Genomic DNA, 72,089 nt, shown 5'->3' with positions numbered 1-72,089 from the left:
AGGGAAGTTGCGATGCCGTACGTTCACGGTTATGTTCACGAATATTTCAGCAACCTTAGATTTGCAGATGATATTGTCCTGTTCAGCAACACTGGGGACGAGTTACAACAGATGATTGAGGACGTTAACAGAGAGGGTATAAGAGTGGGCTTGAAGATTAATATGCAGGAGACAAGGATAATGATCAATATCCGGGCAAGGGAACAAGAGCTTAGGATCGCCGGTCAGCCTCTAGAGTCTGTGAAGGAGTACGTTTACCTACGTCGATTACTCTCAGGGAACCCCCTGACCATGACAAGCAAATGTGTAGAAGAATAAAAATGGGTTGGAGCGCATTCGGCAGAAATTGTCAGATCCTGACTGGCAGCTTACCATTCTCATTACAAACAAAGGTGTACAATGGATGTATTCTACCGGGGCTGACATATGGGGCAGAGACTTGGAGAATGACAAACAAGCTTGAGCACAAGTTAAGGACAGTGCAAAAAGCGATGGAACGAAGAATGCTAGGCAAAATTTTAAGAGACAGAAAGAGACCGGTTTGGAGCAGAGAGCAAAGGGGTATTTTGAGCAAAGGGTTCTAATTGACATGAAGCGAAAAAAGGGAGCTGGGCAGGCCATGTAATGCGTAAAGTAGAGAACCGCTGGACCATTAGGATAACAGATATGGTACCAAGAGAAGGGAAGAATACTAGGTGGTTGATGAAATTAAGAAATTCGCAGACGCTAGCTGGAATCAGTGGGCGCAGGATAGGGGTAATTGGAGATCGCAGGGAGAGGCTTTTGTCCTGCAGTGGACATAAAATAGGCTGATGATGATGAATGTTTACGGTCTCTGGTAATGCTTCAAAAAAGTGTGAAATATATTGATATCGATGTTAGTTTTGCCTCGGGTAAACGCATGAGGGAGAGCATGTGTGGAGATCGAAAGAAACGCGAGGCACCAATGTCGTAAGGAGAGTTACTGTGCTGTAAAACATAAATTGTGGCATTTGTCGGAGGCGTTGTCTGTCACATACTGCAGTCTTGTACAATGACTTATATTGGGCACATTAGGTGTCCTTTGAACAAACGGTGACGACAGTATACAAAAAAAAACTTCGCACATGTTACGTAGTGTGACGCGATTGCAGTCTTTTTGAGTGACATCTCCACAGGGCACGGTGGCGCGTGCCGTATCTTGATATGGATCTGCAGACGGCTTGCGCGCGCTGTGTTTTCCCCGTTCTTGCGTTAAAGAGATAGACAGCGCGAAGGTCACTTCGCTCACTGCTGCTGCCGCGCTTGCTCGCACCAGCGTTATGACAGCGAGTGTCCGTGCCATTTGAGTGCGATGTGTTCATGTTTGCGTGTGCACATTCACACCATGCTTATTTAGTTAGTAAGGGAATGTTTACAAGTTTATACGGCCGATAAGTTTAATATCCTTACTTGGTACAGCTGCCTTCTAATTTGCTATCGCAATCGATGCTTCGCCTGTCGGGCGAAACTGCGATTTTGCTACCAAAGATGTGAGTTGTCACGAGCACTTCTTCTGTACGAACGGTTGTCTTGCCCTTCGCGGGATTTTTGTCTTGTTTGCTCGGTTTTAAATATGAGCAGTTGTTTTTGTGGTTAAATTTACAAGTGGAATTTTCAAATGCAAATGGAACGACAGTGCATTTATACCGCAGGTTTGGAGGCGCATCCCTCTGAGCGTCAGGATTTATTCCAGCTGGATATGTTTTACAATCTCACGGGCTACAGCTCGTAAAGATAATCATCTACCATATTCAGTTTTAAATCGAATTTGTAAAGTTATGGTAGTTAGTCATTTATGCATTTTTATTCATTTATTTACTCTCTAGGCCAAATACATTACAGAGGGGACTGGGAAAAATACTATTATAAAGAGAACAGCTAGATACAGTGACTTACAATAACAATTTCAAAGAGTCATGTACTTAAACAACAGTGGTTAGTGCCTCGCGAAAACGTTGGTTGCGGATAATTGATAGAATGTGAGCAGGAAGGTGGTTCCACTCAATTGCTGTGCGTGGAAGAAAACATTTAAAAAAATGTTTTCGTTTTAAAAAATGGAATACCTACCTTATGGCGATGATCAATGAGATGGGACATATATTGCGGTGATAGAATAAATTTGTCGTGAAGATCTGTATGGTTGTACACGTTATGAAATGAATTGAAGTGGCCAAGTTTTCGACGCGCGGCTAGAGACGGAAGGGAAAGGCTGGATTTCATTGTTGTTATGCTATCAGTGCGATTGTAGTCAGAGAGAATCAAAGTCCCGTTATTTTGAACAAGTTCCAGGGCAGTGATTTATTTTACATACATGGGATCCCATACAGAAACAGCGTATTCAAACTTTGGTCGTATTACAGTTTTTAAAGTATTAGCTTAACTGAAGAAGGAACGGTGGAAAAGTTGCGACGTAAGTATCCTAGCATACGATTAGCATTGTTAATAATGTTTTTTGTGTGCTCTTTCCAATTTAGATTACATGATATATGTGCACCTAAGTATTTATAAGATGTGACGGGTTCTACCGGAATGCTGGAATGTATTTCCCGAATCTTGTCAAAGTATTGTCCGCCTCTCCGAGCAGTCGAGTTCGCGGTATAGAATTTAAATTTGCATAGGTAGCATAAAACATTCTCGATAGATTTAAGGTCACTTGGTATTGTTTATATTTTTGTTTGCTTGAAATTCATTGGCACAAAAGCGTTTCAGGCTATCATACACGCGCTGCCATAGAGGGTGCTGAAAGTATCAAGCACTCACCACTGAGAACTTTGGTACCCATGTAGTACATCAGGGTCTGGAAATTTCACAAGCGCATGAATATGGCAAAACCATAAGTGCGTAAAAGTGCAGTTTCAACATTGCATGGCGTTTGCACTTTCTCATGAAGCAATGTGCAGGGCGCAGACTACCGCAAGGACAAGCATGCCCACTGCCACGTTTTACTGCTTGAATTCGGTGACTGATGTAAATGACTAAAGAGAGTGAAAGGGTTTGTCATGACGTGCATCCGCAGCTGAAGCTTTTTAAAAAAATAAACTTGAGGCTAAATTTTTGTTGCTAGACGGGATCATACGTTTGCAGTTTCTGATCTTTTAAATTTCGGTATGTGCTAAAATTGAAAAGCGTATCGATATTTTTTTCATATCTATTTGAGGTAGACTGCATGTTCGTTTTTGGCATTATGCAAGCACTCATGAGCATTGTGCAAAAGCTGAAGAGCAGAGGAAGGCTCCGACTCTGCCGTAAAATTTCACCGCTCAATGCCCGCACTATGCCCGCCATTCTTGGATTCCTCAACACATATATGGTGTAAGCACGCAGGCAGCGGCTTTTCCTGAAAACTTTTAACATCTGTTTGTGAGTCAATTAACTGGATGAGCAATTTAAATTGCAACTTTTCCTTTTGTTTTACAGATGATGAAATGCAGTGCGAAATGCGTGTGTGGAGCAGTAAAATTCCCACTACAGACGACAAGACGGACTGTGAACACCAGTACGATAAATTCTGCGATAGGAAATACATGGTTTACGCAAGTTATTGCCAGTAGCAGTTAGAAAGTGCACTTATATTCCTTATTTGCCTTTCAGCTCAATAAAATGGTTTGTAAAAAGAGTATAACGTTTTAGTCTCTTACAACACTGCATCTCATGCAGATATTCCGAATTAGGACATTGTCTTATTGAATTACTGAGGTGAAATAAAAATGGCAGTTACGATAGAATACAAACTACCGCAAAAGCAAGGTTTAACACTGCACCCCATTTCCTCTAAAATACCATCTACGTAGGCATTTTCGCGCGACGCCGCATGCGAGGCAGCTACTGCTGCGCAGTAGAAACCATATACAGTACCACGTTTGTTTCGACGATGGCATCGGTGCTGATACCCTAGGGCGGGATACTGACTTTGTCGTAGTGAACGGCAAGAGCGGTGCGCTGATGATTTTTCTCTCGTGGCGCTGATTGGTCCGTTGATACGGTGATGGCGTTTGACTGAAGATTCATCACTGCATTGTTTTCGCTCAGAATGTTCATGCCAACGATGGCGTCGCGAAAGCACTCTTGCAGGATGAAGAGGCTTACAGAGCACGCATGACCGCGAACTGTCACCAGTACATTGCATTTTCCTGTCGCCTTTATCAGGTGACCTCCTGTCGTGTGGATTTGTGGACCGTTCCTCACGATTGTGACGTTCCACAGCTGGGCAGGAAATTTCCCGCTCATACACCGAGTTCTTAGCCCGCTGTCGACGAGTTCGGTTACTTTCCGGTGATCTAAGGACACCTGCAAATCAGCATATGCAGTCATGTCTCGGCAACGGCAACTCATTGACACTGTGGTTGGCTGGTTGGCTCGATCGCGGTTTATTCGGGTGTAAACATCGTGGAAGGGGGCCTTTGCCTCGTTTATTCGCGTCGTCGTTGTCGGATGTGTCAGGACGCGTCGTCATCGGACTTTCCGGGGCCACCATTGTCGTCACGTCGTGTGACGGCGTCGGGTTGCGTCATCGTTGGGATAGGGCTTTTCTTTTTTTGTTGAAAAGCGCCGCCATTTCCAGACGTCACTGAACTTACTTTCCCCTACAAGGGCTTACCGAGTCTCCTATCGTGTTGCTGATGTCACCTTGGTAGGGCGAAGTCGTCCCGCGGGAACACGGTGAGGGTGACCTTTAGCGTCGTGACGTTCGACCTGCTGTCTTCTGGAGAAAAGTCCCCATTTCGCGCGGCCGCTGATCTGGGGCGCGATAACGTAAAAATGTTCCAATATGTTTTTATTCAAATTTTCGGACGTCAAATTTATGCCGCCAGAACGGATCCTCAGCAAAGAAGAGTTAGGAAAATGATGTCGCATACTTGCCGGTAGAACTCGATATATTTACCATGCCACGGAAAAATGTTTATTACACGCAAAAGAATCAATGCTCTGCGGACGCTCCCAGTAGCTAGAGCCAGATCAATCGCTGGGCAGTGATCTCCTATTTCTTTCCTAACGGGGCAGCTTCCGGCTATTCAGAGAAACATTGAGTTTTGTTCGGCATTTTAATGCGTCTTCAACGCGTACACGTCACTTTGACGCCCCGAGTCTTCGCGGTTTTGTGACGTCGCGTGAGAGACAGGTGAAACGCGCACAGCACGAAAACGTTTGATCAATGTCATAGTACTGTGGCGAAAAAGGCGTCCAATGAGAAATAACTATTTTGCTTTGCTTCGGTCTGATCATGCATAATCAGTGTCCACGCATCAATCATATCAGACCGCGTTCTCACGGGTTTCGTGACGTCGCGAGAGAGGCAGGCGATGTGGGGGTGGCACTAAAATTTTTTGACTTGTCATGGAGAGCTGATTTCAGAAGTGGAATAGAAAAGTTTTGAGTTGCTTCACTTTACAGCGCCCTTGGTGCAGGACGCGGAGTGTCGGCAGAGAAGCCCGGAAGTCCCATTTGGCGTTCAGGGCAGGTCTAAGCTATGTGGGCCACCTGCCGCAGTGAAAGCGCAGCGGACATCGATTGGAAATCCTCTACATATCCGTCTGTCCTTGTCTTGCATAACAGTCTGTATTATAGACGACTACGGCCGTGGTGGTGGCTTGTACATCATAGCGGGAAGAGACACAGACGACGACCAGAAGCAGGCAGGACGAGTGCTAACTCTCATCGATTGAAACGATCAACATATATAAGTAGTTGCAAACACCTAAGCAACGAAACATCAAATGGTCTAAAGAATATCAGTAAAGAGATAAACGCTTCAGAGAGTGTCGAAACCATAAAAACTAAACAAGAAAGCGCAGTATTTGGGATGTGCGCACGTGCTGAGAAGATATTCAAATTGACTGTCATCCGCGATATTGATGCCTGGTCAACACAAGCCTCCCCTAATCTTTTAATGTTAAATGTCTCAATCATTTGGCGTGTAGCATGGCATTTGTGTCTCGAAATAAATTTTGTTTCCACGAACCAAGGCATAAAATCGCAATTAAAACCATGAGACGCCACGTGTTACGCGTGGCGTCTCATGGGCAGAATATGTAATGCATAGATTAGATAACCGGTGGACCATTAGGGTTACGGAATGGGTGCCAATAGAAGGGAAGCGCTGTCTAGGAGGGCAGAGGAATGGGGCGATTAGATTAAGAAATTCCCCGGCGCCAGCTGGAAATGGTTCGCGCAGGACAGCGGTGATTGGAGGTCATATGAAGAGACCTTCGTCCGGGGGGGCAGTGGACATAAAATAGGCTGATGATGATGATCATGATGCGTGCCAGTGGCACCCCCCGCCCCTTACCACTCCCTTCTTGCTAGCGCCTTGTTATATATCCAATATTGTACTTTGGTATGATTTTGCTAAAGTTACATCTGTTAATAAAAATCTGAAATGAGAACCTGTGCACTGCGTCAAGTCTGTGTATATTCAGCGCAAAACTGAGAAAAAAAGTCTGATGCATAGAATTGCTTACTTACGCGTGTTCTCGTACGTATTTGGTCTTCATGAGCATCGATTTGTGGCATGTTTCAGCCAACGTTGTGGCATGCTAGAGATGACGAGTACTGCCATTGGCTAACATCCCAAGCTACAATTAAAGTTGGAAGAACTAACTCTTGTGTGGATCGCTGTTTACTGTCCTATTACTTTAGAACTTGTAGCTTTATATTCGAGTGTACTGGCCCAAATGAGATTTCATCTACCCACGAATAACGTGTAAAGACCTAGCCACAGAAGTAGCCACAGTAGGCAGCCTAAAGTGCCACAACACTTTACGCCGCCGACAGTAAAGTGTTGCTGAGGAGAAGAAGAAGAAGAAGAAGTCCCTCCAAGCGGCCGCCGCTTCTTCGGTGAGATATTGTTTTCTGTTTTCTTCAAGAATCAGTGCTGTGTTGAGGCTTCGCTGTTGTCCAGAGAGAACGGACATCCCGTGGGATACCTGTGTGCTGGAGATCGCGCACAGTATCGCACGGTTTTGCTGCGCTCCGCAGCCCATCTACGCCTGCCACGGCGGTGGGTGGCAAAGAACACCGGCACGAGCGATACGTCCGACAGCGCATTCCTAGGCGCATGAGCGCCGCAGAATCGGCGCCGCACTCGGAAGTGCCACACCACACGCCTAATGTCATCAAGCCGGCGACGCTAGTTTTCAACGCTGCCCTACCTTCCAGCGCACCTTCAGTGAATATGGCTGAGACAAGCGAAAGTGACGCCAAGAAACCACGGGTTGACGACGACAAGACATCTGCCTATGAGCTAAGTGACGATGAAGACATAGACTGCAATGACATGCCGTTCTCCTTGGTATCGTATAAAAAGAAGCGGCCTGAGGGAATTCCAGTTGTTTTTCGACCCTCACAGGAAGGGCGCAACTTCTGGCAAGTGAATCCAAACCGCGCTGCGTCGGAAATTGTTTCCGCGGCAAAGGAAAAAGTACAGTCATTCCGCGTGAATAGAGATGGAAGTTTCGCTGTCAACGTTACTTCAGTCTCATCTGCACGACATCTTCTGTCGATGAGCGAAGTGGCTGGTTTGGGAGTCAAACCGTTCATTCCGGCATCCTATACTAAGAATGTCGGCAAGATACACCATGTGCCAGTTGAGTATACAGAAGAACAACTGGTTGACTTCCTGAAGGACTTTGGCGCGACATCTGTCCGTCGTCAGGTACGCTACAATCGCCAAGAAGATGGAGCGGTAGAATCAAGCCCTCTGAAATCTGTCATTCTCCATTTCAGAGAAGACAAACCAATGCCGCAACGAGTGCATCTAGGTTTCACAAGTCATCCCGTAGAAGAATATCACGGCCCTGCTCTGAGATGCTACAACTGCCAGAGATTTGGACATTTATCGAAGAACTGCCGCAGTCCACGTCGCTGCAAGATATGCTCAGAAGACCACGACCATTCAGAGTGCAAGTCTGTGTGTCAGCCAAAGTGTGCCAACTGTGGCGGAAACCATACAGCTTCCTTCTCCGGGTGCCCTCAGAGCAGAGCTGCCTCAAGGTTGCGCAGACATGAGTTGAAATACAGAAGGCTGCCTCCTCGTGATGCGCCCCCACCCAATCTTGATGCTGTAAGATGCGCGCCCCCAACTGCCAACAAAGAGAAAGAGCAAGTGGTCAATATGAACTATTCTGCAGCTCTAAAGCACTCAGGTCGACAACATCCTGACAGCGAGTGACACGATCCACCTCCAGAGAACACTACTCATCTTGCCCAGGCTTCGAGTGAACTTCGCCGACCTTCTAAACAACGCCCTGTGCCATTGACACAGCAGCCTCACCTAACACCTGAGCGACTACCTCAACATTCGCCTCAACCACATCTGTCATCACAGCGACCATCTCAGTCAGCTCTTCAGCGACCTGCTTCGAGCACACATGGAGCTTCAGCGTCGTTTGGTGACTACGCGTCTTTACCCGTGGCACAGATGATCCTGCCCGTGCTATTCACAGCTCTGCGTGCAATTCTCAGTGCCATTTCACACGCAAACAACCTTCCAGAGGTAAAAGCACTGCTTTCTATGGAATCGTTGGTGCTTCCACAACCACCAACAGCTCCACTGCAGGCTTACAATGAATAATCGTTATAACAATGTTTTCATATTTCAGTGGAATGCTAATAGCCTTCGAAATAAGTCAGCTGATTTTCGCAAACTACTAGCTCAACATAACTTTCCTGTTTTATGCATACAGGAAGCAGGCGTACGAGATGACTTTCATCTTTCCAACTACGTTATATATAAATCATCACGCATTGCTGGAAGTAGTAGGGCGATGTTATGCGTGAGAAAAGACCTGCCGTCCTATTTAATACAGTCGAGCGATTCAAACATACCGGAGTTCGTAACATGCAAGATATATTTTAGAAATACAAGCGTCACAGTGATCAGTCTTTATCTACAATGTTCTAGCAAAATATCAGTAGAAAGCTTGAATGTGTTTGGTATCGCAAACTCACATGTGCTGGTTTGTGGGGACTTCAACGCACATAACGTCATCTGGGGCAGTGAATATAATGACTCCCGTGGAAGCATTATAGAGTCTGCCGCAGAAAAAAGTAATCTGATTGTGTTAAATGACATCTCTCCAACGTTCTTGCGGGGGTTTCGTTACTCAAGCTGTATAGATGTTACGCTCTGCTCCCAAGACCTTCTTGATGGTGTTGAATGGTCAACGGACATAGAAACGCACGGTAGTGATCATTTTCCGATCCTGGTCAAACATCGCCTCACACGGAGTGAAGGGACCAGGGACCCGCCGCTACTCAAAGTATACTAATTGGCAAAGTTTTCGGCACCATTTAAGTAATTCATTAGGTGAAAATCCGAACTTTCAAAGTTTTGCAAATACATTGTGTGAGTCCTACAAGAACTGCACAAAGCAAGTCATTATTCCAAATGAATACGCTGCAGTCGACGGCGAATATGAATGCCTAAGAGCAATTAGAAGGCGCGCGGAACAGGCTTACCGCCGCAGTGGAAAGCTGGATGACTACAAAATGGCACAGAAAGTTCAGTCAAGTTCGCGCAGACGCTTACAAAAATTAGGTACAAGAAAATAGCGAGAATACTGCGCGTCGTTGTCTCCGTTTACTCCAGTTCCCAGAATATCGTCCGTAGTCCGATCTTTTAGTGGTCCAGTTACCCAGAGCCATCCCTTTCGAGCCCTTGCCGTAGCTCGAAGCACTCCGGAAACATCTGTTGCTGACGAATTTTGTCAACATATATCCAGACCAGGAATTCCGGTTACTTGCCAAGAATTTGCAAGTTCGACAACACTAGCAGAACAGAAGCTTCGTGCGTGCTTTATGTCACAACATCGACAACTTGATTGTGAGTTTAGATTAAATGAATTGAAAAGTGCTCTTTCGTCATGCCGTACAAAGACAACCGCAGGCCCAGATGGTGTTACGTATGTGATGTTGAAGAACCTAGGTCCAGTAGGAAGAATGACTCTTTTGGAGTTATTTAATGATATCTGGATAAGAGAGAATCTACCGGATTCATGGAAATTAGCTCGGGTAATTCCAGTGCTAAAACCAGGAAAGACTCCACTTTGTCTTGACTCCTACCGACCCGTCAGTCTCACAAGCTGTTTCTCCAAACTAATGGAGAAGATGATAGGCAGTCGACTGCAATGGTGGTGTGAACACACACATGTGTTTTCAGACCACATGACCGGTTTTCGACAAAATCAATGTACAATGGATGCAGCATTAGATATTGCCACATACGTCGAACAGGAACGAAGCTGCGGAAATGTGACAGTAGCAGTATTCTTAGGCATTCAAAGGGCATTTGACACTGTAAGTCACATACACATACTTGCTGGTATGTTAGAGCTTGGCCTACACGGTCGAACGCTGCGATGGGTCTCCAACTTCTTAAAAGATAGAAAATTATTTATGGAAACAATAGAAGGAGAAAGTAATTATCACAGCATCACGCAGGGCGTTGCGCAGGGCAATGTTCTCAGTCCGTTCTTATTCAATTGTGTCATGGCAGCCTTGCCACAAAAGCTCCCGTCTGGTCTACGGTATTCTCTGTACGCAGATGACATCTGCATATGGGCCTCTGGTGCTAATATACAAGACATTCAAACAACGCTGCAAGAGGGCCTTGACAGTATCGACACCTTTTTAAAAGAAAGAGGCATGAGTATCTCATACGCAAAGACAGCCGTACTTCCTTTCACTAGACGACAGTTGATTAATTTCCAACTTAGGCTTAACGGGCAAGCTTTGATGTTTGTGAAAGAGCATAAATTTGTTGGAGTTATTCTTGATCGCCAACTTACATGGGCTTCACACATCCGCGCAATTGAAAAACAGAACGATGCAGTAATAAACGTACTTCGGCGACTCGCATGCACAACGTGGGGGGGATCAGTCTCTTCGCTACTACAAGTTCATAACGCACTCATAAAACAAAAAATTGCTTACTCGGCACCTATTCTCCATGGTTTGTCGCAGACTTCTGAGGAACGTCTTCAGCGTTTACTAGCAAGGGGGCTGCGAGTGTGTCTTGGGTTTCCGCAGGCTACCTCGAGTTCTTTAGTAATTGCTGAAGCTCGTCACCCCCCATTTCCAGTCATACGAATGGTTGAAGCATGCCGACATATTTATCGCATCTCAACCCAACACGAGAAGCATCCATTAAACCTCGCGCTCACCGAAAGAAACAAAAGCAAAATTCACAATGTTGTTCGAGAACATAAAGCATTATTACCAAGATTTGAATTATTCAAAGTGGATGTAAGTTACCCTCCCTGGATGTTACCATGCCCTAAAATAGAATTATGGGTTGACGGGATTATATCAAAGAGAGACATGTTCATAGTAGCCGCACAGCAACTGGCACTCTTCCAAATTTACTCATTATATCCCCAGTACATCCACGTTTATACAGATGGTTCGTGTCATAAAAATTTCTCGACTTCAGCATTCGTCATCCCACATTTAGCGCTAGAGCAAACATTCAAATTTTCCCGGGAGACGTCTTCCACCATGGCAGAACTATTTGCAATCTTGTGTGCTTTGCGTTTCATAACATCAGAAAGACATTCGCAAAAATGGGTTATCTTTAGCGATTCGCAAGCCGCTCTCACATTACTACACAGCAATAAGAAAAATTCTTTAAACACTTCGCTATTGTATGAGACGCTCAAAGAACTTACCAAAGCAAAAGCAATGGACCACGTAATTGCATTACAATGGATACCTGGGCACTGCAATATTCCTGGCAATACTGCAGCGGACGCAGCTGCGAATCGAGCGCACAATGACGCAGAGACCACCAATCTTCCCCTATTGCGTAATGAAGTCCGTCTGATCCTGAGACAGATTTCTTGTCGTCTCAGCAAAACCACCTGTTTGGAGCAGCAAACTAAAAACTCGGAGTTATACTCAATAGACCCATGTATAAACTTATCAATGCCGGAAACTCTAAGAAACAGAAAATTTGAAACTTTGGTACATGGCTGCGTCTTGGTGCTGCATTTACGAGACACTTCTTGTACAGGATAAAACGTGTCTCTAGTCCGCAGTGTTCTTGTGGCTATCCAGACGAAGATGTGCATCATCTTCTTCTCGAGTGCTCGAAATACGATACACAAAGAACGGTACTGCAAGCTAATTTGTTTATATTAGACAGAAGACCATTCACCCTAAAAAAGATACTTGGCCCATGGCCAACTGCGGGCCTTCAAAAAAGAGCGCTTCTTGCTCTGAAAACGTTTTTGGAGGACACCGATATTTTGAGAAAATATTAAGTATTGGACAATCCGAATACGCTAAATGAGTTACATAAACGTTGTTCGTGGTGCATAGTTGGTTTATGTGGTGATCGCAACTTTTACGCAATACGTAAAATTCTGTCCTGTACTTGGAGTGTATTACAAGTGTTGTTGTGTGTTTTGGCTGTTCAAAACATCGGACTTCATATATGCGTACGTGGACTGAACTCATGCACAGACCTTTGCGACTCATGTACTGTTGGACTGTATATTTTTTATTGATCCGGTGTTCTACTGAGTGTTATATTTAGTGTCGCTATTCTCCCTTTTTGCGTAAATTTGTTTCGTCAGCCAAGTGACAAGGAGTAGCCGGTGCCATCACATAAAGGCGCCAACCTCTCCTAACATTCAATTAAAAAAAAGTGTTGCTGCAGTGCTGCCGTATCGGCAGATGGTGCGCTGCTGCTGAGTTGAGTGAGCAAGCGGCGGCTTGTTTAACTTCCAAAATAACTTTTTTTACGGACATGGAAAACAACAAAGTTCACCATGAACTGAGAAGGTATTTCAGCGTTAACGTCGGCTGCGGTTCGCGTGGCGTCCAATGGTGCTGCTCCGCAGGACGTGTCGTGCGGAGCAGTATAACTCGATGCCACACGAACTTTGCTATTCAGTTTGCCACCGAGTGCGCATATTTTCATACGTCTTGAACCTTGCTTCGGATAACAGTACCTTCAGGTAGTGCGTTTCTTTTGCGACTCCCGGGAAGATCATATCACTAAAGAGTACATTGTACGTATATTACAAGGAAGCTTTCTTTGCCTACCATCCCATGGTTTCGACAGGCGCTGTCAGTCGGTGGCTGGTCAAGATTTCACCGAGTACATTCCTCGACACTCTTAAAATAAAGAAAAGAAGCGCGTACAACTGCTGGATTTCAACCAGCCCAGCTGCCTGGTGCTTTAACCATGAGGTCGGAATTGCACGGGTACTTCTCTCGTGCCAATTCACCTACCTCTTTGACATAGTCACCACGTGTTGACGATGATTGAATTTTCCATAGTCCGGCACATACCCACAACGCGGGATCGACCACGATGGGTGTCTGTGTGTTAGCTAAGATGATTTGCATACAGTGGAACATATTGACCACAGGGTATGGGCTATGAGGTAACCGGTACATAGGAAATAAAGGAGAATAAATACAAGCAATGGAAAGAAATACAAGTAAATATGAAATTTATGACATTGGGTAGAACGGATGCAGGAATGCACATGCGCTCGCCACTTTGTCTTACGCCAAAGACACTGGAATGAAATGGGCAAATTCACAGCATTTCACTTATCGTTTCACTGAAGCTCCGCTTCACATAAATGCCAAGTTGTGCTTTGTACCTGCAAATTTTATTTTCTTTCTGTACGATCGACACACTTACGTGCTATTGTAGATGATGTGCAAGGCAAAAGTGTCTAGGGTGAAATTTTTTCGCACGTCATACGCCAAAATATAAAAAATAGACACCGTACTCAGAGGCTTGGCAGATTGACGTACAAGTAAACATCTTCCCCGGAAGTGTTACGACGCGCGCGTTTTCCTAGATATCCGCCCACAAGTTTCTTTGTCCGAAATGCTGCATTGACGCGCCATTGAGACTGTAACTCAACAGGAACACCAAGTTATTTATTATCACATTTAAGGTAAAAATATCTTATAAGTGGTGCTACTGCTAAGACTTACGCAAGCAGAGCTACCACTAGTGCGTCGCTTCGACTTCGCAATTGTTGTTTGTATCCCTAGGAGAAATGCTAGTGCAAATTGACGCATTAATACTATTTTATTTCGTTATTTACACAGGCAGCGCCCCACGTAGACGCTAAAGCGTGAGTTGTAAAGCACTTAACAGCAGTAATTCACAATGCACCCAAAGAAGCAATAAAATAAACATGCTAAATAGTTAGAAGATCCAAACGTACGGGAAAAAACGCTCACATAACCCGTGTCAGCAGCCTGAGGCTGCTCCATAAGGCCAAACTTAACAAAAAATGAAACCAGGTTAAAGTGAAACCAAGACCAGGAAGGCACAAGATTGAAATGAGAACAACAGCGACGTCAGCGAGGCACTGAGAAGATAAGTGCAAGCCACCTACGTAAATGCTGACGGAGAAAAAGCTGTGTCCGGGCAAGTGAGTGAGTGAGTGAAAACTTTTGAGTCTTTCAAGAGTTTCGCGGTTACGAAGTCTCCGTCGTCTTCATTTTTTTGGCGCTGGCGACTTGAGACTTCTCTTCAGCAAGGGTGGGCCCCTATTCCAAGGCTCCACTGAGTCGCGCTGCATCGCTCGCGTGCTGCACTAGGGCCCTTTGGGCCGTGAGCTCGCTGCTGGTGAGCCGACTCTCCCATTGCTCCGCACTCGGGTGTTCGTGTTTGTGGAATGCTTTGTTGCATTCGCACTCCCAGGTGATGTGGTAGAGTGTAGGTTTGGCACCGCACCAAGGGCAGGTGGCCCGGGAAAACAAAATGTCAGCACCAAACAGCCTCTAACCATACGATCTTTGAATTGAACTGTACCACACAGCGGAAACGCGAGCAAGAGAGTGCGTAGTTCTTGTTGAGCCTAGCGCAAAAAAATGCACGATGATCGTCGACATACGACGCAAACACCACTCGTGACACATTTCAATTTGTCGCAAGTCTTTCTGCCCTTTGATCTTCGCAAGGCTGAGCAAAAACTGTGCCCTCTGCTGTTGGTGACTGAGTAGCATCGTGAAGTGCGAGGGAAACAACATTTAGAATAAATGGCACGCCTAGTTGTAAGCCTCATGTTAAAGTGTTGTGGTGAATGCGTGTGAAAGACGAAACAGTGCAAATTAAATATGCTATCCGGGAAAGATGAGACTAACAGTTAATGCAATACAGAAACGTTAATGATGTGATAATTCTACACATAAAGAGATTATGCAAAATTAACAATAACATGGCTATGAATGCGAGAATTCACTGTGAGCAAAGCTAATGGGCTTATTCAGCGCAAGCTGCAGAAGAACGAGAGTAAATCACTTTGTTCGGCATTCTCTTTTAAAATTTGATGAGGTTCGTTGCACGGGAAAGAAAACGCTCAAATCTAGCGACTAGCTTAATCTCACTTCTGAGAAGTCAACAAATGGGAATATGCATAAAGTATATGCCGCAGCTACCAGCTTGCCTACTGCTTAATCGCCTCTTATACCAAGGCAGGTTGTAGCGCACTGTAAATACGTCTGACTCCCGGAAACTCTCGCAACAGGTAATGCTTCAGCAATATTATAATAGATCTATTAAGGGTCGTAGCAGAAATAAAATATATTCCTATATACCTTGAGGGTCCAAAAAAGGCATGAGTGCAAATGAGAAATGGCGTTACAAAGATCAGTAAAAACACTGGATGGCTCATCTGAAGCCCATAGTATCACTGATCACTGCAATATCTTTTGGAAGGTCATTCCAGTCTCAAATGGTTTGTAAAAAAAAATGAGTGCAGGAACGTAGTGCTGCGCGTATGTGTCGAGATGACGGTGTTCGGATTGCCTATGCGGTAAACACGATGCGGTAGTTTAGTCAACTGGCTGTCACGTGATATGAAATGAAAACACTTTGATAGAGACTCAGGCGAGAGAGAGAGAGAGAAAAACATTTATTGAAGCATAAAATGGAATTCTCGCGGATCGAGGTCATCTCTTCGTCACGCTGTCTTCTCGTCGAAGGGAAGCCTCTTCAGCACGGGTGGTCCCTCAGTCCAGGGCTCCACTGAGTTTGGCCGCGTCCCTAGCGTGCTCCACCATCCTTCTTTGGACGGCGAGCTCGCAGCTGACGAGCCGGCTCTCCCAATGCTCCGCACTCGGGGGTTTATGATCGCGGAATGCGTCGTTTCGTTCGCACTCCCAAGTTATGTGATAGAGTGTGGGCGTAGCCCCGCACCAGGGGCAGGTGTCTCTATACTGCGTTGGGAACATCTTGTTTAATATGAAAAGGTTGGGGAAGGTGTTTGTCTGGAGCCTACGCCAGCCCGTTGCTTCCTCCTTCGTCAGCGCTTTACGGACGCGAGCATAAGTGTAACAGGAAGCGAGGCAAAGGCCATCATGGTAGTAATGAACAAGGAGGAAAAGCTTGTCTCGTGCGTCTCGGCCGAGATATGGAGCGTGGCTGAAGCCGAGGAAATCGCCGTGGCGCTGGCGGCGATGCAAGGCTATAGGGCGAATAAATTGCTAAATATTCTCACAGACTCGAAAGAGACCTGTCGCAACTATATGAGGGGCAGAATATGTAAAACTGCCCTTAGGATCCTCAGAGGGAGTAACCCTTCGGAGGAGGCGGAAATCAAACACAATCTGATCTGGATACCTGGGCACGAGGGCATAAGGGGTAACGAGGCGGCGGACGGAAGCGAGGCAAAGGCCTCGCTTCCGGCGAGAAGTGCAGTGATAAGAGACTAGGGTAGAAAGGTGCAGTTTAGAATTCAGTGGTCAGACACTAGTGTGTCTAGGCGCCCGGTCAGGAACAAATTCGAGGGCTGATTTCGGATTAAATTCGCGTGGGTCTAATATGTCACATCTGTATCCAAGTTTTGCCATACGAATTCATCATATTCGACAAGTTTTGCTGAAGAGGTTATGGTGAAGATAACCAAGAGCTTCGTTCGCCGAAGTGATTATCTTGAAAACTTATAATTCGACCAAGACAAGTGTCTGGAGAGGGGCAGAACTTGTATGATGCAGGGGTAGTTGCGGAACAGTTATCAATATGGTAGGCAGATATATACAGTTAGGTCGATGATGGAATAAGATAAATCCTCATATTAGTGCTCAGGGACATGTGTCAAGAGCTGCACCAATCTTTAATGCGAAAGAGGTCATCATGAAGGGATGACGCATCAGTGAGTCATTGATAGTACGGAAAAGACAGAGCACAATCATTGGCAACGCAGAAATTGTAGATAATGTGGAAATTTTAGGTAGGTAATTTAAAAATAATATACGAGTGGGTAAAGAACACGGTGGGAAAGCACACCAAATGAAACGGGGTCGAATAAACAAGAAATTGTGAGTATTGAAGTACAAATGTAGCGCAAGTAAGCTACAATTTTAGCCACAACATAGCGTCGCTGTCTAACCTGAATGCACCCATCTGTATTTAAAGCATTCATTCTATTACGGCACGGATGACTTTGATGAGCGTTAAGAGTTCTGCCTGAAATCAGAGCAAACGGTTCACCCAGATTCTGAACTAAGTATGCACGTGTCCTTAATGCCAACACACATCTTCTGTATAGGAGTTAATATCATATGCACATTACATTTAAATATTTACAAAAACCAACTTTAGTCTTAAATAACACAGTGCGTTTGCCAGATGTAGTTTTTCTCTGACACTGAAGACATAACTAAAACATATTTCGTCAAAGGTTAGTTGAAAATAAAGTCATTGATCAAAACTGATCAGGTTAATACAAAATATGGCCTTTACGTTTTATGGCTACGAATAAGACAGTTTTGACGACATTACAGTGTTCGATATGGTAATGCAATCGCTTCACATTTCAGCACGAATCAACCTTATCAACTTCAGAAAGCCTGCACAGTATCGTACTAATACTTATTCGTGAATTGAAGCAAACAGCCCGTGACATCAAATTTTCGTATTCGTAAGACATTCTCTGCACTTTTTAAATGTGTGGATTGGTGACGTGTCGGAGTCATGATTTTAATCAACTACTGTTTTGCCCGACGAGATATCGCACATCAGTCGTGCTCCAATAATTGCTGTTGCTGCTCATTGGTTTGGAGGTTCATTTCAGCCTCGCCGTCCCGACCGTGTGCCCTGACCTTGGCATGCAGCTGCTTCAACGTATATAATGAAGTGCCAAGAGAGAAGGGGCGTTTGCGTGCGTCACAGAAACCTAGAATGCAGCGTTTCAAATCGGCCAACAGTCATCGCACAGCTTGAGTCGACGACCTTATAAATGCGTAAGCATTTCTATGCCTACCCAATGAGGAAGCCCATCGCTCTATATGCCACGTAAGATGAATCGCTATAAAGAATGTATATCACAAAACAGTATTAAATTTAAAAGGAAAAACATTGGCGGCGGTGAGATTTCAACTAGGATTCATCACTCAGAAACCGAGTGTCTGACACGTGGGCTAACATCCACGCTTGCAGAAGGTGAATATATCTGAACCAAATGTATATGGTATTACAAAACAAATGTCAAAGAAGAACAGTTTCTATGAAGGCTTTCTTGAAAGATTTCGTCATGGTGGAATAAAAGATGTCATAAGACCGCATGTGTAGAGTCGAGTTGGAGCATTTTAGACAATAGGGAAATTCCGATTTTCGCAAAATCGGAATTTTGCAATTCCGTTCCAAACACGACACATTCCAGATGCACTTCGGGGGTCTAGGGGTGTGGCTTCAGTTGGGCCGTTCTTTTATCGACCGAAACGCACCGTATCTCTGAGGGCTCACGTGTTTCGCGTCGGGCAAGACAGGCTTATAAGCAGTCAATGCGTGGATAAGGATGCTAAGAAGTGATGAGGGGTTATATGAGTCTCATTCCGGTTGATAATGTTTCGACGAGGATGGAGATGGTGATAAAGAATGATAAGGGCTCATTATGGTCGAGGCAATCATGATAACCTTTATGAGGGTCTGATAAAGCCCAATCATATTGGTAAGGATTGATAAGAGCTCATAAGAGTGGGATCATGTCCGATGAGGCTGATAAGGACAGAGAAATGTAGTAATTATCGCATTGATTGCGATAAGGTTGATAAGGACAAACTGGTTTGACAATGATGATAATAATAACAAAATAATAGTAACCTGCATCATGCTCTTGCTGAGAACACAAAAAGTGAGGCATCTAAGTAGACGCATCTCAGCAGCGTGCGTCGCAGGTTACTGCAGCCCATTTCGTAAACGTTACGTGCCTAAAGCACACACACACACACACACACACACACACACACACACACACAAACACACAATATATATATATATATATAGATAGATAGATAGATAGATAGATAGATAGATAGATAGATAGATAGATAGATAGATAGATAGATAGATAGATAGATAGATAGATAGATAGATAGATAGATAGATAGATAGATAGATAGATAGATAGATAGATAGATAGATAGATAGATAGATCTGTGAGTATACATGACCGACTAAAAAGGATGCTTAAGCATTATCTGACAAGTGCCAGTACGGAGTATCTGCAGGAATTTGCTTCTGAGTTGTTACTTTTCGCTGCTGTCACTATACTTATCGTCGAGAGAAATTATGCTGTGGAGGTAGAACGCCACACGCATGAACTACTCATATAACGGAGACAATAAGCACTAAAGTATAAAAGTTGCTGTTTTCAAGAAAAATGTTAGGTCATTGACTTAGAAAAACAGAGGAAGAGAATTAAAGAGTAGAGACGAAGAAAATGAGGGGTTATGATGTGGCAATGGGGCATTTAAATCGTCCTTTATAATAGGCACCGTTGCCTTCATTATTCAAGAGTATTTTCTTGGTTGTAAAAGAGACAATGAAGGGCTTTCGTTGGGAGTTTGGAGAAGGTGGTGCACCGCATGCGTAGAGTGTGAAGGTCACCTCCGGGCGTAAACGTCGTAGGGGCCTGTCCGGTGTACAATTCATTTTGGGGTTTGCCGTTGGTAAATACCATAAAAGAGAGGGAACTGAACTGAGCATGCTCAGTAAATTATGGGGCGCGCTATAACTATCATCGAACTCGACAAAAAAGACCGATTCAGTACGGAGAAGTCCAGAAATGAGAATGTGTCTAACGTATATGCCGCAGCTGCCAGTTTGCCTGCTGCTTAATCGCCCCTTGTACTAAAACAGGTTGGAGCGCACTGTAAATGACGCTGACTCTCGGAAACTCTCGCAAGAGGTGATATTTCCGCAACATTATATTACATGGCGGAAGGCTCAAATGAGAAATACAATTTATTGCTATATACATGAGGGATCCAAAAAGACATTGCGTGACGGGATGGCATGTCGAGGGTGCAAGATAAATGGCGTTACAACGAGGAGTCAAAGCAGTCGATGGGAAATCTAAAGGGCATAGTATCACTAATCACTGCGATATCTCTTGGAAGTTCATTCCGGCCTCGGGTAGCTTTCAGAAAAAGAATGACTGCAGGAACGTAGTAGTGTGCACTTGTGTCGAGATCACGATGTTAGGGTTGCCTATGCGGTAAACACGATGCGAGTAGACGAGTCAGCTGGCTTTCACGTGGTATGGAAGAGAAAACTTTTGATATAGACACAGGCAATCGAGCGACGAAAGACAAGAGTAGAAAGTTGTGGTTTATATTTCAATGGTCAAAGACTAGTATGCTTTGAGTAGATCGACAAAACAATTCTAGCGTAATGGTTACGAACAAATTGGAGGATTTAGTTTGGATTAAATTCAGATGGGTCCAATATGTAACAATGATATCCAAGTTTTGTCATACTAATTCCTCATCCGGGATAAACTTTGCTGAACAGGCTAAGGCGAAGATAGCCAACAGCTTCGTTCACCGAATTGGTTATGTTGAAAACTGATATTTCCACGAAGAGAAGTAAGCGGCGTTGTTGTTGCCCTTCTCTGCTCGTCAAGTTTTTGTAGAGAGGCATCACTTAGTACATGTATGATGCAGGGGTAGCTGCGAAACAGTTATTAAAATAGTAGCCAGATATCCACACTTAGGTAGACGATGGAATTAGATAAACGCTCAAACTAGTGCTCAAGCACATGAGCCAAGTGCTGGATTAATGTTTAATGTGAAAAACGTCCCCCGTGAGGCATGAAGCATCAGTGTTATCATTGACAGTACGGAAAAGACAGAACACAACCACTGACAAAGCACACGTTTTCGATAATATGGAAAATTGAGGTAGTTATTATAAATTAAATTAACGAGAGTGCAAACCGTGCGATAAAGCACACCAGATAGAATGGGGCAAGCTGCAGATGTGTTGTTGTCATGTACAACAGTCCTTACGGTTAGTTGGAAACACATGGAGTCAAATAAACACAATATTGTGACTATTTAGGCGTCATGACTTGAACAAAGAGCGAGAATGTGGTACCTTACGAAAGCATTCTCGCAGGAAAAGTACATAGCATCAGTTGCTTTATTACATTCGATATTAACCCAAGGCTTAAGATGTGAGGCTGCATTAGTTTGTCCATGGCTGCTATAGGGTCACACAAGCTGATATTTGCTGCTGTACGTACTCTCGTCAAAGGATTTCCCAGCTCGACAGATGCTAGTTTGTTCTACCACTGTAGCTGAAGTACATTGTGAGTGAACACACCCTTGACGTGCTTCATACGCTCGATTAAACAAAAGACCTTGGTCGAACTACTGAATGTGAAAATCACGCTGTAAGTTCATGATATTCTTCCAAGAATAAAGGGGCGTTAAAACCTACCATTTAGTTTGGTCTTCCCTTTATATGTTAGCATATGACGTAGGAAAATAATTCTGACAGCACACGTTTGTGTTGCACGCGATCTACAGTAGCACGTACGTGTGCTGATCGTACAGACAGAAACTTCCAGGTCCAAAGCACGACCTGGAATTTATGGGGAACATTAAATAAAATGTCATAAATTTGCTGGTTTCACTCCTGCGTCTTTGGGATAGAGGAAATTGGTGTGCGCATTTTTTCTCGGGCATCCGAGCTACACAATACCACAAATTTTAAATTGACATGCAGTTCTTGATTTCTTCTTATTTATTTCGTATGTACCGCTGACTTCATGGCCCTGTGGTCAATATGTGTCCCCCTATGCAAATCATCATAGCTAACCCACAGACACGTTTCGTGATCGATTCCGCATTTTGGGTGTGTGCTGTACTATGGAAAATTTCATTATCGTCGACACGTGACGACAATGCTAAAGAGCTAATTGACATTGGCACGGTATAAGTACACGTTCAATTCTGACCTCATGGTTAAATCATCACGCGGCTGCGCTGGTTCGAAGCCCGCAGTTGGACGTGCTTTTTTGTTCAAAGAGTTAAAAAAATGGGTTTCGCCTGCCAAAACCATTTTCTGATTTTAAGGCATGCCATAGTGGAGGAGTACGAAAATTTGAACGACGTGGGGTTCTCGAACGCGTACGAAAATCTAAGTAAACCAGTGTTGTCGAATTCTGCTTCTATTGAAACACGGCCGCTGTGGTCGGGATTCGGTCCCGCGACCTCGTGCTTAGCAGGCCGAGATCATAGCCTCCAAGCAACCACGGCGTGTTGTAAGAATGTATACATATCCATACATATATTGACTAGGCATGAGCGACTAGCAAAAATTATCTGACAATTGTCAGTGGGGAGTATCTGCAGTAATTTGCTTCTCAGTTATTACTTTTCGCTGACGTCACTACACCTATAGTCGAGATAAATTAAGGCTGTGGAGGTATAACTCCACGCGCATGAACTACTCCTAAAAGAGAGAAAGTAAGTACTCCCATACTGTCCGCATACAAACGAATATAGCATCTTGCAGGGCCTGCTAGATTAAGCAAAATACAAAAAATAGCGTGACAGACTACATGCAAAAGTGAGCAACACGAATTTGGTCGTGTCCTCTCAAATGCATCGGCCTATTGTTAAACTCTGGCTAACGTTAGCTGAAACACCCTGTACATGAGCATAAGCATGATAGACTATGCCTTAACATGCTTATTCGTGCACTGCTGTTGAACAATACATATTGACGCAATGAACGTTTTCAGCATTAGAAGTAGCGGAATGGTGCTTGTTTTACAATTGTGCCCTTTGCTTTAGGTTTGTGTTAGTATTGCTTGTTTGGTTTTTCATATGCATGCCCTCCTTGTACAATAGCTTGTGGAAGTTTAAGGGTTCAGTAAATGAAGAACGTAATCTATGTCCAACAGCTCTTCTTTACCTATGACTCCCATCGAAATGTGACTGCCACGGCTAGCAATTCAGGCCCTCACCTTCCCTCACCCTCACCAACAACTCACACAGGAATGTTTCGTGCCAGAATCTAGCCTCGCCGCAAGTTCCTTAATGACCCTAATTTCGCTCGCATATGTTGGAATAGCACGAAACGAAGTAATGTCCGTGTGATTGAAGTTTATGAGAAACATCATTCCCGTCATCTAAGCATACATCACGATCTTATTCGACGCGAAGATGAAATCCACTTTCCATGGTGGACTGCGGCGACGATACCTTCTTATCAGAAAGCCGACAGCCCTTGGAAAGGACGATGTCGAGTCAGACAAGATAGGATGCTGCACACGCATCGTCACGAGAAATATTGCCACTTTGGCGTCATAATAAAGGAGAGCTCGAAAAAATGACTCGCAGAGGCGCGATCGGAGATATTTTGTTCGATACGCGTTCTGTTCGGTTGCTGCAACGTCGCAAAGTTGCAGTATGCAAAATTTGTGACAGCGGGGTGGAGAGAGCAGCCATACAGAAAGCGGTGACCTCCCCGGAAGTTTACTTCCGTCGTTTGTCGTCTGCTTGCAGAGACTATACTAAAAAACGAAATGTTTCTCTTCTTCCAAATGAATGAAATCTTTATCTAAAAAATGTACTTAAAACACGTTTTCAAAGAGTAGTACGTTTGACTATTGCAATTTATAACTATTAGTTTCTTTGCGTCGTCCCTAGGTTGTGTCGCGCACAGCGAGAAGATAACAGAAAAAAAAATGGGAAGAGTGGCGCACTTTTCAAGAGGCAGCGACAACATTCCAGTGGCTCGCTGGCACCGATGATGGAGTCGATTTCTCTGTACAACTAACGAATTATTTCTTTCGAGAAACAAAAACGACGCCGGAATTCACTTTCTGCCATTTCTTCAAACGCGTTTCGCACCGCCACCCGCTCTCCTCCTTCATCTACAAACGCCAGCGCAACAACCTAAGTTCCCAACGGAAGCGCCACTTTCTCGAATTAAACTATGGATTGATCCAAACGTGCCATGACGCAGCCGCCGGTTGGATCCAATCCAATCCACCAGACGCGCCATGCGAAGCCGTGTGATCGCTTCAAACCTACCAGCTCCCGTCGGCTTCGGCGCCTAGCAGAAGAAATGCTCGGTGGGAGGATGTTTGACAGGAGCGTGTCGTCATTTTGACGTCACTAAAAACGTGGCCGCACCCCGCGGCTGGTGACGTGGCGCGGAGTAGGCCAATTGCTCACGCCGATAACCAAACGAACGCGTCGAACAGCCACCTCCGTTCGCACCCCAGATGATGGCCAGCGATGGCACAACGGGGCGTGCACCCTCGACCAGAATACTCAGGGAAAACTGCTGATAGATGCTGCAGGCTTAAAAGGAACAAAAAGTCGATCAACTCACACCACGATTGCCTCTGATGACGTCCGCGTGTCGATCCAGGAGATGTGGATTGCTATCGTTGTTGTTCCATCGCTCGACCAAAGTATCTTTGACACCTTTGTATACTTCCATTAGGTTAAGGTCTCTGGGAATGAAGGGTTTGGCGACAAAGTCGTTGGGGTGCTCTAGCAGGCTTAATTTTTTTAATTGTGGAGTTTTACGGTGCCAAAACCACTTTCTGATTATGAGGCACGCCGTAGTGAAGGAATCCGGAAATTTTGACCACCTGGGGTTCTTTAACGTGCACCAATGTGGCCGCCGATTCGATCCCGCGACCTTGTACTCGCTCTAACAGGCTGAGCTTGCATCTCGAATTCTTAGAGTGTGTTCCTGGCAGAGGTGCATTGTGGGCGAAAACATTCTTCGCATTATGGTGCACTCGACGGTGACCGCGGGTGCAGAACTTCTTTTTTTGAAATGAATATTAGGAGAGGTTGGCGCCTTTATGGTGTCACCGGCTACTCCTTGTCACTTGGCAAAGGAAACAAATTTGCCTAAAAAGGGAGAACAGTGACACAAGATATGACACTCAGTAAAACACTGGATGAATAACAAATACACAGTCCAACAGTACATGAATCGCAAAGTTTTGTGCATGAGTTCAGTAGACGTACACATATATAAAGTCAGATATTTTAAACAGCCAGAACACACAAGACATGTAATACACTGCACGTACAGAACAGAATTACACATATTTCTTAAAAGTTGCGATCACCACATAAATCAATTTTGAACCACGAACAACATTTATGTTACTCATTCAGCTCATTAGGATCATCTGAAACTTCAATTTTTCCCAAAACGTTGGTGTCCTCTAAAACTTTTTCAGAGCAAGAAGTGCTCTTTTCTGAAGGCCCGCTGTTGGCCACGGGCCAAGCATTTTTTTTAGGATGAATGGTCTTCTGTCTAAGATGAAGAAATTTGCTTGCATTACCCTTCTTTGTGGATAGTATTTCGTGCACTCGAGGAGAAGACGATGCACGTCTTTGTCTGGATGGCCACAAGAAAACTGTGGATTAGAGACACGTTTTATACTGCACAAGAAGTCTCTCGTAAATGCATTGCCAAGACGCAGGTGGCGTACCAATGTTCCAAATTTTCTGTCTCTAAGATTTTTCGGCATTGATGAGTTTGTACGTGGGTCTATAAAGTATAACTCCCAGTTTTTAGTTTGCTGATCAAACCAGGTAGTTTTGCTGAGGCGACAGGAAAGCTGTCTCAGGATCAGACGGACATCACTACGCAGTAGAGGAAGATTGGTTGCCTCCACGTTATTGTGTGCTCGATTCGCAGCTGCGTCCGCTGTAGTTATTACCAGGAATGTTGCAGTTCCCAGGTATCCACTGAAATGAAATTACGTGGTTCATAGGGTTTGCTTCTTTAAGTTCTTTGAGCGTGGTGCAGAGCTTATATTCACGAAAATGTGCGTTAATTTCAAATTCTCTCGATGTAGTCCCCTTGCTCAAGTGTCTGGAAAGCTTTCCAAGGGCGTCTTCCTACTTCCTTACCTCGAAAGTTCCGTAAATATTCGAGTGATATTTTTCGAAGTGCCCTATCTCTCGGAATATGCTAGCTGGCACGGTAGCTGATGGTGTGGTAGCAGCATGAAGGCTTTGCTCTGTATGCAATGCTCTGTAAGCTTTGCTTTTGTGCAAAGTGGCTAAAGGAACTCGCATTCAATGCATTGGCACTTGGAATAGTCCACACATTCACTTGGATAGGACAGCTTTATGTAATGTTTGCCACTAACCTCGCGTGAACTCTCGAATGGATCACAGCTACTGCAGTTGGCGGCTGCCTTAAATCGTTTATGACGTTCGTCATTAGCGGGCTTATTTGTTTAGGTTTAGCAACAATATATGTGATCAATACAAAGCAGACATAAATCGCGTTCTGCTGCAGTTTTTTTTCAGTTTCAGTTTGTTTCTTTAATAAGGAGGAGAGACATGCATGTTTACACAAGTATACAGAAGGAGGTCCCAGAACATGGGGCTGAAAGGGGACCTCTTGTCAGAAAATATGAACAATAGAGGAAATACAAAGCATTTGAGCGTGGTGTTTCATTATTCTCTCTCACACAACTTAAGCGCTAGAACTTGCAGGGAAACCGTAGCCTACACGTTGGGAAAGCTTGGAGTCTAATGCGTAACAGGGAAATACATGGTTCGCTACATCTAAGCCTTCGACGCCCCTCAAAGATCGGCACTCAGTAGGCTCTATATGAACGGAAAATATTGTAGGAGCACTGCGCGACTGAGGCAGATAACGAAGAATTACAGTGTGCGCGCGTTGGCTCGGCTGTACTTTGCACCTGCTGAGCCTTCCCTCTATTTGGACCTCGTTTCACTTTGTAAATAAACATCTTTCGTAGCATCTTTGCTGGAAGTGCGGGGTGAATTCTGGACGATCCTGGAAGACCCAGCTTTACCAACTGTTCGGCGGTGTAGACGCTTGACCGGTTTACAACCACATGCAGCGCAGACGGCCGATTCCGGAGAAGGCAATGACGACGCCACCGGTGGCAAACTAGACAGCAATCACGCAGGGAAGGCTCGCTATCGGACACCGCCGCGAGAGCCACCTGCCCTTTCCGGGAAGGCAAACGCAGAGGTTTACGACTGGCTGAAACACTACAAAATAGCCAGTCGCTACAACCACTGGAGCAATGCGAAGCAGCTCGATAACATGTTTTTTTCTCGCTGGAACCGCGCTACTCTGCTTGGCAAAGCACGAGAACGTTCTGACAAGCTGGGATAAATTTGTAGAAGAATTCACAATGTGCTTAGGAGACCCGATTTGTAAGAAAAAAAAAAAGGCTGAGCGGACGCTTTCTCAACGAGCTGAGTTACCAGGCGAAACTTGTACAACGTACGTAAAGGCTGTTTTGAAACTATGCGGAATCATTAGCGCCACCATGACAGATGAAGACAAAGTAGGACATTTGCTTGAAGGAATTGCTGAAGATGTTTGTAATTTTCTTATAACGAAGGAAGATCTTCGTTAAACACTGCCGGGTGTTTGAAGCGCTGAAAATGAAAAAAAAGAAAAGCAATGAAGAAGTGGCACGAATGTTTTCTCATTCAATACAGCTGTGGTGCTCTTAACAAGTCAAATAATCTGCCTGACGTTCCCGCTTGTGGTGACATAGCGTAAGCAGGTGTAATGTTCCGTTTCGCCAATGTCGAAGGGATTATGCATCACTACGGCATGTTCTAGGAAATCGTAGTATTCTTACAGAAGCGTTTCGAGTCCCGACGACTGCTTACCTACAGATTAAATTGTAGCGTATCCCGAAGCTACGACATTCAAATAGATGTTCGATCATGCCAGCATTCCCATACTGCCCCTCCGTCTGCGAAGGCGCTGACGGCACTGGCCCACTGCTAGTCTTTGCGGCGATTTTGGTCTCGAATTAGTTGCCTCAATATATCGCGAAAAAAAAAAACACAAGTGTGAACAACGAATGTATAGCACGAATGAACGCGGATGTATAAAAAATTTCTATGGGCACTTTGCTGAGCTAAACTGCGACAGGCGAAAGCCTATCTATGAATTCATCTGTTGCTGTTGTCTGAACTGTTCTGCGAACGGATGCCACCGTGGCCGCGAGCATGGGTTGCAATCACAGCCATATAGTTGCAAGGCTTGTCGCCGATGTGTGCGCACCTCCACGCGCATGTCCATGCTCTTCCACCAGCCCACTCGCACAGCGCTGCTGGCATGGCGCCTCCTCTCCTTGTTCCCCTAGCCGGTGATCACCGCTTTTCTGCGTCAACCACGGATTGCGCCCTGACAACAATGAGCCACTAAAGGCTTACGCCCTAATAATCGTGTTTGCGCATCTTGCATCACGATGACCACCCATAAAGAAAGTAAATGTGTTCGTACCTTTGTTCGAAATTCCATGTCCCTTCTTTGTCGTATGCAACACAGCTTCGCTGCTCATCCATTTTCACAGAGAGGAATGGCTCATGATTTTTTTACTTCATTCGCTTTTGTTTTGCAAATGTTATGTGATAATCAACATATGGTAAAACATGTCGAAATCTTTGCTTCCTGAGCAGTTTTTTATTTTGATTTACTTGACCCCAGTGCTCCCCATAAGGCGTAGGGAAGTTATGCTGCATCATGACACCTTTTTTGACTCGTGAGCACGTTCACTTTAATTCTTGCAGGCTTCCGAGTAAATCTGGAATATTTTTCCGTGACAATACACTCTGTAATAAAGTTCACAGTAGTTGAACACTCCTCTCCTATTGTGGTGCCTCACATGGAGCTCGCAGTCAATTGTGTCTGTTAAGGAAAAAGAAACGAAATAAATATTTAGGGAAATCATGCTTCAGTAACAGAGGTAACGTAAGTGGACTTACGAAGAAAACAAACAAAAAATGCTGTCGACCGAGTCCAACAGGTGACACAGACCAGCACACAGCCGACTGTGTATACTTTCAATTGTCTCGATGAGGGTGTTCCTGCTGACATAATTTTTTTTATTGCACAAGTATATAAAGCTTTTATGGTGAGGAAACATGTTTCTGAGGAGAAGCATAAGGGCATCCAGTGAGCTCGTCCTTTGTTCATCACAACCACATGATGTAGCAGACAATGAAGCGAGAAAAATCAGAGGAAAGTATTTTGTAGGTTTATGCGAAAGATAGAAACACAATTGGAAGTTTCCTATTACGGGCGAAACACTTACAGCGACAGCAAGGTTTGGCGTTGCACTTGACCTTCTGGGACAGTGTTCTAACTATACACCGGTGGAACATACGCAGGCGCTAATGAATTTCATGCACCTATAACACATATAACACCGCACGTAGGGCATGTAATGGCATCTCAAAGGCACTAGTGTGATGCCCGGATATAGCTGCTCGGAGAAATTACAATGCTTTCAGATTGCTACCGCTAATATTGTTGGCGTCATTTTAGTTATAGTGAATGCTTGGAATAAAAGACACGCGCTGTGAGGGAAATGTGCAATTACACTTTTGTATGCGCGCTGCAATTGTGTCCCATTCTACAGAAATGTCAGCCAAGAGCAAAAAAAGGAACTTTGGCGGCAAGATAGTATAGCCTTGCACATAAAGCGTATATAAACATGTAGTATCCATATATATGAATATGCGCCGCATACCTAAGTCGATGGTGGAAGTTCGCGTTGAGGGTCCATAAAATTGCAATCCTTACATAACAAAATGGCAACCGAAAAGAGGTCGAGATAAGAATGTCCCTGCAGGTGGGTACTAAACCCACATCTTCGGCATTACATGTGCGGTTCTTTACCAGTTAAACTACTGTGACGGTCACCTGTCTGCCCACAAGGCCGCAGACGTGGAAATTCATTTTAGCTGCAGCTAAAAGTACGTGCTGCTATGAGCAGATAACTGACCAGTGAGCCATCGTATGCTAGCAGGTATACTGGAAAAGCTTGAGACCCTTCATACGCAATTCTTCATTATTTAGCGGACGGGAAAGCTGGACTACTGTCAACATCAGACTAATCCGGAACAGGTCCATCAATTGAATACTGGTAGTAATATTACCTTGCTTTCAGCACTGTACAAAATATTCACCAAGGTGACTGAATACATACAAAACAACACTTGATTTCATTCAACCCACAGAACAGGCTGCCTTCAGCAAGTGGTATTATAGAATGTGTCTCATCTATGCCACACATATCACGTGATTGAGATATCTGCTGTGTACAAGCAATCTTTATATATGGCTTTCATAGATCACGAGAAGACATTTCATTCAGTAGAGACACCAGCGCTCATGAAGGCGTCGCTCAGTGACGGAGTTCAACAAGCCTAGGGAAATATTTGAGCAAGTATGCATACAGATTCAACAGCTATCCTAATTGCCTACAATAAAAGCGGGAAAAGTTCCATTGAAGAAAGATTCAGGCAAACAGGCGTAATCTCTCATTTGCTATTCCAAGCATGCTTAGAGAAAGTGTTCAAGCTGTCAAACTCGACTAACCTTCACATCGCGCTATATATATATATATATATATATATGACACAAAAAGGGGAAGGTCTGTTATGCATGAACTGTGCCTTAGTACACCATATGACAGGCATCTTCTCCTTTATGTCGAAAACAAAACTTCAGCTTGAAAACTAAACGACGGCAAAGTAGGCGAAATGAAGCATAAGTTATTTTCCCTTTTGTCTGCGCGATGACAATAACTTTGCTTCAATATGAAAACTTAGGGTTGGTTTTTACTGCTAGGACCGAATCGCTAGGTTCGTGTTTTCACTTTTAGGAAGCACAAATGCCGGGCAGCCAACAAGGGAATCATATTGAAATAGGGATGCTGATTGCAGTGCTGTATTCTGTGCTGAAGGGTAGCATGCGCATTGTAACGCACGAGAAGCGTAGAACCAACGGTTGTGTAATTTAGTTCCTTAATGAAGAGGGTGAATCAGTAGTACATTCCTAATATGAACGCATGTCTCTTTCGGTTAGGACACACTTTAATATTTCGTAGGTGAAAAAACTTGCGCAACATGATACTTACTGTACTTGTCCAATGTGTACACAGCGCAGGCTTCGGTGGCATTCCAATATCTCAACGTGTATGAGGTCACCTCGGCTCCTAAAGGATGGACCCTTGTCAGAAGCCTGCTCAGCATGTACGCTCACCGCTCAAGTGTGCTCAACACTGCTACCTGGTATGCTGCTGAAATGTTTTCTAGTGTTACTGTTGGGCGTTACTGCGTTTCAGGTACTTGAAACATGTGCTAGGTACCGTAATACGGAATCTAGTATGCAGTATGCTCCTCCATTACCAACACAATATATGCAACCGAACGCTCTTGCAGCGAAGCATTTAAATGCTGCACTATTCGTCTACTTCACTGGGGACTGGTCTTGCGCCACAGCGAAAAATAACATTTACTTGTGTCTATAACGAACTTTCTCGCGTAAGGAATAATAAACCGGTAACGCCTGTAAAAGGGAATGTTCTGGACTGCCTAATATAGATGTAAGTGTGAAGTTTAACATACAGATCGAGGTAAGCCACGTGCGAAAAGTCATACGTGCATGGCACTAAAAGGGAAGCACTTTTTAATAAAGTGGAGAAATACATCGGAACTTAAGCTAGACTGTTTCACGAATAATTCGCAACAAAAAATCACTTGAGTGCGTTCTGTAGAAGCGGAATAATTGGCTATCGAAGATTACGTGTGATCAACGATCAATGGTCGCCTGTGATCGCCCTTCCCTGTGCTCCCGCTTCATCTTCAATACCTAGCAATGGGGGGGCTTCGGCGAAGCGTTGCGTGCCCACAGCGCTCCGCCTAGTGAACGTCAACGTACGTTTTTTTTTTATTTTGGAAGTTCCAGTAGATTCCACTATTTCAGATTTTGACGCTTATGACGCACCAAACCGTAAAGCCCCGGGATCATCTAAAAGTAGCGAAAGGCTTTGATCTCGCCGCCAAGCTTTGCCAAGCTTCGATTCTACGAAGCGAAAATTAAGGGGAGTGGTCAGTTAAAGTAGCACAGCCGCATGATGCAACACGACGCATTGGCTACGCTCATCTTGAATCTTTTTCACGTGAACCAAATCAGGAGGCGCCGTAGGGAGTTTGAGCTACCTGTAACACGACAGCTTTTTGGAAGTTTAAGCTTGGGGCCTCCTATATAAATACGCGGGAAAGGAGAAATAGTTTTTCTTGGCAACGACTGCACCGACATCAACGAGGTTTGCTGCCTTTCAAAGAAAAAAAAGGTGTAGTGACTGTTTATTGTGAATTCTTAATTTACGTCGTCAATGTTTTAATAAATATGGACAAAGATACTAAATTTTCAAAAAACGAAACTATCAAGTTTACAACTGTAACTCAGCCATGAAAAATGACATCACAACTCCGTCAATGGCACCTAATAATACATCCAAAGCGGACAAAACATATATTATGCATGGCTCTCAGATAGACCTGTAGTTTATCAGTAGAACTCCTGCAAAACACTTGTAACATGTAATGCAACTTGTAGGAATGTAACAAATTTGCGTGACATATAAAATGACCTACGAGATTTGTCATCTTCGGATGCTCTAATGAATAGACCTTAAATAAATGCGATATCTCTTCTTCGTGCAGTGCTAAGAATTCGTAAACATCGCACTTCTACATTTTGTAAACTCACCAATTTTTGAAAATTCCTTTTAAAAAACTGACGCCCTAAATCCGACTTTCGCTTCCAACAGTCGCAAGAATTCAGCTTTCTTTATCAGATGCATCAAATTTTAATAAGATCCACGTAGTGGTTATTCAACAAATTCGTTTCTGTGTTTAACATTTATTTGCAACGCAGTCATCGAAGTTGGGCCCGACCTAAAGCTTGCTGTTAAGAGTCCCGTGTCGCAGAAAATCTGACGTCGGTGTCGGGGTCTGCGCCGGCGACAAAGTCCGCATGAGAAAAACCATCCCGAAATACGCATCCCGATCCACGCAGGCCTTTCCGCGTGGATACGCTTTTCTCGTTCCCCTAAGCCGCTTTCTCCTCGTTCAGCAAATAAATGGCATTTATACATAGTATTATGGCGTCAACGTATTGTTATGCAGTTGTGTCTTAACATGAGAACTTCACAACGTGTTTATGCAATTTATACAGATACCGTGAGTATTTCTCCGCTATCACCAGTGCAGCTTTGGCCAGTTTCACAGTTTTTCATTAGTAAGTGCTCTGTCTCGTTGGCTAACCTCACTTGCTCTTAATATGTCCGCCATAATGATTGTCTGCCATTTTCGTTTGCAGACAGTTTTAGCGTAAGTACGTTATTTGTGAATACAAGCCCTGGTCTGCTCTCGAACCGCAAGTGCCTGCTGTTATTATAAACATCCTCAATTTTGTCGTCTACAACCAAGGTACCGCGAAAATAAACCCTTAGCGCTGAGATACACCTTTAGGTGCATGAACGGCGTTACAGGAAAAGCAAAAGAAAGGGAGTCGATGCACTATGAGATTGAACATTGTGGTTCGATCTGAGGCACGAAACACGAACTGGACACAAAGGGTATCGTGTGCGTCGGGTATTCGCCCAATGTCCTAGTTTGCAAAACACTCGTCGCTGTCATTTTAATGCGCTCCTGAAAGCCCACGCAGCTCGCTGCATGCTTAGGCCTACCATTGTAAACGGTGATAAGAAGTGTGGTAGTTACCTGGCCAGGTACTTACGCCCATATAAGGTCCATCTGTGCCATCATCGCCCAATTCAGCATAAAGATGGCGTTGGTGCCTGAAAAAAAGTATCATCAGTAAGTAAGCCTGCAGGGAAAACCGAAGCGGTCATTTGTGGATAGGCATTTTAGTTATCTTTTAAGAAGATCTCTATATTCACGAGAAATAAACAAATGGACGAACCCAATTGTTCTCTGGTTTTCTGTTCACAGAGTGAACAAGTGGAGTCTCGAATGGGAGAATCTGTCTCTTTTCTCGCTGTTACCTTTTTGTTTCGAAGTGCGCTGCCATTTTCCATCATGATTGACTAACTGGCCCACCAGTACGTCTTTAGAGAGAAACCCCACTTTCACTGACGTTTGCGAGCGGCGCATGGTGGCATAACGCATATTCTCACCGACAGGCGCAACTATTTATCAGGATGCGCTTTCTACGCACCCTTGTGATGCGCACAAAACCTGCCTTCTTTTGCACCTTCTCTGAATTACTTTGATGTAAAAACTTTGTTTTCAAATCAGCCCTTTTGTCTGCGCTGTTCTAATAGTGCACTTGCGACCCTACTAGAATTCTGGTAGCGCATTTCTGGCACCCATATTTGCCCCGAGAAATTTCCCATTTGGTCTAGTTCCTTATGTCAGCATTTATATTGCAGCAAAATTTATCCGGTAGTTCGTATTCCCGCATTCGCGAAAGGTAAAATTTCCCTCAGTCACGCTTTCTTCAGGAGCGTATTTTCCTTAGACACTCGAATAAAATTATGCTAGTGAAGTTATGACGCGTACTAACATCTTGGTTTGAGTGCATGAGCATTAATGTAAACATTCTTCACTTACGCTTGCGAACATAACATGAAGTCCTTGAAGAACTCGTAATTAGTCTGGTTTAGTTCAAGTTTTCGGTAATATGCGCATGTGACGTATTCACTGCCCTTATATTCAACGTAACTGCGCTGATATATCCACGTCCGCTCGTTCGTACTCAAGGCCTGAAATAAGATTCAATGAGTATCCATACGAGTGCGATAGGCAGCGCTGTTCGGGCGCAATTTCAAAACATTTCAGTTTCACGACTCTACACAAATAAAATTCCTGAAACCAGTAAACGTTACATCAGGTTACTGTACAGAGGGAACATACCTCTTACTGTCTAATTCTGGCGCTAAATGTAGGCGGTCTACATAATTTAAACCGCTTGATTGGTTACGGTATTTATGACATCCGTCGGGCGAACGTGAAGTGAGTGAGCTTATTAAGCCACACTCGTTTGCCGTACGCTAGCCCGTCTGGAACGTGTACGCACTTTCACTGTAGATAGACGTTTGCTTAAGCGCGTGGCCGCCACACCATTCGGTTTCGCTTTCTGCGTGAAGTTCGCCAGAGTTCATTACGCTCGAGTAATAAGCAGCGTCAGCGTCTTACGCGTGCTGGAAGGCGTTATACTATCCACACATAGCTCTCGCTTGGAGCAATTGTATTTTTTTCGCTTAGTCTAATCAGTTAACCAAACTGTCTAAGTTATGCTAAGTGAGGCTTAGGTTATTCTCATAAATAGGCTAGTTTTTTTGGCTAGTCTAACCTACTCTCTTTTTTTATATTACTTGTCTCGTTACCGCTTTTAGACAACTTTTTTTACATGCACGCCAGTGCCATACGAGCAATCTAGGGCGAGCAACATAGGCATCGCATCTTCCGTACTTCTAGAAAACATAAATAGTATTTTTCTGTAAAGCGCGGCATAAAGTTATAGCTAGAGCAGCGCACGTGTTCTAACTAGAATAGTGCGGTGGGGGTATTTACGCAGCTGGGCATGATGATCATGTTAAATCGAAGGTAATATGTAAAAGCAGAATGAATAATGAACAAACCAAAGCACGCGAACGATAGGCGAGTTTCCCACGACTTATTAAAACGATGCTTTCTTAGCGGATTTTTCCGGACTTTGTTGACCGTGGCAGCACCTGTCTTTATCGAAAGAGCAAGTGCGCCTGCGCCAGCTTACATTAGGGTCAATACGCAGGAATGAAACGTCCGTGAAATAGTCATCCTTACGCATTTATTTCGCGTCATACGCCTCTCTGCCTACCCTCTGCTCGCTATGGTTCACTCGACCTAGCATCGCCTTTATTCTCTTGACGCCACGGGTTTCGCGTCTCAACGCGTATGAATGGACGGCTGTGGCCTTACAACAAAGCCTAGATGAAGCTCAATTCACAAACATAGATATAGCGTGACTATAAAGTTGGGACCTGCGTAGTGCGTGAAGATAGGCGTTACATGTAATTGCACTTCCTATAGAATACACAGACAACTGCACGCATCGCATTTACTTTATGAAATTTAAATACATCATTGCCGAAATGTTTGCTTCCCATAAATTCAGAACTGTGCGTGGATTACTAATTTTTTGTTTACTTGCCGATAAACTCATCTGTGGCTAAAAAGTCTGGTGGTTCTTACACCAAGTTGTTACGTAATGCGTTTGTGAAGGGGCTAAACATCTCACTTCAATTTGGCACTAAACGGCATTTTCTTGCACTGTTTAACCATTCCAAAAATTAATTTTGGGATTTTATGTGCGAAACAACTATCTCATTATGAGACATGTCCCAGTGGGGAACTCTAGACCGATTTGAACCCCCCGGGCTTGTTTAGCCTGCACTTCATGCATGGTACACGGCTGTTTTTACATTTCGCCCCTATCAAAATGAGGCTACCGCGGCCGGGATTCCATCGCACGACCCCTTGCTGAGCAGCACAACGCCAAAGCCACTAAGCAAGCATGGCGAGCTGCTCTTAAGCACAATGAAAAGTAGAGCGCGTCGTCGTATAGGCCTTCCTGAAATCGTACAATAGCAAGACCAAGCACATTGTCGTGGGCACAGCCACAGCAGCTTTGAAATATTGCGTTAGCAGGTGTTCCTACAATCGACCATTGTTCAGTCAACGGTCTGCAGCACCTGCCTTGGCGTAATATTTGAGGATAGGCTGGAAACGATAAAGTGCCCTCTTGTCGCCGATCACAGCTTGAGAAGCTGCTTACACAGCTGAGGGCACTTTAATAATAAAGCAGTGCAACGCGATGGCTGCCCACAGTTGCCAGAGCATGATTTTATTGGCACTCGTATAGGTACCCGCAAGGAATGGCTAAAAACCAGAAGCAAAGATATTCGAAAACTTGCGCCTATCGCAAGCACAGTCTAGGCTCATGTGCTAGCCATGCATATGAACCAAAATATATGCCTGCCTCCCAATTATATCAGTTGCAAATGAATATGAATGAACGACACACCCGTGAAAGACCAACGTGGAAAAAAAAACCTTTTCCCCGTAAATACTGCCCCCTTTTAAGATACTGGAATGGCGCCCTTCCTACTCCTAGAATATTGATATCCTTAGCTGGAGCATTTATACCATTTATTAAAACACGCCCAAATGTGTTGAATGCGTGACCGATAAGTTGCTACGACGGTTGCACGTTGGAGTCTCAGACTCGGGGAATTAGACATAACCGCTGTCTACAAATGCGGGCGCAAACACTCCGATTCCGGCTGCCTATCACGCGCCCCCCATTGAACCCCCACCACAAGATGGCGAAGATGACGGCGCCTTCCTAGGAACAATGAGCGCAGAGGACTTCGCTGAACGACAACGAACAGACACGAAGCTAGAAAGCCTCGTGAAGCATTTGAAAGACCACACCTAAGTTGCCCCTAGTGCATTTAGGGGAGGGTTGTCTTTCTTTTCCCTGGAAAACGACGTCCTCGTAAATAAGAACTTCTCCCCAATTCATGCAGAGTACCTACTCGTTGTGCCCATAGCATTGACGCAGAAATCCTGCACGCCCTGCTTGGTGATCAGACCGGCCGGTACCTTGGATTTTCCCGTACGCTCGAAAGGTACAACAGAAATACTACTCGCCGCGCCTCAGCACCGAAGTCCTCCGTTACGTCGAGACATGCCAAGAATGTCAGCGGCGCAAGACATCTTCAACAAGGCCAGCACGATTACCACAGCCAATCGAGCCTTCTTGCCGACCGTTCAAACAAATCGGAATGCACTTATTGGGGCCATTTCTCACGTCAACATCCAGAAATAAGCGTGTCGTCATGGCTACCGACTACCTTACCCACTACGACAAAACGAAAGCCTTGCTTAAAGGCAGCGCGTCCGAAGTGGCAAAACTATTCGTCTAGAATTTACTGTTGTGACATGGTGCCCCGGAAGCGCTGATCCCCGATCCAGCAATGGCTTTTACAGTGGAGCTCACACCAGCGGTTCTGCAACACAGCCGGACAAGCCACAGGACGACAACTGCCTACCACCCGCAGACGAATGGTCTTACGTAGAGGCTAAAGAGCTTCGTCGGTATGCTGGCAATGTACGTCAACGTCGACCAGAAGACGTTGGATGACGTCCTTCCGTACGTAGCCTTCGCTTATAACACGGCCGTGCAAGAAAACAACGCGGGTCACGCCATTCAAGCTGGTTCACGGAACGAACCCGACGGCGACTTTCCCCGCTATGCTGCGGCATGTTACTGACGAAGAGAATCTCGACGTCGCCGCCTATGTCCAACGCGCCGAAGAAGCCCGACAGCTCACCCACCTGCGCATCAAGAATCAGCAGAGGACCGACAGCCGGCACTACGTTTCGCGACAACGATACGTGGAGTAGCAGCCCCGTGACCATGTTTGGTTTTTCACCCCAATACGCCGACAAGGTCTTAGTGAAAAACTTCTGCGACGCTACTTCGATCCCAACAAGATCATTCGACGAATTGGTGTGCAGGAATATGAGGTCGTGCCAGGCGGCATTTCGCCATCACAGCGGCGCCGCTCACAACCTAACAGAGGCCATGTTGTTCGGTTTGAGCTGTTCTTTCAGCCCAGACAATTTCTGGGACTCTCTTTGTTACTTTTTCATTGCGAAGCGTGCTTTTTTTTCGCCTACCTGTTATGAGGTTCCCGCCCCAACGCGGGAGCGGCCCGCCGCTTCAACAATTCCCTGAAAAGGTTTGGTACCCCCTGAAAAGAGTGTATCTGTGCCTCTCAGGACTATGCATAAAGTTTCTTGTCTGTCTGTCTGTGGGCATTCACACGCGTACTTGTTTATCTTTTTCGGGTGACTACGTTTCACCGTCTAACAAATGCTATCAGTGCACAATGCGCCTTCATGTATCGGAAGTTTCTCGAATGTTATCCACGGTTCTTTCCACTGTCTGTTGTCATGGAACTTTGTGCAATCTGAGTGTGCGCGCAACGCGAATTCTGTAGTACTTTCTGGTAGACACGTGGGCACCAGCGATTATTCTGGAACCTTCGATGATTCACGCATAGAAGCCGACGCGCTTGTCCCGCAGATCAGATTGCGACCATCGCCGACTGTGTCCGCCGCTATCGTTGTGATTTGAGTGTAACTTGCTTTTGCGGGCAGAGGCTCGCCCCATAAAAGGTTAGTTAATTGATTCACAGTTTTGCTACTGTGTTATTCCTTCCTTACTACTACGTGACAATATGTGGCGAGAGCGTCGTTGCGGGGAAACGTGTCTATGCACAAAGCTCCACTTGACGGCGGCTGCAGAGACACTGTTCGCAGCGTCTATCCACCGTAGACATTAGGGCGTTCTGGGATCATTCACACCGTAGGTGAGTGACGGGTGCATGAGCTCGTAGCACATTTGGCTTTTGGGCTTTCAGCAAGCTTGAAATATTTTTTCTAGGCACGCACCTTACGCATCATTTAGACATGAATGATCACGTATTGCCTTTTTTCGGGTACACTTATGTTCGTCATATTTAAAATTTTTAAGCACTTCGACTTTAGGAAATCAGGGCTGCCTGCCTCTGCGACGAGGTGAATAATTTCTATAACCGCATGATTAGGCAGCTCTTTAAGGGATATGAAACTGATTTTCCTGCAAAGCTACATTTTTTAAATGTGCTATTTCGGTGCGACGCAACACGCAGGTCTTGCCTCGGAAAGCAACATCACAAGATAAACTAAAACGATGGGACTTACGTACCACTGGAAAGGTCTAAGTCTTTACTGATTGATCAGTTTTCTTTTTTTTGAAGTTGTCGAGGGCTTCTTGCACTTGTATCTATGCAACATATTATAATATACATAATAAGTTTGTGAAGCAGCTCCAAGTTTATCAACAGCTGCGTCAAGCATTTTTTGAGGGCGTTGTGCGTAGATAACGAGCTTGTCTGTCAAATGGTGTCTAGCGGTGAAAATGTTCCTCATTAAACCCGCTACGCTCACCATTGAATTGCCATATTTTTTGTCAATGAAGTTAGCTATTGAGCAAAATTTATATATGAAGGTGTCTGGGGAAAGTTTATTGCTAATTAGACCTTGTTTTACGTCATGTTTATCCGCTCTAGAAAACGAGAGTTCTTGACTCTGCATTACGGATGCAGCGCGAATTGATTCAACATCATAAATGCACTAATAACCCCCGCGAGACCATTAAAATTCTATTTCTGGAACACTCTTAATTTATATCTACAGTTTTTTTTTGGGGGGGGGGGGAGTTGGAGAAATTTTCATATCGCGGTGTGTTGTAAGAGGTCAACAAAACAGCGTCCTTAAATAAAAGTATTCAGCCTGTCCTTATACATGTACTGCAACAATGAGTTCATTTGCGCGTTTTAAGTCCATTATCCAACGTTTAAATTTCTGTTTTTTAGTTTCGCCTTGCTCAGCATCTTGTGTCTCATGTCTCGAATACAGCTAAATCAAGTACTAAGCGTGGGCCTTAGAAGCCGCAGCCGAGCACTTAGAACTTGTTCCGGAGTTACTTGTTGTACATGCCCAGAAGGATGTGAACGCTGATGTCAGGACCACGCCGGCTCGAAACCTCTGAAGTTTCCTCCTGGCCAGACATTTTGCAGCAAAGGAAGCAGGCACGGGCGTATGAGCGGATATGGTTCCCGTCGGAGGATGGACTTCTCGGCTGGAACGAATGGGGGTGTCGGAAGGGAGATAGCAAGATAATTATGGAGCGCCAATAGCTTGTTTGGCCACATCGCCGAGTGGATTCCGACCATGTCCTGGAGTCCAACTCACTGACAAGAAACTGCCATTTTGAAGCGATAGCTTTCTTGTTAATTTGTCACCAGTCTGTGGTTTTTTTTGTACATTTCTGGACAACTTCGGACCCCAGATGTCCCTAGTAAACAAGTACCGATGTCCGATCGTTGGTTTCGAGCCTGAAACGCTACCTCAGAAGCGCGACTCTCTAACTACTACGTCACGGACACGTGCCTGAAAAGGCGGCATAAACTTCTGCAAGACGGCGCTTGAGACATTTGGCGCACTAGGCGGATCGCATTGTAAGCGTTTACCCATGAAAAGAGAGCGTGTGCATCTTCTGGATGACGATGAACAACGATGTCACGGGTTGCGTTCGACCCCGAATTTCACTGCAGGTCTCTCATCGTGTACTGTGGTGCTGTCACGTGTTTATTCAAAGTGCGTCCCGTCGTGTCATTGGGCACATTTTAATGCTCACGAAAAGCATCGCTCGCTCTCTCTGCAGCGTCCACCATAGTTTGCGAAGGACACGTCCTTTGCTAAGATGTGAAGTGCATCTCTTGTCTTAATGCGCAATTTGCCTCTTACAGTTATATATCACCCCAGTGCTGGTTCTGCCAGAAATTCGTGAGACTAGCGACGGGAAATTTCATTGCGTAAAAGTTATTAAGCATCTAAGCAGAGATTGTACATATAAATGGTAAAAGATAACTAGGAATATCCATATTAGTAACTTTAGTAGGTGTAAAATGACAAGGCCATTAAAGTAAGTGACCGTTGTAAAAATGGCGAAAACCCTGAATATTACGCATTACTGAAAATGGTGTGGAGTAAATTTCTAGCATATGAAATATCAGCCTCTAATGAAACTGCTATTATATGTACTTACGTTGATTAGATCCTGAAGATTCGCTGCAGATGTTACAGCAGCCAGTTGAAGAGCAGCTACTACAAAAAGGTTCATCTCGGTGATATGAATGGCTGTTTTATATAGATCATCTACCTGAATGTGAAAAGAACCTATGTAAACACTGGAAAACTAAACAAGGAACGACGACTTGTCTGTCAGTTCTGGAAGCCTCATCAAAAAGCGCTGCATGCATTAAGGCTTAAGAGGCATCAGAATAGTTAAGCACAGTTTCACTGAACAGTGTCACAGCATGCTTACCTGTTTTCCTCTTCAAACTGTAGAACTTATTTGCGTTCTCACACGTACATCTTTTCTGTATAACGTCTTTCTTGTCTCCTTGGGCAGAATTTTCAGTTCGCTTTGGCAGGCGATTATATTAGCAGTGAGTATGGCGCAAACGCGCACTGTTATGTGACCAGTGTTGCCACACGCTGTTCCTTCCCACCTGCTACTTTGCTTTCACAAAAAGGCAAAGCAGCGCATAGGACAGGACAATGCACGATGCAGGATGGCGTATGTGCATTCATATTCTGCACAACTGCATGCGCCATTGATATTACACTATATTTTTCATAACAAGCAACGCCTGTCATGCGTACTAGGGAACAACCAGTGAAATTCAGTTCGATATGGTTAAAAAAAAGAAATCGATAGCTTCGCCTAGTGAAGGATCCGATACGTGGAATTTCCCTACACGCTCAAGGTTGCAGTCGTCAACTCGCGGGTTTAAAGGCGCCGGGCAATTCGCGAATCTTGCGGCATCCTTAGAATTTTTTCCAAATAAGTGAATATTCGGGGCAAACTCTCCGGCTACATTTGTTTATCGACAATCTCAGCAGAACATTGTTGTTTTAAAAGTAATGTAACAATTTCTTGGTAATTAGCCAATCGTGCATTTCTACTTCATCTTAAAACGGTCTTTGCGTCTTAGAGTGGTACATCTCAACAGGTAGAACTGTGATGCATGCCACAAGTGATTTAAAAAAAAAAGGAATGGCTAGATCCTGAAAGAAAACTGCATATTTTGCGCGAAACTATCTAGATACTTGACATGATGCATAATTCTTGACATTGTACTAACTCTATTTTGAATATAAAGAACACCGCAAAAAGGCATCTTCTCTATCTAATAGTTTTCGTTCGCCCATCGCATAATATCGACTCAAAGTAAGCGCAACTTCACTGCATTTTGCGCATTAGTGTAACTTAATATGATGTCTGTTCGTCTCATGGCGTTTCTTGAGTTGAGGAAAGAATAGCGGGCAAAATTCATTCTCAACAGTATTTTTTTCAATTTGCTCTACTGTAACTGCATATCGCGCTCTTGCGGAGGAGGAGGTATAAGCTTTTTTTCAGGACAACAGATTTGAGACCTAGGCCTCCCTGCCTAAATGACGGCCTCGAGCCCTTGGGCCCTGGTCGCAGCTTCAGCCTGCTGGATTGCCTTGAGTTGGTCTTCCGGTGCACAGCTGAGCAACGCTCTCTCTCACTACTCTCTCCCACTACTCTCTGGTTTTGCGTATTTTGTTCTGTGTGCGTGTCTAAGGACAAGGCCAAAACATATGCTGTAGGTCCACCCTTTCTTTACAGAATCTACAACTATCCGCGTAAAGGTCCGGGTAGTAGCTGTGGTAGGCCACCGGGTTCGGCTGTGTGTATGTTTGTAAGAGGTGCCATGCCATCGCTTGCCATCGACTTAGAGAGGAGTGAGCCGGGAAGAAATGCGCCCTTCCCAATTTATAGCGTTTGGTGATCTCGTTAAAGGTGGTCATCCGGTCTCTCTCCGTTCCCAGTATTTGTTGCGTGTCACCTGCTCCGCCCGTCAGTTATCGAGACAGTTTGTGCGCTATTTCGTTCCCGGGAAGGGAGGAGTGAGCGGGTGCCCATATAATGTGAAGGTCTCGATCTTCATGAAAGTCTGGTAAAATTATTAGCCCTTCTGGGCGACATTCTTCCTTTGACATAGTTCTTGGCGGCTGTCTTGGAGTCGCTGACTACGATGTTAGCCTCCGTTGAGGCTACTGCCAGCGCCAAGGCAGCCTCCTCCGCCACCTCCACCTTTCCTGTGTTTACAGTGCCACTAACTCTGGAATCATCCCCTAGGCTTCTACCAACTACCGACATACTTTATTTGCGTGCTCCACCGCATACACCTAGACCATACTCTACAGGAAACATATTTTTTCCAATGATGGCCGTCATGGCCATCGTGGTTCGAAGTGGACGATTTGCGCACTAATTTTCTCAAGTACCTGGTTTCCAGGGTACAGAGTTGTATGATATATTATATCTTGCATAGTGGAATAATATCGTAACCAGGAAAGAAGAAAGTGGAATACAATTCCAACGATTACTTCAATGGCACCGTGTATGGGAAATCCGCGCCCCACCCAAGACACTGCCACCTCCACTTCATTTACACAGCGAGATCGGCAGCTTTGCCGACGTGATGGAACTGTTCCGTGACACAACCATGCGGTGCCAAGACCACCAAGTCGGGGTGCTTCAAAACGTGCGAAAAGAAGACTACGGTGGTTGCAACTATGATTGGTGCACGTGAAAAAGCTCGAACCACATGACATGGATAACGTCGCTACACTGGCGAGGAGACGCTGCCGCCCTGGCTACAGGTGCGATTTCGTAGGTGAGGTGAATGACTTAGCAGACGTTACGCTCCGCTAGCGTTAAGTGACCGGAGTTTTTCCGAGAGGCCAACATGGCGCGTGTTGAAATGCAGAGGAGGACGAGAAAGCCCGGCAGAAGACCAGCGAGTCAACGATCTCTGTCGTAAAGGTTTTTCTGTTGCACATGCAATGGGATGATATTTCCCAGGCAATCTGGCGAGTATCATTGGCTTATGGTACCGCGTCTTTCGCAGATATCGCTGGTGGTGGCTTAGCGGAAGGCTAAACGGCTTTCATGGAAGTAAAATTTTCGCAGAAACTCCTGTGAAAGTCGGGTAAATATGCCAAAGAATAGCGGCGCTTGCCCTTTTCCATGTAACCCGCTGTCGCTACCAATGTTATGAAACTTGATCCTAGTAGCATAAACCGTTATCAGCCCTCATCGTAGATATCAACGTTATGGAACATGATCTGACCCTTATCAACTCTTATCAGTCCTTATCAGCCTCGATGTTCAGCGAAGCTGTTGAAAAAGCACTACTACATTTGCTTAGCGGGGGGCGGGGGGTATGGGGTGCTTTTTAGGCACTTGTAAGTGGCAATGTAACTACCAATGTTATGAAACTTGATCCTAGTAGCATAAACCGTTATCAGCCCTCATCGTAGATATCAACGTTATGGAACATGATCCGACCTTTATCAACTCTTATCGGTCTTTATCAGCCTCGATGTTCAGCGAAGCTGTTGAAAAAGCACTACTACATTTGCTTAGCGGGGGGCGGGTGGTATGGGGTGCTTTTTAGGCACTTGTAAGTGGCAGTGACGGACCGTTGCTTCGTCAATAAGCATTGTTTTATCCCATACGCAGTGAACAAGGTGGCGGCGGATGCTGGCGGATGATGGCACATGCGTACTGGATTCGTCGGATAAGTCTGCGGCTCAGCAACGGCTGACTGGCTGGGAAAGAGACGGATCAAGTTGCACAGAACTGCGTGACTTTGACGCAGCGTGTTCATAGAGCCATGGCAGGGGATACTCCCACCGACGCATTCTGCCATTTGGCAGTGACAGTGACAGACCATTCCTTCGTCAATAACCAGTGTTTTGTTACACATGCAGGGTGGTTTATGTCAATTCCGTATTGCTTTTATATTATCTTACCTTGCTGCCGCCGCCAAATAACGTTACAAATTGTATATGCTAGCGTTGACATCTGTTCGTATCGCATGTAAAGTAGAGCTTCCTAATCACGGCCAATTCGCTCATTGCACAGGGTGTGCATTTAACTTTTAACTGTCATTGTGGTAGTTGCACTGGTGGTTATGAGCAATCAGGAAAAACAGCCAGGAGCGTCGAACTTGCGACGTAGCTCGAAACAGAGGCAACGAGCCGGCAAATAAGCCCACGAAAGAACCCGAATGTGAACATGAAAGCGAGCTGGCGGCCATCAACACGAAGCCGACTGTTCTACTGAAAATTGACATGGTCACGACGCTGAAAAGTGTCGAATCATCGCTGCAATTAATGTCCAGCTAAATTGATCATATTCTCAACAATCAAAAAGATCAGGAGAAAGACATTCAAAGTCTTACGAAACGGCTTAACCACCTGGAAGCTAATAAGGCTAATTCTGATGTGGCCATCCTCAACATACAACTGAACGATTCAGAACAATACGGCAGGCGTCCAAACATATAAATTCATGACCTGGATTGTCGTGAAAACGAAAATCGCAATTGTTAATGAGCTGGCAATTGAACTTTACCTTTACCAAATCACCCCAAATGACATTCATGTACTTCACAGACTTCCCGAGAAACGCGGCAAAGTGCCGGTTATCTTCGTACGTTTTATCGGTCGCACACTGAGGAAAAAATGGCAAGGTAAATCTAAGGAACTGAGACAAAAGAGAGGAGGCGTCCGTTTCTACGATAACCTCATGGCTTGCAACAAACGGCTGCTCTGGCTGACACGCACGAAAGCTGCTCAAGTTGGTAACAGCACACGGCCGTCAAATGGCAAGGTGTTTACTCGAAAACAGTCATGTGATCGGACATTGGCGCAAGCTCTTGGGCCAGTTGGTGCATTATGAACATGAGGAAGGGGGTACTAGCGAAACACAAAGGACGCGCCCACAAGGAAAAGGCTTTGTCCGTCCGTGTATAAGGCCTTTTCTTTGTGCGCGCGTTATATTGCGCTTCGCTGGTACCCCCTTTATTCAAGTTCATGTGATAGGGCTATCCTAAAATACTTCAGCATCGTTCAGACAAACACGTTCTGAAGTAAAGTGGTAACATTCTGGCTGCCCTTGATTACGGTGGCTGGAGTTCCCGAGCGTGACGTCAGACGACGGTCTCCACAGCTTCACGAAATTATATACGCCAGCTTCTCGGACGATGACGTATGCACGCAGGCTGGACCAGCGCAGCTTCTCGGACGATGACGTATGCACGCAGGCTGGACCAGCGTGGCATCGGACGCGGTCGGCCTTGCACCCGGTTAATGCCATCACCAGTTGGTGTCTCCTGTGGCCCCGGCCATCTTCAGTTGACAGACATATAGGCTGAGCAGGTTGGGTTCGTAGAACGATGATGCGTCACTGTAGTTGCGGCTCATAATTGGTAGCCGTCTTCAGCCGGCTCACTGTTCGCTCCTCTCCAGGTCGGATTCATGTTAGAATACTGTCTCCAGACCACCGCTTCAGATGCGTGATGCCGAGCCATCAGCACGTGTCAGCGGGGAAAAAAAAAGGAAGAAAAGCCCTGCGCCTCCGAGCACCGCGCCTCGTATTCTTGCACTCGGACTTGTTTTCACGTGCCCCTTACGTGCTTTCCTTCCCCAACTAACATCTTTCCTCTCTTCGTCTTCATGCCACGCCTGTGGCTTTTCCTCATGTCATGCTCCCTCATTTTAAACAGTTCTTTTTACACAAACAACTGCGCACCTGGTTCGTCAAAGAACATTCACACAAGTTCACGAAATGTTCATATCGCACTACTGATCATTGATCCTAAACACACGGTCGCACAAGTCAACTTTCAAGGTAAATAACCCCTTTTAGTCAATTCTTATTGCCTTAATTTAGACTAGATAAACCATATTGGCCATATGAAAAATTCTACTCACGAAGTTGGCTTCAAGTTTTTTCTCCCTCTAGTATATCTATATGAAGCTAGTATTCTTGCGAAGCAAGGCTCCATCTCATTTCTTGCATTTGTCAACTTAGCTTCATTTATGAATTCCGACAATTGGTGTTCTGCTTGCACCCTAAAGTGATTACGAAGCAGGTAAATGTGAGACCTTCTAACCACCTGTACTAAAGCCAAGCACTCTTTTTCCACCATCGAATAATTCCTCTCTGCTTCATTTAACTTTTTGCTTGCATGAAGTACTGGGTGCAGAATACCTTCCTTTTCTCTCAGAAGAACTGCGCCAATTGCTCTCTCCGAAGCGTCAGCACAGAGAGCAAATCCTCGCTCAAGCTTTCTAGCTAACAAAACAGGTGGTTTGGCTATTTTCCTCTTTAAACCTCAAATGCCTACTTTTCAATCATCGTCCACTTCACTACATTGCTGGTTCATAGAGATTCGTCTACGCCACAGCCAACAAAGACGCACTACTTGAGCGCTTAGGCTATTCAGCCCATATCGTTTCTACTACGCATCTTTCAGTAGTTCCTGCTGCGACACAAGGCCTTCTAAAGTTCAAATCTCTTCCACCATGCATCTATGCCCAACGGGTCGTTTTGTGCCGGGCAGCCCACGTTTTGCGCTGCCAGCGCTACCCCCGCATTCATCCCTCGCATCGCTCTTTCTCCACCGACGCCAGTACATCTCCCCGCGGTTTCTTTGTCATCGTACTTTCACGTTCCCTATAGCTATAGTTCAGCGCGAACTGCTTTCTAATATGATCGTATGATAGCAGAGCTGCATGCCCCGGCTGCAGCTTTCCTTCATCTACCGTCGAATTTTTACAACCTCCGAACATGTTTACTGCTTCGATGGACGCTTGGCGCAATGCACAGCGGGGATTGCTTCCCACACAGCTTGCCTCTCTCGTAGCACATTCCTTACGCACATCAGTAGAAGTTGTGCGGATTCTTTGTCCTGCGGCATTGTCAGGGAATGAATGGGCAAACAAGCTCGCCGGTGAAGCTTTATGCCAGGCTTTCGACATCGCCGTAGCAACTCCCCACATTTCACGCTGTACACCACACTGCCAAGAACCTTGCCGTCTTTTCAGGTGCGGCTTTCGCCCTCCCGACCCGGTACTCTAGCGGGCTCACGGCGTTCTACTGCAGTAGGCGCAGTCCAACTCTGCTCTTCCCAACCAGCTTATACCTTCACCCTGCTTTCGCAGATGACCCTTAAAACTGTTAGCCCTTCTTGTGGAAGTCACCCGAACTCTCAACACATGTTGTGCTACTCTCCCCTGCCTGCATCGCTCCCCTCTCTTTCCTTGTTGGTGCACCCTCCTAACGCATCGGCTACGAGGCGGACAAAAATACCTTCTTACCGGCACAAGAATAACTGGTGTAGGTCATCAACGCTGCGTTGAAAGATTGCACCAGTGAGGCCTTGGAAGGAAGGCCTCCACCAGCTCTGCTCTCTATCTCAGCAAAGGATGCCCCTTCACCATCCGTTTAACGGTCGGTTACTACGTAAACGACTCTACGTACCCTCGTCCACTCCCATCAGATGTCCTAGCCTACCCTCGTTAAGCTTCTGAAAAAATTGCACCCAAGAATTCCTTTCCATCGTGATACAACCGTGCGTGTTTGTAGCCAGCTCCGGAGGCGTGACTGCTTCGTCAGCTTAGATACAGGTAAATGATCGGGTTGCCGTCAATAAACAGTTTAAGCCTATGGCGAATTTCTTACTGTTTTGGTAAGACCACTTCATCGGCGACGTGGACAGTAGTTGTGTAAGCCATCGTAATACAGTAGTAAAGTTGGTGCCGACATCCTGTGATGCTTTGTCGAAATTCGATTCGCGTGAGAAATATGTCACGTGAATGTTGGTTGGGAGAAAAACTAACAAATAAAAGTACTATAAAATTATATCGCTACATCGCTTTGCGCCCGAAGATAAGTGGAATATCGTAATTAGAAGCAGCAGTATTTACTGTGTGGGATCTCTGACTAAGCTCTGCGCCACAAGGTGTGGATACTAGCATTGTTACTATAATTTTTCTTTCCTGTACCCGAGGTGAAATCTCAGGTTGCGGGACAGGAGTCGCTACGCATTCCGAATAGGCCAATACGTTTAAGGATAGGCCAAAATGAGATTAAGAGGAAGCTTTAGCTCGGGCCCAACTCCGACGCGGCCCATTCAAATGCATGTAAAAACGCAAAAACGTTTTTCTGAGATGACCCCTAGACCAATTTTAATGAAATTTGTTCCATTTGAGAGAGAAATTTAAATTATAGTGACAGCTGCATGCGGAATGTTGATTTAGGGCTTGAATTTTGTATTAAAAAATGTCGAAAATTCAGAGGTTTGAAAAGAATTGAAGCATGAAGTTTACAAACTAATAGCTCTGCATCAAAAATAGATTTCGCGGTTCTGTAAACGGTATCCATTAGATCATTGAAAGCGGACAAATTTGATATGTCATTTTACATCTTACGTGAATTTGTTACGTTGTTTACTAGGGTTCTTCAAAAGTTGTAATTACATAATAATAAACTTTTGAGCTTCTTCTGTAAGATGTCAAGTTTGTTCGCTTTAGATTTGCTATCAGATACAATTAAAAGAGTTGCGATAACATTTTTCTGGCTGAGTTACGGAGGTATAAACTTGATATTCTTGTTTTCTAAAAATTTTGGAGTATTGCGAAATTGTATAAAGAATTCACGATATATATCAAAAATTCAAAACCACCAGTCACTAGATATTAGGTTCTTAATTTAAATGTTACAAACCCCATCAAATGTGGTGCAGTGGTTGTCGAGAAAAACGAATTCTCCTTTTACATGTATTTAGATAGGAGCACCCGAGCTAAAGCTTCCTCTTAAGGAAAACACGATCACGAAATGGTTGAGCAATTCTAACTGCGTGTTTAAACCTTGTTGCTGTTGTTAGAAACACTCGAGTACTAAATCTCATTGTAAGAGCAAAGTTGAAGTCAGATGGATTTGAATGCAGAATGCCATGCTAGACTTTGCGCCTTGTAAGAGTTTCAAGAAATAGATAACCAAATTCTGCGTAATACATTGCTGGAATAGTTAACTTTGTTAACACCACTGATGTCGATTACAGAATATGCTTATGGCATCTAAAGATACCTTGCAAAATTATCATTCCCTTCCGACATGTAATTTAGTTTATCTAAAATCATATATCACAATTTCGTGATGAAATTGGCAACAGTCTGAAGACAACGGGTGGTGGAGCCGATACATCAGGTAAGCCAGTGCACGGCTCTTCCATTTCAGCAAAGACAGTGACAGAAGTTTTTTCTGCAACCCTAACGTAACTATTTATCAAAATATAGGATATTTTGACAGTTAGAAGAAGCTCTCAAAATATTTTGCTAATGGAGCACCGTACTTTATTTCAGGCGCTTGAACGAAACAAAATCTAAGTAGGCTTCAACGATAATTAGCACAAAAGTGTCGCTGCAATTTGCTTGTAATGTTATCTTGGACGTCACATATACTTCAATCTTTGACATACTCTATCGCCAAACTAATCTTGTGTTTCCACCTTTACTACCCTCGGAGGCGACTGGCCGGCGGAGGAGGAGGATAAAGAAGCAAATTCATTAAAGAGAAATTTCTGCGCTTTGTAGATGGCCGCTTGTTTACGGCGACCTCTTCTTCTCAGGAAAAGATTGCTTTTGGCAATTCTTTGTGGAAGTGCCTCTCCGAATGCGTGAAAAGTTGGTAGGCGCCTCGTATATTGCCAAGCGCTTAACAATCACGTGTTAATTATTGAGATATCAACATTAAATGACACCCTACCAAATGCTGAAACATAAAGAACAGCAGACTTCAGCAATTTATTCGGCTCTGAACTCACTGCCACTGCAGCATTCTAGCACAGTGAAGACCACCATATTTTTCAACGCCGTCAGCGTGTTGGGTTCAACCACTACGAGGAAGTGAACACCAACGCAGTGGTAACAAGGCACTTTCTCAGGGAGAGGGCTGCTGTCGTATGAAAACCTAATATTTTAATTAAGAATTTGATAAAAAATGTTCTAATATATGCGACAGTGATACAAATTTGCGATAGCGCAGAAAGAGTATTGAGCATTACATAGATAAGTTGTAATTTATTCCTTGTAATGTAAGCAACGTCATTTTTTCAAGGACGTCCCAATGCATGTCGCGCAATTCAAATTGTGCACATGGACCGACCTTACCAGTCTTGGGTACCCTCTGTTTAAGGGTGCTATATTTATTAAGCTAGAATGCATATTACAGCGTAAGCTGTTATGGATTCATTTTAATAGCCATTTCTAATAGCGATGGAGTGTGCTGCTGCCGGAGTCAGTCGCAGCTATCGTCGCGAATGAGAAAAAAAAATTATTTATTCCAACTGATTTTGGAAGATCCTTTACTGCTACGCTTGCGAATTTACTCCAATCGCATGCATTTAATGACGCCTCAGAAACGGCAGTGCTACAGCCCATCACTGGCATTGGTTTTGTAGTGTATAGCAAATCATCAATTTCGTAAAGAGAACATGAAGCATTTGATTCACCACTGTGCTGTGAAGCACAATTACAATGTGAAGACGACCAGTGTGAAGGCAACCATTGCCTAATCATGTTCAGGGATCCTATGCGTCACACAGCGAGTTTCGGCTGGTCACATGTAGCTTTAGAATAATGAGCTGCGTTATAGAAGGTCATTTTTGAAGTGTCTTTCCTAGCTTCCGGTCGCAAAACAGAAAAATCGGTCACCAAACCTGCTATAACGTCGCTAAATCTAGCGACAAAAACGCCGTCATTGACAACACTCATTACAGGCCGTAAAGTTATCAAAAAATGAAGGGGCATCTAGAGTTTTCATACATGGTTAGGTGAGGCGACCCCAACCAGCATGGAATGATGTAAGCAGCGGAAGATGAAACTTGTTTAGGACCTCCTGGCGACAGGCCTGCTCAAGCAATGCTGGAGCGAAAGGCACGTCCCGCAGACGGCTCGCGCCGGGAAGGACCGTACTCTGCTTAGTATGGCAGGCAGAGCGCCATCTGCGAGGCCCACTAGACAATCTTTGCTGCCTAAGCCGTGAATACGTTGTAAAAAAAAGCATACGTGCGGGGGCGCTGTTCTGAAATACAACTTGACCTCTGTTGTAGCTTTCTTAGATTTCCCAGTGAGGAGATGATAGTCACCGCTTTCGAAAGTGGGGGACGGAGGGGAAATGGCCTGTTTCCCCCCTTCTCCTTCTGATGGTGCGCACCCCCACGTTCGGGTAGATATGTCTGTGTTTGAAACTGGTGGGTGCAGCTGTTCCTGGTGCTTTTCGAAGTGTATTTTTATGTTTGTGCAGCTATATGGGAAGAAGCCAACGACACCTGCCCTATCTTCCGCGTCGCGTGTGCCGCAGAGCTCGACATTTCTAGGCTTACAGGGAAACCAAATTTGCTACTGCTGTGCTACAGCCTGTTAGGTTGCATAATGGGCCAACCTGTTCGCGTTGGCACCACAATCTTTTCGGCATTAGCGCCAGCGGAAAATTCCAACTGCGTTGCATCAATGGGCTACGCGCTCGAATACCGTCATGTGGCACGCTTTTGAGATTTCGGGACATGCGAGGGAGGCGAAACAAAAATTCAGCCTAGTAGCGGTAAATCAGCATTTCAACTATTGATTCACTTTGCATCCGAGGTGCTCATTTAGCTTCAATTGTGCTCAAAAACGAGGCCATTAATCACACATAACCCGTCACTACGGAAGAAAGCGATACATTTAACTAAATATTTTATAAAAAGGCCGTCCGTCTTTCTGAAAAAAAAAACACTCGGAAAGAGGTTTAGACATTGTACGTACGTACGTACTAGTTCTAAATTATTGTTGTGGTACAATATTTTTAATATATTTAGCGTTGCAAAATTTAGTCGTAGAAACATGGCAGTGTTGGAACCTAAGTGCGGACACCCGTTATTGCAGTCGCACCGCTGGCACGAGTTGTTGCAAATGGGTCGCAAGCCCCAAGGGTAGCGTTGGCCTGGCGGCCTGGGGCACAACTGGAAGCATCCGAAGGTCCTGGCAAAGCATGAGTCGACTGCTAACAGAACAACTTGTTTATTCTAGCATCGCAAAAGAGCGGCCGGTCAGGTCGACCGAAGTGGAGAGACGGGAGAGCACGTTACTCAACAGAAGAAATCGGAGCCTCTCTCTTGGCGTCCGGGAGCAGCTGCTTTTATACTCTTGGCGTCGCGGGCAAGAAGGAAGGTCACGGGATGACACCACGTGACAGCGAGGCATGGACGGACTGAGAGACATGTAGAGACGAGTGTAGTGACGCATCAGCCGTGCCGGCGCCGGTCAGACCTCCTCGCTTCACACTTGGGGAGCTCCTCTCCCCGGCTGCCGCGCTTTGACAAGCGTGGGCACACACACGCACACGCACACACAAAGACACGTGGCACTGAACATGCCGGGACGCGCTCGGCGGGGATGCGTCGCGGCCGCTCCGAACGGGCCAAAATGTCCGCCGCTTTGAACGAAGCCCCGGCATCCGTTGCATCCGCGCCGGCTACACCGCGCGTCGTAGGCGAAACGTAACAGCAGTTAGTTCACAGTTGCCACTTTTTAGCCCAGATTTACTGTAACGCGTTTAGCAGTAAAATCATTACAATGTCATACCTTAGTGGGCTGTCAAGCTGCTTAGTGGATAAGGAACTGTACTTTGCAAAGGAAAAAGGGGAAAAGTAGAATTTTTAATAAAAACCAATATCTTTATATAAAAGGGTATACCTAGCGGATGGTTTACACAAACACGATTTGATATTCTTGTACATTTGCCCCATAGCTTTAGGTAACTCAAGCGAAACTTACTTGAAAACCCAGGGCACTTATGGAGGTTCTGTTACATAGCAAGACTGCGCTTTCATTACACTTTTGGCTCCATTCGCGCCGCAGCCAGGCGGAGAACCGTTGAAGATCTCACGTGAAAACGTATGAGACGTTTCCAAAATCACTTTCCGCAATGTCACCTTCAGTGCGTGCTTATTCAGTATGAGTGAACCAGAATCAACTGACTGGCTGCCTTAGCACTGGTTCGCGCACATGTGGTAGTATCGCTGAAATCGACCTTAACGAATGCATTCAGATATTTCCCAAAGCTTATCGTAACAGCAAAGCAATGAGATCTGTTCTTTGTCACGTTCGCAAAGGAACACGGTTGCTGAAATCTAGAAAATGATAAGTATGCAGCTTCTATGCTCAGTAAAAATAAAACATTGCTGTTCTTTGGCGCCAATATATCAAGACCATTGCACCATTCCACCTGGTTCCACACGAACAAACGAAATGTTTTTGTAAGAATACAGTGGAGTTAACATCTTTTCTTGCTGAAATGTGGTATTAGTAATTTCTTACTAGCTAGAGAAATAACGAATATGTGTTAATCATTTCCTATTTATCCACTCTTGGGCTCGTGCCTAAATAGCAGGAATTTCTACGGTCAGAGTCAATGCAGGTTGCCTTAGTAGTAATTGCGAGACCAACACTACTTCTGGTGGATTCATTTCCTAAATGTGTCACAAACTACACAGGTGTTCCACTTGACTTTGTGCTGAATTGCTCGGCGCAGGCTTGTTCGAACACAGTTTACTGCAACTCAGGTTAATTCCTAGGAAATGTTGGTGCGGGGCACCGCGTAAGTAGGGCTAGGTGCCGGTTCACTTTCAATTTCGCGACAAGTGCCCTAATGCTTAGTGGAGAAGCTATTCGACATGCGCAGCTAACAAATATCCAGTATTTATTGCTATTTTCTATACGAAGTGCCAGCACCTCCTTATGCACATTTCATAGAGAAAAATGATATGCTATACTAATGGCTGTTTTCATTTTGCCATAGCAAACAGTGTGGCCTGGAATACGGAGCCAATTTTGGAATATCAGATGCGAATCATTAACGACGAAAAAGAAAAGCACCACCCATGTAGATGCATATGGTGGACCAACGAAGCTGAAATGTCCGGAACCGATGTTTAACACTGCGTTAATTCCCACGGATCATTAAACACTTTGCTCAATTATTGGTTGCGTCTTTGTCTTTCGCCTAGGCATATACAGCTTCGCTGTAAAATATTTATGTCATTATGATACTATCTTAACCACGTCCCCTTTTGTGTTGCTCTCCTGCAATATTACATGTATTTCCATGCCTACTTAACGATAAATTTGTCCATCCGTTACGAAAGACAAATGCTATGGCTCATGCCACCCTAACCAATGGTTCATGCCCACACAGTAGGGTTTGTGCGGTCGGACCGCGAGTTTCGCCTAGGCATATACAGCTTTACTGTAAAAGATTGGGGCTAAAGCAATTAAGGGCTCAAGGAGACCGAGAGGCACAAACGTATTGGAAAAAAGGCAGAGAGGTCGGCCTGAGTCAGCGCCCTCTAGTCTGCTAGTCTGAACAGGAGGAGAGCAAAAGTGCATATAAAGGCGTGATGAGGGATGACGATGAGATAGAAAGAGGGACGCACAACGGTGAAAGCAAGTTCAATATTCTGATGATAAACATTGAGAAATCTCATCCGTCCATCAATGAAGCCACTGGTGGGTTCCGTATGTTGTCTGCAGTCACTAGTTGAAATGAACATTCAGGTAAAGACGCTAATACGAAGCTGGTGTATGGGCCTCCACTCCGTGAGCCCCAAAGGCGCCAAAAAAGCTTTATAGCGTGTAACTAGCTGCGATAGGCAGCTCCACTACACTGGGAACAGCTGCAGGGCAGTTTTAGCGGCCGGATTCTGGAGGCTACAGAGAATCACGCGCACTGACTCTACCAAGTGCTCCAACATTTTCTGAACGCTTTCTTTCGCATTATGTCCATAGCCTTGCTTACCCGTTGTGTCGCCGGCTCCATTCGCCCTATCATTCTCAGCTTCATGGTGCAGACGAGCACTAGGGCTCGCGGTCATGGCCATTGCTCTATAGGGCAGCAAAGGTCATTCGGTGTCTCTGTCAGCCGGTGGAGGGGAAGATTCACCGCGTGCTTTCGCCCACCTTGAATTTATTTACTTGGTTAAATTTCGCCCACCTTGGTTTAATTACTGTCCTCGATGCCGGCACAATCAGAGGTGGTCGTGGCGCCTGAGCCTCACTAAGCAGTTGTTATGAAACGACTTTGTGGCACTTCTTTCGCGAGCGTTGGTCACTTGAGCGAAAAGATCGAGCAGCCTGGTTACGTTAAGATTGGTCTTTTGCCATTTTTCGAAGAATACGAGCTCCTTGGGAAGTTTAGGTGAAGACGCATCGCAGTTGGCTGCATTATGCTGTCCGCCACAACACGAGCGGGTGACTTCACTTGTTAAAACAGCCTGCACTTCACCTATCCGTATAAATTTCGAGCACTGAAGAGACCTTGGAACGAATGGTCGTACAAGGTGTTTCACGTAGCCCACTTTGACAGGCGCTGGTAATGTCGAAGAAGCAAGTATTAACGTGATGCATCGGGAATTCCCTAGGCGTGGAGCCTCAAGAACGCACACAGATGACCTCAGAGGACCCTTGTGGTCCGCGTACATGATTTCAAATTACACGTCGGAAATCACATCAGTTGTCTCCTTTCCCCAAGTAATAGAGGAGCGGTCGCGAATTGCGCTTAAGCGTGGAATGGTCTTTAAGTTCGCAAGTATTGCTGAATATTTTGCATCTATCATTGCATGTTCTAGCGAGCGTTCATCCTGACCATGTTCATTGGCCCAGGGGCCAAACTTTCAAAATATTAGGTTAAATATTGCCTTCTGAAGGAGTTCATGCTGTCTGAAGGATTTCTGCTCCCTCTGATCTGATGAATTCTTCTCAGTCGACACACTGCGCATCTTCTTCATACAGCGGACCATGATTACGGTGTACTTGCTGTCATTGTCCATGACTTCCGGCGTTGAGCACTTCCAGGAATCGAGCTAGTCCGGGCATCCAAAGGCACGTCGTCCGAAAATGAGAGATGAAGCAGACGATTGACCTTGTTCAGGTGGTCGTGGGAGCGTCTTCTTGCTCATCCTTTTTGAAATGACTCAGGAAAATGCCAAAACATAAAAAAACAGCGTAACAGCGAGAGGCCCAGAGCTACATTGAGCCCTGGGCACTTTCCGTTTATCTTTTCAGGGCGCAAGGAGACAGTATCCCAAAAATTTGTGGCGAATCGGAATCTGGCCCCCATTCCAACAAAATTGCAAGAAATACTTACGTTAAGGAGATCTTGAAAGGTGGCAGCAGAAGCTGCAACGGCTAACGGAAGAAGGGCAAGTATAAGGTTCATTTTTTCACTTTTAAATTAGGGATTTCTACACCCACTGCAGCGCAAAGGCCTCTCCCATACTTCTCCAACTACCCCGGTCATGTGCTAATAGTGCCCGTGTTCCCCTTTTGAACTTCTTCTCATCCGCCCACATAACTATAGTAAAAAACAATTATGTTTCATCATGGCAAACGTCAAAAATATGTTAACAAGACTTCCATATTATATACAATTCAACCAAGGATGTCACAATGATATTTAGTATGAGTGCGCGTATTCACCGTCCACTCATAGAATTACTATTCCAGTTAACATTTCCACCGTTGTGATCTTACGTTGTGGAGGGCAATTGGTCACGCAAGAATAAACGGAAGATCTGAAGAGAAGCTGGACGATCTATATCATGCTGAGCAGCTGCTCAGCTAGCAGCACGCCGCCACCATAAAACGAAAGAATTTTTAAAATTATATCGCAAAGCGCATAAATTACTGCATGAAACTATCATGTTCATACAAGATGACCATTTCACGCAAGCATTGTTTGCGAAAATGTTTGAGTAGTGAGCGACCACAGCTCCAGGGCTGAAGACTGCAGTTGCAGGCATAAGCACAATGGCTGTCGTGCTTCTTAGTTCAATGCACCTTTTGTTCAATTTCTCAGTTTTATTAGCCTCCTTTTCAAGAAGCAAGTACTTTTAGGAAACTCTTTCCAATATCGTTCATGCGCAAGAACGCTAGATCCAGTTCCAATAGATTCGTTTCTTAGTTTCTTACAACAAGTCTAAGGAAGGCATGGCTTGAAATCAGCATGTTACTTTCCGGTGCCTTGTTACTTTCTTGCTTGAGTTAACGAAAAAGATGCCCTTGTTTTACAGTTCAGTACCGCCAGGACACGAAACAATGTCCGAGTGGCACATAGAACTGAGTTGTCGCCGAACATATATGAAGACGAGTAAAATGCACTCCACACACACAATGGAGGTGACAGTAAACTAGCTTCCGAGAAAAACAACTAAGTACACAATCCCCATCTTACAAAGGAAAATGTATTTTGCTTAAACGACAATGATACCTAAGAAAGAACCTTGTGGTAAAACACACACACACGCACACACGAGTGTCAATATGAGAGCTTGTAATAGGACTAGCAGGTTATTGAATTAAGGATGTGATGCTATAATATAGTTGTTTTTAAATAATATGACGTGACATTTATTTGACTAGATGAAAATCAAAGAAAAATTTGTGAGATACGCTTTCAGAAACAGGTGTGTGTGTATACCTTCGGCAGTTGTGACAGTACTTTTGTAATGTTCTCGTTAGTCTCGTTTTGTTATCTTCATTATCTTATTCTAACAAAGGAAAGGTACCACTTTAGCCGTTGTCCATTCTCACTGAACTTCTATCGCCGGTTTGACCTGCACATGCATTTTTTACAGGGATGATAGATAGCAGCTCCAGGGTTCCTTGCGCAAGCTCAGATTATATTGACTAAACCTGAGAAATTATGCACGTCAAACGTACATTTAGAATCTACGTACGTGAAGTGAAATTTTTTGAAGTGGTTAAATAAATTATATAAATAGGCTTACTTCATTCCTACGTTTCTGACGTAAAGTGACGTGGGCATCTGTTCTACGTAATGTGGTCACTCTGGCATTCTCTTGTATTTCTTCATTTATTCACTTTTATTTTAAATTTACCTCCCACTTTGGGCTCGGAAACTGGCGCGACCTATGGGATCTCAATAAAGCTTTTCCATCCATCCATCCATCCATCCGTCGTCCATTCATCCATCCGTCCGTCCGTCCATCCGTACCGGTTCTAGGTTGATTTCTTGTTGTCGGATTGTGCCATAGCATACACGTCATCATCTTCAATAACTCACGGCGATTATCTCAAAGAGATAGCAAGTGCTGACACGATAGAATTACACGTGGTATTGCGGCCTGTTGATTAGGAAAGCGGATATAAAAGTTGGAAATGCTTGCTTTTTTATTGAATTGGGGTTTAGAGGTGTTGTGTTGGCAGCGGCAGGCAAGTGGGGGCCCCCGTCCAGCGAACGCGCGGCGAGCGCCGACGCAGAGAGGGAGACACGGAGCTAACTGCTCCCGATGAAAGCCGGAACAAGGACTCAGCCGGCTCGCGGCCGTTTATTACTAAAATGGTCCTCACACGCCAGATGACACCTCCTGATTGGTCCCAGCTCGTCACATGACAGAAGAGGGGTGCGCCATCTAGCTAAACTACTACGAAACATCAATGTATGATAACACAGCGATCTGGCAGGGGGCGAGACTATACTATATCATCCCCCCCCCCCCTGGAAACAAAGTAAGCATAGAGTGAAATGCGCACTTAAGTCCAAAGGCAATTTGAGATCGTTCCCCCCATGTTCACACACACGCGCACCAGATGCGCACAAGACACGCACTTAAGTCCACAACAAATTACGTCCGTCCCCGCCCAAGTTCACATACACGCCTACCAGTCTTGGGCACCAAAACACAGGCAGTCAGTCAAAACAAAATCTGAGAAGGAACACGGCACAAGACTCACTGCACTGCAACAAGGAACACATTTTATACCTGTGTTAACGAAACATGTGAACTGTGACAGCGAAGCCCCTAGCCGTGGCATTTCAAAGACGGCAATACGCTCTACACTCAAGAAACATCATCATCGAGCCACGGAGGCCGTGGCTCGATGATTGGATCCGAGGTGCTCATTTGGCTTCAATTGTGCTCAAAAACGAGGCCATTAATCACACATAACCCGTCACTACGGAAGAAAGCGAAACAATTAACTAAATATTTTATAAAAAGGCCGTCCGTCTTTCTGAAAAAAAAAAACACACGAAAAGAGGTTTAGACATTGTCCGTACGTACGTGCTAGTTCTAAATTATTGTTGTGGTACAATATTTTTAATATATTTAGCGTTGCAAAATTTAGTCGTAGATACATGGCAGTTAGTTCACAGTTGCCACTTTTTAGCCCTGATTTACTGTAACGCGTTTAGCAGTAAAATCATTACAATGTCATACCTTAGTGGGCTGTCAAGCTGCTTAGTGGATGAGGAACTGTACTTTGCAAAGGAAAAAGGGGAAAAGTAGAATTTTTAATAAAAAACCAATATCTTTATATAAAAGGGTATACGTTGCGGATGGTTTACACAAATACTGTTTGATATTCTTATAAATTTGACCGATAGCTTTAGGTAACTCAAGTGAAACTTACTTGAAAACCCAGGGCACTTATGGAGGTTCTGTTACATAGCAAAGCTGCGCTTTCGCGACACTTTTGGCTCCATTCGCACTCCAGACAGGCCAAGAATCTTGGAAGATCACGTTCTCACGTGCAAACGTATGAAACGTTTCCAAAATCACTTTCCGCAATGTCACCTTCAGTGCGTGCTTATTCACTATGAGTGAACCAGAATCAACTGACTGGCTGCCTTAGCACTAGTTCGTGCACAGGTGTTAGTATCGCTGAAATTGACCTAAACGAATGAATTCAGATATTTCCCAAAACTTATCGTAACAGCAAAGCAATGAGATCTGTTCTTTGTCACGTTCGCAAAGGAACACGGTTGCTGAAATCTAGAAAATGATAAATATGCAACTTCTATGCTAAGTAGAAATAAAACATTGCTGTTCTTTGGCGCCAATATATCAAGACCATTGCACCATTCCACCTGGTTCCACACGAACAAACGAAATGTTTTTGCAAGAATACAGTGGAGTTAACATCTTTTCTTGCTGAAATGTGGTATTAGTAATTTCTTACTACCTAGAGAAATAACGAATATGTGTTAATCATTTCCTATTTATCCACTCTTGGGCTCGTGCCTAAATAGCAGGAATTTCTACGGTCAGAGTCAATGCAGGTCGCCTTAGTAGTAATTGCGAGACCAACACTACTTCTGGTGGATTCATTTCCTAAATGTGTCACAAACTACACAGGTGTTCCACTTGACTTTGTCCTGAATTGCTCGGCGCAGGCTTATTCGAACACTGTTTACTGCAACTCAGGTTAATTCCTTGGAAATGTTGCTGCGGGGCACCGCGTAAGTAGGGCTAGGTGCCGGTTCACTTTCAATGTCCCGACAAGTGCCCTAATGCTTAGTGGAGAAGCTATTCGACATGCGCAGCTAACAAATATCCAGTATTTATTGATATTTTCTATACGAAGTGCCAGCACCTCCTTATGCACATTTCATGGAGAAAAATGATATGCTATACTAATGGCTGTTTTCATTTTGCCATAGCAAACAGTGTGGCCTGGAATACGGAGCCAATTTTGGAATATCAGATGCGAATCATTAACGACGAAAAAGAAAAGCACCACCCATGTAGATGCATATGGTGGACCGACGAAGCTGAAATGTCCGGACCCGATGTTTAACACTGCGTTAATTCCCACGGATCATTAAACACTTTGCTCAATTATTGGTTGCGTCTTTGTCTTTCGCCTAGGCATATACAGCTTCGCTGTAAAATATTTATGTCATTAGGATACTATCTTAACCACGTCCCCTTTTGTGTTGCTCTCCTGCAATATTACATGTATTTCCATGCCTACTTAACGATAGATTTGTCCATCCGTTACGAAAGACAAATGCTATGGCTCATGCCACCCTAAACAATGGTTCATATCCACACAGTAGGGTTTCTGTGGTCGGACCGCGAGTTTCGCCTAGGCATATACAGCTTTACTGTAAAAGATTGGGGCTAAAGCACTTAAGGGCTCAAGGAGACCGAGAGATACAAACTTATTTGAAAAAAGGCAGAGAGGTCGGCCTGAGTCAGCGCCCTCTAGTCTGCTACTCTGAACAGGGGGAGAGGAAAAGTGGATATAAAGGCGTGATGAGGAATGATGATGAGATAGAAAGAGGGACGCACAACGGTGAAAGCAAGTTCAATATTCTGATGATAAACATTGAGACATCTCATCCGTCCATCAATGAAGCCACTGGTGGGTTCCGTATGTTCTCTGCAGTGACTAGCTGAAATAAACATTCAGGTAAAGACGCTAATACGAAGCTGGTGTTTGGGCCTCCACTCCGTGAGCCCTAGAGGCGCCAAAAAAGCTTTATAGCGTGTAACTAGCTGCGATAGGCGGCTCCACTACACTGGGATCAGCTGCAGGGCAGTTTTAGCGGCCGGATTCTGGAGGCTACAGAGAATCAAGCGCACTGACTCTACCAGGTGCTCCAACATTTTCTGAACGCTTTCTTTCGCATTGTGTTCACAGCCTTGCTTACCCGTTGTGTCGCCGGCTCCATTCGCCCTATCTTTCTTAGCTTCATGGCGCAGAGGAGGACTAGGGCTCGCAGTCATGGCCGTTGCTCAATAAGGCAGCAAAGGTCATTCAGTGTCTCTATCAGCCGGAGGAGGAGAATATTCGCCGCGTGCTTTCACCCACCTTCAGCTTCAACTTCAGCTCAGCCCCGTAAAGAAGAACTGACGTATCACCAACACAGTTCGGACCCAATTTTTGTGTTAGTGATACGTCAGTTCTTCTTTACGAGGCTGAGCTGAAGTTTCTATGGCGCCTACTCTGATAAAACATTGTACTACATGTTGCCTTGCACGCATGCGCGGTGTTTTGGAGGGCTATATATGTCGAGTGCTTTGACCCTCATGAAACAGTTGAAGTTGCGCCCGTGGTGTCGTCGTCTTTCTTCTTGTGTGTGTTGTTTTTTGGCGCAAAATCTTTTCAGTATGCAAGATCACCAACTAGCCCAGCAGTTAACTCTTCTAAAGTATATTTCTTGTTGCATCTTCGGGCATTCCTTCGAAGTCGCTTCGTGAGAGCCAGTAGAGTTGGGAAGTTTAAATGGAGACGCATCACAGTCGGCTGCATTATGCTGTCCGCCACAACACGAGCGAGTGACTTCACTTATTAAAACAGCGCGCACTTGTCCTATCCGTATAAATTTCGAGCACTGAAGAGACCATGGAACGAATGGTCGTACACGGTGTTTCACGTAGCCCACTTTGACAGACGCTGGTAATGTCGAAGAAGCAAGTAATAAATTGATGGATCGGGAATTCCCCAAGCGTGGAGCCTCAAGAACGCACACCGATAACCTCAAAGGACCCTTGAGGTCCGCGTACATGATTTCAAAGTCCACGTCGGAAATCACGCCAGTTGTCTCCTTTCCCCAAGTGATAGAGGAGCGGTTGCGGATTGCGCTTAAGCGTGGAATGGTCTTTAAATTCACCAGTATTGCTGAATTTTTTGCATCTATCATTGCATGTTCTTGCGAGCGTTAATTCTGACCATGTTCATTGGCCCAGGGGCCAAACTTTCAAAATATTCAGTTAAATATTGCCTGCTGAAGGAGTTCATGCTGTCTGAAGGATTTCTCCTCCCTCTGACCTGATGAATTCTTCTCAGTCGACACACTGCGCATCTTCTTCATACGGCGGACCACGAATACGGTGTACTTGCTGTCATTGTCCATGACTTACGGCGTTGAGCACTTCCAGGAATCGAGCTAGTCCGGGCATCCAAAGGCACGTCGTCCAAAAATGAGACGATTGACCTTGTTCAGGTGGTCGTGGGAGCGTCTTCTTGCTCATCCTTTTTGAAATGACTCACGAAAATGCCAAAACGTAAAAAAAAACAGCGTAACAGCGAGAGGCCCAGAGCTACATTGAGCCCTGGGCACTTTCCGTTTATCTTTTCAGGGCTCAAGGTGACAGTATCCCGAGAATTTGTGGCGAACTGGAATCTGGCCCCCATTCCAACAAAATTGCAAGAAATACTTACGTTAAGGTGATCTTGAAAGGTGGCAGCAGAAGCTGCAACGGCTAACGGAAGAAGGGCAAGTATAAGGTTCATTTTTTCACTTTTAAATTAGGGATTTCTACACCCACTGCAGGGCAAAGGCCTCTCCCATACTTCTCCAACTACCCCGGTCATGTGCTAATAGTGTCCGTGTTCCCCTTTTGAACTTCTTCTAATCCACCCACATAACTATAGTAAAAAACACTTATGTTTCATCATGGCAAACGTCAAAAATATGTTAACAAGACTTGCATATTATACACAATTCAACCAAGGATGTCACAATGATATTCAGGATGAGTGCGCGTATTCACCGTCCACTCATAGAATTACTATTCCAGTTACCATTTCCACAGTTGTGATCTTACGTTGTGGAGGGCAATCGGTCAAGCAAGAATAAACGGAAGATCTGAAGAAAAGCTGCACGATCTATATCATGCTGAGCAGCTGCTCAGCTAGCAGCACGCCGCCACCATAAAACGAAACAATTTTTAAAATTATATCGCAAAGCGCATAAATTACTGCATGAAACTATCATGTTCATACAAGATGACCATTTCACGCAAGCATTGTTTGAGAAAGTGTTTGAGTAGTGAGCGACCACAGCTCCAGGGCTGAAGACTGCAGTTGCAGGCATAAGCACAATGGCTATCGTGCTTCTTAGTTCAATGCACCTTTTGTTCAATTGCTAAGTTTTCTTAGCCTCCTTTTCAAGCAGCAAGTACTTTTAAGAAAATCTTTCCAATATCGTTCATGCGCAAGAACGCTAGATTCATTTCCAATGGATTCGTTTCTTAGTTTCTTACGCCAAGTCTAAGGAAGGCATGGCTTGAAGTCAGCATGTTACTTTCCGGTACCTTGTTGCTTTCTTGCATGAGTTAACGAAAAAGATGCCTTTGTTTTACAGTTCAGTACCACCAGGACACGAAACAATGTCCGAGTGGCACATAGAACTCAGTTGTCGCCGAACATATATGAACACGAGTAAAATGCACTCCACACACACAATGGAGGTGACAGTAAACTAGCTTCCGAGAAAAACAACTAAGTACACAATCCCCATCTTACAAAGGAAAAGGTATTTTGCTTAAACGACAATGATACCTAAGAAAGAACCTTGTGGTAAAACACACACACACGCACACACGAGTATCAATATGAGAGCTTGTGATAGGAATAGCAAGTTATTGAAATAAGGATGTGATGCTATAATATAGTTGTTTTTAAATAATATGACGTGAAATTTATTTGACTAGATGAAAATCAAAGAAGAATTTGTGAGATGCGCTTTCAGAAACAGGTGTGCGTGTATACCTTCGGCAGTTGTGACATTACTTTTGTAATGTTCTCGTTAGTCTCGTTTTGTTATCTTCATTATCTTCTGAACTTATATCGACGGTTTGACCTGCACATGCATTTCTTACACGGATGATTGACAGCAGCTCCAGTGCTCCTTGCGCAAGCTCAAATTATATTGACTAAACTTGAGAAATTATGCACGTCAAACGTACATTTAGAATCTGCGCACGTGAAGTGAAATTTTTCGAAGTGGTTAATCAGATTCTATAAATATGCTTACTTCATTCCTACGTTTCTGACTTAAAGTGGCACGAGCATGTGTTCTACGTAATGTGGTCACTCTGGCATTCTCTTGTATTTCTTCATTTTATCACTTTTATTTTATATTATCACGTGGTAGTGACGGCGAAGAAAGAAGCAGTACGGTGGAATACAAAACTAGCTTTTATTGGGCGAACCTGTGCCCACAAAACAGGCTACACTTTTAGAACAACGAAAGCGGCGAACACAGTCGGCGATCGTCGAAAATCTGATCAGCGGGTCAAGCGCGTCGGCTTTTATAGAGCAGTCGTCGAATGTTCCAGACTAATCGTTCGGACCCGCGTGCCTTCCACAATGTTCTACATCATTCGCGTCAGGCGAATAAATCAGATAACACAAGGTTCGGCAACAACAGACTGCGGATAGGAGCATCGATAACTTTCCAGAAACTTCGGATACATGCAAGCGCGTCCCGCGCTGTGCGATAAGATTTGTAAGGCGGTGAAACCTGATCGCCCGATAAATATATATACACGTGTCAATACCCCCCTCTTAAAAAAGCATCGTCCCGATGGTACAAAGAGAGCGAAACACAAAGGGACACTTATTAAACATAAGTATCAAAACAACGAAAAGAAATAAAGTTCAAAGGTCAGTTACGCGAAGTCCCAAAGTTCGTCAACGCTGGTGGTACGGCTTGAGCCGCACAACGTGGACAATTTCAGGTCGTGAGCGGCGCCGCTGTGACAGCGAAATGCCGTCTGGCACGACCTCGTAGTCCAGTGCACCAATGCGTCGGATGATCTTGTACGGACCAAAATAGCGACGCAAAAGCTTCTCGCTCGGTCCTCGTCGGCGTATAGGGGTCCAAACCCAAACACGGTCACCGGGCTGGTACTCGACAAAGCGTCGTCGGAGGTTGTAGTGTCGGCTGTCGGTCCTCTGCTTGTTCTTGATCCGCAGGCGGGCGAGCTGTCGGGCTTCTTCTGCGCGCTGGAGATAGCTAGCGACGTCGAGATTTTCCTCGTCAGTGACGTGGGGCAGCATGGCATCGAGCGTCGTCGTCGGATTCCTGCCGTAAACCAGCTTAAACGGCGTGATCTGTGTTGTTTCTTGCACCGCCGTGTTATAAGCGAATGTTACGCACGGCAGGACGGCATCCCAGGTCTTGTGTTCGACGTCGACGTACATCGCTAGCATGTCGGCGAGGGTCTTATTCAGCCGCTCCGTAAGACCATTCGTCTGCGGGTGGTAAGCCGCGTTCCTCCTGTGCCTTGTCTGACTGTATTTAAGAATAGCTTGGGTGAGCTCCGCTGTAAAGGCCGTTCCTCGGTCGGTGATGAGGACTTCTGGGGCGCCATGTCGCAGCAGGATGTTTTCGACAAAGAATTTCGCTACTTTGGCTGCGCTACCTTTCGGCAGTGCTTTTGTTTCAGCGAAGCGGGTCAGGTAGTCCGTCGCCACGACGATCCACTTATTTCCGGTTATTGACGTCGGAAAGGGTCCCAGCAAGTCCATCCCGATCTGCTGGAATGGTCGGCAAGGAGGCTCGATTGGCTGTAGTAATCCGGCTGGCCTTGTCGGCGGTGTCTTGCGTCGCTGACAGTCTCGGCATGTTCTGACATAACGGGCGACGTCGGCGGTCAGGCGCGGCCAATAATACTTTTCTTGTATCCTCGATAGTGTCCGGGAAAATCCGAGGTGTCCAGCGGTCGGATCGTCATGTAGGACGTGCAATACTTCTGGACGAAGTCCTGACGGGACAACAAGAAGGTAGTTGGCGCGGACTGGCGAAAAGTTCTTCTTCACGAGTAGACTGTCTTGAAGCGTGAAGGAAGATAATCCGCGCTTAAATGCCCTGGGGACAACGTCGGTGTGCCCTTCCAAATAATCGACGAGGCCTTTAGGTTCCGGGTCCGCTCGTTGTTGTTCGGCGAAGTCTTCCGCGCTTATTATTCCAAGGAAGGCGTCGTCATCCTCGTCATCTTGCGGCGGCGGGTCAATGGGGGCGCGGGATAGGCAATCGGCGTCTGAGTGTTTTCGTCCGGACTTGTATGTTACGGTGATGTCGTATTCTTGTAGTCTGAGGCTCCACCGTGCCAGCCGTCCTGAGGGATCCTTTAAATTCGCTAGCCAACACAAGGCGTGATGGTCGCTGACGACTTTGAATGGCCTGCCATAAAGGTAAGGGCGAAATTTCGCTGTAGCCCAAACGATGGCGAGGCATTCCTTTTCGGTTGTAGAATAATTGCCTTCCGCTTTTGACAACGACCGGCTAGCGTAAGCTATCACGTGTTCATGTCCATCTTTTCTCTGGACCAGGACGGCGCCGAGGCCTAGGCTACTGGCGTCAGTGTGGATTTCGGTATCGGCGTGATCGTCGAAGTGCGCAAGTACGGGCGGCGACTGCATGCGTCGTTTGAGTTCTTGAAATGCCTCAGCCTGCGGCATTTCCCACTTGAACTCGACGTCGCATTTAGTTAGCTGCGTCAGCGGCTCAGCGATGCGTGAAAAGTTCTTGACAAATCGCCTGTAGTAGGCACACATGCCAAGAAATCTACGCACTGCCTTCTTGTCGATGGGCTGTGGGAACTTTGCTATGGCAGCTGTCTTCTGCGGGTCGGGGCGGACTCCAGATTTGCTGATGACGTGGCCTAAAAATAGAAGCTCCTCATAAGCGAAGCGGCACTTTTCCGGCTTCAGAGTAAGTCCTGATGACCTGATGGCCTCTAGTACTGTTGCCAGCCGCCTAAGGTGAACGTCGAAATTTCTGGCGAAGACGACGACGTCATCCAAGTATACGAGACAGGTCTGCCACTTCAATCCTGCTAAAACCGTGTCCATCACGCGCTGGAACGTTGCAGGCGCCGAGCACAGTCCGAATGGCATAACCTTGAACTCGTAGAGGCCGTCTGGGGTGATGAAGGCGGTCTTTTCGCGATCTCTTTCGTCGACTTCTATTTGCCAATAGCCAGACTTTAGGTCCATGGACGAGAAGTATTTAGCGTTGCAGAGCCGATCCAATGCGTCGTCTATCCGTGGGAGGGGGTATACGTCCTTCTTCGTGATCTTGTTCAGACGACGATAATCGACGCAGAAACGTAGGGTTCCGTCCTTTTTCTTTACCAGAACAACAGGGGATGCCCATGGGCTTTTCGACGGCTGGATGATGTCGTCGCGCAGCATTTCGTCGACTTGTTCTCTTATAGCTTCACTTTCATGCGCCGAAACTCGGTAAGGGCTCTGACGGAGTGGGCGAGCGCATTCCTCGGTGATTATGCGATGCTTGGCGACTGGTGTTTGTCTAATCCTCGATGACGTCGAAAAGCAGCCTTTGTATCGTCGGAGCAGACTTCGGAGCTGCTGTTGCTTAATCATAGGGAGATTTGGATTAATGTCGTAGTCTGGTTCGGGAACCATGGTCGTCGGGGTAGATGCGGCGGAATCCGAGAGGACAAACGCATTACTTGTTTCCAGAATTTCCTCGATGTACGCGATCGTCGTGCCCTTGTTGATGTGCTTGAACTCCTGGCTGAAGTTTGTCAGCAACACTTCAGTTTTCCCTCCATGCAGTCGAGCGATCCCTCTTGCGACGCAAAGTTCATGGTCTAGCAGTAGACGTTGGTCGTCTTCAATGACGCCTTCTACGTCAGCGGGTGTTTCGGTGCTGACCGAAATAACGATGCTGCAGCAAGGCGGGACGCTCACTTGATCTTCGAGCACACTCAAGGCGTGGTGACTACGAGGGCTCTCCGGCGGCATTGCTTTATCTTCCGACAGCGTTACTGACTTCGACTTCAGGTTGATGATTGCGCCGTGTTGGTCCAGGAAGTCCATACCGAGAATGACGTCTCGTGAACACTGTTGGAGGATAACGAAGGTGGCAGGGTAAGTCCGGTCATGAATGGTTATTCTTGCCGTGCAGATCCCAGTCGGCGTGATGAGGTGTCCTCCAGCGATGCGGGCGAATCTGAGGGCCTTCCCATGCGGTCTTAGCTTTCTTCAACTGGGCGGCGATGTGTCCACTCATTACGGAGTAATCGGCCCCTGTGTCGACTAAGGCAGTGACTGCGTGGCCGTCGAGAAGCACGTCGAGGTCGGTTGTTCTTTGTCTGGCATTGCAGTTAGGTCTTGGCGTTGGATCACGGCTGCGTCGTGTTGAGCTGAGGTTGGAACGTCGCGTCGTCAAGTCGTCTTTCGTCGGTGTAGTTTTGGCTTCCAGACTTCGTCGGGACGGCGGCGTGTCGTTATGTCGTCGAGATGGTCTCTTCGTCGTCTTCGTCGGCGGCGGAGGATCTTCGTCAGTTCGACGAACAGCAACCGCACCTCCATCGGTTGCTGCTTTTAGTTTTCCGGGTATGGGCTCGCAGAGCGGCCCCGGGCTGGGCCAGTGTATGGACGGCGCTGCGGCGACAGGTAGCGGCCTGGTGACGGCGAACGGGATGGTCGTCGAGAGTTCCACTGAGTGGCGGCTAGGTAATCGGCAATGTCACGTGGGCGCTCCCCAAGCTGTGGACGCGGCGCGTTGACGGCGAACCCTCTCAGTCCCATGTCGCGGTATGGGCATCGGCGGTACACATGGCCGGCTTCTCCGCAGTGATAGCAGATCGGGCGGTGGTCGGGGGCTCGCCAAATGTCCGTCTTCCTCGTATAGGTGCGCTGGGCGACGGGTGGGCGCGCTGGTGGCGGCGGCGGTGGACGACGGAATTGCGGTGTTGCAGGACCTTGGCGCGGTCGCGCAGGGGGGCCTTGACGGCGGGCGACGGCGGCGGCGTAGGTCATTGTTTCCGGCTGCGGTGGTTCTGGTTGTACCTCAGGAACTCCAAGGGATCGGTGCACCTCTTCCTTCACGATGTCGGCGATAGAGGCCACTTGAGGCTGCGAAGAAGGCAGGACCTTGCGCAGTTCTTCGCGCACAATGGCCCTGATGGTCTCTTGAAGGTCGTCCGAACCTAGTCCTTGGATGGCATACTGCGGCGTGTGCCCCTGGCGGTTATATTGCCGGGTGCGCATCTCCAGAGTTTTCTCGATCGTCGATGCCTCTGCAGAAAACTCAGCCACAGTCTTCGGTGGGTTACGAATAAGTCCGGCGAAAAGGTCTTGCTTGACGCCGCGCATCAGGAAGCGAACTTTTTTCTCCTCCGACATTTCCGGGTCGGCGTGCCGGAAAAGACGGGCCATCTCCTCCGTGAAGATTGCGATCGTCTCGTTTGGCAGCTGCACTCTGGTTTCTAGTAGAGCTTGGGCTCGCTCTTTTCGCACGACGCTTGTAAACGTGTGCAAGAAGCCGCTTCGGAAAAGGTCCCACGTCGTTAAGGTGGCTTCCCGATTCTCGAAACACGTCCTGGCGGCGTCTTCCAATGCGAAATAGACATGCCGCAGCTTGTCGTCGCTGTCCCAACTGTTAAACTTAGCGACCCTCTCATACGTTTCGAGCCAGGTTTCCGGGTCCTCGAATGTTGATCCGCGGAACGTCGGAGGTTCCCTGGGCTGCTGCAGCATGATGGGGGATGCTGGGGCTGCCATTGGGGTTGCCCTGTCCACAATCTTCTTGGTCTTCTCAGGTAGAAGTCCGTGCTCCGGGGGCAGCTGTTGAAGACGGCGGCTTGCTCGATCTTCCGGGACGGCGCTGGTGTTGTCTTTGCGGTCCGGGCTTGTATTACGGCTTGTCGGGGGCGTCCGGTACATGGACGTAAAGCACCTCCACCAGATGTCACGTGGTAGTGACGGCGAAGAAAGAAGCAGTACGGTGGAATACAAAACTAGCTTTTATTGGGCGAACCTGTGCCCACAAAACAGGCTACACTTTTAGCACAACGAAAGCGGCGAACACAGTCGGCGATCGTTGAAAATCTGATCAG

The 72,089-nt window shown here is 45.5% G+C and overlaps 1 protein-coding gene across 3 annotated transcripts; it reads right to left on the bottom strand.

Moving 5' to 3' along the window:
* Positions 1-28,724: 28,724 nt before the first annotated feature.
* Positions 28,725-42,255, bottom strand: LOC135908942 (uncharacterized). 3 transcript variants are annotated; one of them, XM_065440806.2, is made up of 6 exons: positions 42,077-42,255; positions 41,798-41,911; positions 34,705-34,856; positions 33,853-33,929; positions 31,200-31,277; positions 28,725-28,963 (listed from the first exon to the last, which is right to left on the bottom strand). In XM_065440806.2, the coding sequence occupies exons 2-6, from the start codon at positions 41,870-41,872 to the stop codon at positions 28,833-28,835; spliced, it is 513 nt and encodes a 170-aa protein (XP_065296878.1). In that variant the 5' UTR covers positions 41,873-41,911; positions 42,077-42,255; the 3' UTR covers positions 28,725-28,832. The 3 variants fall into 3 exon arrangements, 2 of the variants coding, with proteins under 2 accessions (XP_065296878.1, XP_065296879.1); XM_065440807.2 differs by having other exon boundaries at positions 41,798-41,907; XR_010566505.2 differs by lacking the exon at positions 34,705-34,856.
* Between the last annotated feature and the right edge of the window lie 29,834 nt (positions 42,256-72,089).

Source organism: Dermacentor albipictus, chromosome 9 (genome assembly GCF_038994185.2).
Source record: "Dermacentor albipictus isolate Rhodes 1998 colony chromosome 9, USDA_Dalb.pri_finalv2, whole genome shotgun sequence".
NCBI lineage: Eukaryota > Metazoa > Arthropoda > Arachnida > Ixodida > Ixodidae > Dermacentor > Dermacentor albipictus.
This window is presented reverse-complemented; position numbering and strand designations above follow the sequence as displayed.

Bases quoted from the DNA above. Each gene is read 5' to 3' on its own strand.
- LOC135908942 (XM_065440806.2), bottom strand. From the start codon at position 41,872: ATGAACCTTTTTGTAGTAGCTGCTCTTCAACTGGCTGCTGTAACATCT. The intron at 33,930-34,704 runs GTAAGTGAAGAA...ACTTTTTTTCAG, and splicing joins TTCATGTTATGTTCGCAAGC to GCACCAACGCCATCTTTATG. The intron at 28,964-31,199 runs GTAAGTATCATG...TTTCCTTAACAG, and splicing joins GTACACATTGGACAAGTACA to ACACAATTGACTGCGAGCTC.